We start from the raw sequence: 72,089 nt of genomic DNA on the forward strand, positions 1-72,089 counted from the left end.
GCTCGGATCATGCGAAGCTGCCTTCTACATGAGGCAACGAGAGATGCAAGACCTTTTGTACGGGAAGTTGCGTCTTCAATAGCAAGCTAATTGGATCTAGCCCATAACAACATCCCCATCAGATTACATTCATTATCATCTTCTTTTATTTACCATCATCTTCTATCTTTTATACTTGTATTTATTTGTTTGCGCTTAAAATTAGACATTATTCATATTATCACAATTAAAACTTGAACTCTTTACCAAGTTTTAAATTTTGATTGAACTCAATATATTATTGGTTTAGATATTTTTAATTATGTTATATCATTATACAAATTTGGTTCGAATATCGGATATTGAAATTTTACAAATATTATACTTCAAAGTAAATATATACATTCCATTCAAATGAATAATATATCCAAAAATATTTTAAAGGGAAAATGACATTTTTTCCCCCTATGTTATATGCTTATAGCACTTTTCCCCCCTTTGTTATTAAAGTGGCAGTTTTCCCCCCTGTGTTATTAAAGTGGCAGTTTTCCCCCCTCAGTTATTTTAAAAGTGGTAGTTTTTTCCCTTGTAATGTTAAATTGACATTTTTGTCCTTAAAATAACTATTTCATTTATTTTTATTCTCCAATCAATTGTTACTAATATGTATGGAAGATCACGGTTCGATATGAACCTAATCGAACACTGTAGCAATTGAACTTAAATAGTATAGACAGTTACGGTTACGATTCAGAACCGAAAAAATAAAATAAAATAATTGTTAAATTTAGACTATTTTTAAATAAGAAATAAAATTATAAAAATAAATACGTAGTAAATAAATACATAAGTTTTGATTGGCGGTTTAAAATCGAAATTGGAACCGAACTGTACCGATTTATCAAAATAAGTGTTTGATTGTTTTCACTATATATGACTGTGGTTAAGTTCCGGTTCACGGTTCAACAATTATTTAATTTAAAATTTTTCGGTTCTGAATCGTAACCATAACCGTCCATACTATTTCGATATGATTGCAACAGTGTTTGGTTAGATTCGAACCGAATCGTGATCATCCATACATATAAATAATAATTTGTTGGAAAAGAAAAATAAATGAAATAATTATTTTTAAGGGTAACAATGACAATTTAACATTTCAGGGGGAAAACTGTCACTTTAATAACACAGGGGGGAAAAGTGTTATATGCACATAACATAGGGGGAAAAAGTAAATATATACATTCCATTAAAATTATACTTGTATTTATTTGTTTGCACTTAAAATTAGACATTATTCATATTATCACAGTTAAAACTTAAACTCTTTACCAAGTTTTAAATTTTGATTGAACTCAATATATTATTGGTTTAGATATTTTTAATTATGTTATATCATTATACAAATTTGGTTCGAATATCGAATATTGAAATTTTACAAATATTATACTTCAAAGTAAATATATAAATTCCATTAAAATGAATAATATATCCAAAAATATTTTAAATATTAATTCAAAAAAATATTAATATTATCTAAACTAAATTTTAGGTGAACTTAATAGGTTAATGGTTCAGATATATTTTTAGTTTTGTTATATGCAGATATAAATTTACTTCGGATATCAAATACAAAAATCTTACATATATTAGGCTTAAAAGTAAAAATTATATTTATTCCATTTAAATCAAATATATCCAAAAATATTTTAAATATAAGGTGTAAAAATCACTCAAAATTAAACTTTTGTTAATTTTATAACGTTAGTCTAAAAATAAATAAATTTGAAAAAAATAAGTGTTAGTAAATAAATTTTCTAAATAGAAATTAGAGAATAGAAAATAGAAAAGTTAGATAACAAAAAAAACAAAAAGAGTTTCCTAAACTAAACATGCCCACATATTCTATTATTGTACACAATTTTTTGTAAATGCACACCACTATCAGTACTCCGTGGGTTTTTCCTTTCAATTTGCAACATTAAAAATTTCGTCACCTGAGAGATTCGAACTCTCGCGGGGAAACCCCATGTACTTAGCAGGCACACGCCTTAACCACTCGGCCAAAGCGACTGTTTGTTTTCTTTAGTTTACTTAGATGTCACCACCGGTCTGCGAACCAAAGTTCGCCTAAGTCTTGAAACATGCACCATTATTGTCATTCCCACCATTCGGTCCAATATTAACATTATTATTTCCGTCCCATTATTATTAATCGACAATGCGGAGGAAGACATTTCATTAAGCAAATAAGGGTCCTAACTTGTTGGATATAATTATGAAATTCAAGCGCAAATGAAACGTTCGAGTTACAAATTCGAGTCGTGTGTCACACATCACATACTTTCCTTAAAATCTTATTTAATTTGATAACTACCAAAGGTGTTAGGAACGTTGTGGCATAGGTTTCTCAAGATAAAACAAATTTTGATTAAATAGTTGAACACTCAAACTATGAAGTCATGGCAAACAAGAACAGAGAATAACAGAGGAAAAATTTTGAGATCATGAGGGTATAGATTTGCACGCCTCTTACATGAAAGAGAAAGTCTAGGTGCTATACAATTCAAACTTATTTTAAAAGGGAGCTATATTTATACTAGTGCAAACTCACTTTCATGTTCCAATGTGGGGAAAGTACTTCTTCCAATTGAAATGGGTATATTTTAAGAATCAATTTCTTATTCATTCATTATCCATTTTGAACGTACAATATATCAATTTGTTCGTCTCACTTAGAAGAATGTGAATCCACTTTGACCCAATCCAAATGGAAAGTAGACTCCACTGATATTTGTATCACAAAATAATCCCTTACAATGTCATTTTTGCTAAAAAAAAATTTCAACCACTTGAAACTCTTTCTATTTTTTTAAAGGTATATATAACTAAAACTCTCCTTTATATAGATTTGCTTAGGTATATATAACTAAAACTCTCCTTTATATAGATTTGCTTCAAAATATCGCCAGTTTCTTTGAAATAATTTTACTTGCTAATTCTTTTAAAATTTATGTTCACGATAAATCAGAACCATTATGGAATGAAAGGAGTATAAAATTGTGAAGGTCTCAGACCACAGGTCTGCCTCACCTTGGATTTAAAAATTAACCGTCGCCTGAGAGATTCGAACTCTCGCGGGGAAACCCCATGTACTTAGCAGGCACACGCCTTAACCACTCGGCCAAAGCGACTTTTCGTTTACATTCGTGTACTTATTATTATTGATCTATGCAGAAGAGTTGCAGTTGTAAGCCTATAGTTACTCCATTTATTTATTTATTTATTATTATTATTATTATATGGAGTTTAATATTCCGACTTAAAGTGAAACAAGAGAAATTCACAGACTTGCCTCTTCCAATTTTTAAGTCTACTACATTCCGTCAACCTATTTAAAATGTCTAGGTACTCTTATTTCGGTAGCTTCATCAATTTCTTGTGTTTTTGTCTTATTTCCATTAATTTGTTTCCTTTTAAGTATTTATTTGTTTAATTGTAGTTTGATGAATACATGTTTTATATATGTATTTTTTGGGATTTAATTAATTTTTTGGTGTTAAATTTTTTTTATAAAGGATTTCAAGTAGGTAATTTTGTGAAATATAATAGACTCCATTTTTCAGGTTTTTAATGGAATGTATTTAATAATACTTAATTATTTGATTGATACATAATAGGATTTTATTTTAATTATGTCTAAATTTGTTAGTCATCAATGATTATTTTGTTATACTCATTTAATTTTAATTTAAAATATTGAACTGCATTTTTAACTTGCTAGAGACTAGCAAACCTTAAGTGCGGGACCAATCCTATCATTTTATAGGTCCGGGGCATAACAACAAAAATGAGCCCGCTATATGAAATTAATATTATTTTCATAACTAAAATTTAAATTAAATAAAAAAAATACTAATATCAAATAACTTGAAATAAGATTTACAAGTTTTTAACATTTTTGCGTACACAATAATTATAATAAAAACAACTCTAGATTCTTTACTAAATGCAAAATAATTAATAACTGCATCAATGCCTTCATAAATAAATAATTATACTTTATAAAAACGGATAAACAATTTAAAATAGAAAAAGCTTATAGAAAATCACATTGTAATTATAGTAAATAATAAAGTAATTATTAATAAAAATATACAAAATAAAACTTACAAATAAGAACAGAACATAACATCTTAATTATTGGGGGAAATAAATAAAACACATTAAAATGTGATTATATTCATAACTAAATATGTAATATAATTAATTGGATAAAATAGTTTAAATAGAAAACACATTATAAATCACATTTCTCTATTGATATCATATTTTTAAATACTTTTTTTTTAGTTAGATCAATTTCAGATTTTTTTAAAGATTAATTTGAATACGATTACGCACAAAATATATTATATATACATAACACATTATTATAAAATTCACAAAATAACATGTTCTAAATCTAAATAGTAAATTACTTTAATTGAAATATATTCAAAATTTGATATGAATCACAAATCAATTTATATTATAAATATTACTATAATTATAAGAAGGTAAAAAAAATCACAAAATTACAACTCAAAAAATACAATTAGATATAGAAATTAATTTCATAACTTAACAATTTTAATACTATATAGTATCCTAAATTCATCTTCAAAAGATAGGGAGGAAAAATACAATTAGAAATAGAATTCATAACTTACAATTCTAATACTATATAACATCAATAAATCCCTCAATTCATATTTTAAAGGTAAGGAGAAAAATTTTAATGGAGAACTACATTTGGCAATTCATCTTCTAAAGATAGGGAGGAAGAAAAAAGTTGATGGAGAAGTACATGTGGGGTTTCGACACAGTGACTTCAATTATATTAACCACTAGTCCCACCAAATACACTAAGCCAGACTTTATTAACTTTAACTTATTTTCAAAAAAAAAAAAAAACTTCAACTTATATTAAATAATTATACTTAAATATATATAATATATATATAAAATTATGGCAGGGGTGGTGGGCCCCTTTGAAGCATGGGCCCTGGGCAAGGGCCCAACCCGCCCTTGCCCAGGGCCGGGCCTGCTTAAGTGTCAAACATTGCAAGAAAAGTCTAAATTACATACGAAATTTTTGATTAAAATTAATATTTGAAATAATGAAAAATTTGTGATAGAATAATTAGGTTGTCATTGTGTTCGTCACAAAATATTTTTTATTGACAACTTTAATGATATATACGTCCATTGCTAAACAAGAAAGATCAGCCACTAATTGTGTAAAAAAAAAAAATGATCCAAACACACCAACAAAATAATGACGAAAATTTATTGTTGTTAAATTTAGCATAATGGCATCAAACACTTCCCTTTATACGGGAGGTGGTGGGTTCGAGCCTCAGTGGAGGCAATACTTACTCTTGTGCTTCAATAGTTTGAGAAACTAGTTATGAACAGATATGCATTGTAATAGAGTTAGTAGTATTCAAAAAAATAAGTATACCTATACTACAACTAAGAAACCTACCATCTATCCTTGCTTTGCACTTTCTTCATTTATACAATAAATTTATTCTCTTGAACTTGTAACTCTTGTCTCCCATTGCACTTTCTTCATTTATACAATAAATTTATTCTCTTGAACTTGTAACTCTTGTCTCCCATATAATTAATTTGATGACTAATTGATCATAATCAATAAATACAAAATAAAGTCAAACTTAATATGAGTTATAATTCATTTGGTGTAGCATTTTAAATATGAACACTTTTACATAACCAATTTAACCTTTTTCAGCTAAAGCTATAAGATAAGTAGGGTGATCTGAAAATTAAGAACCAAGGGCCTATTAGCTCAGTTGGTTAGAGCGTCGTGCTAATAACGCGAAGGTCACAGGTTCGAGACCTGTATGGGCCAAATTTTTCCTCCCCGGTGTGCATGCAATATTCATGACAAAACGCACTGCAAGTCTGAACTAACCATTTATGGTTTGGTCCACTGGGCCAAACTCTGCATGCGAAAGCCATTCCGAAATGGTGTTCACAAAATGCACTTCAGGTGTGGATTTGCCATACATGGTTTGGGTTTACTGCCCACTATGGTATGGAAGACCGTGGCAAAATCATTATTTGTCAATTTATATCATGGACCAAGCTTGGTCCATATAGCATTATAGACACAAGACATGTACACAATAAGACATATACATATGTTATATATTTATTTATTTTTCAAATATGATTTAGGTATAGAATTTCATAACACAAGATACAACAACTCATAATATATAACACATAGTGTGAATTTGCCATACATGGTTTGGGTAATCTCAGGCAACGCCCATGTTCAATATTTTTGTCTGCTATCCAATATGAAACGACATAAATTCCTTTGTCTGAGAAAGTAGCATTTTCCCGCCTAAAATCACCTCCCAAAATTGAAAATTATATATGCTTTTTGTGATTTGTGATTTGTGATTTCTTGTATTTATTTATGGCATTTATAGAACACATGTATAAAATCTAAAGCCTACAATGAACGCAAAGAGAAGCGAAAGTATGTTGGGTATAGACACAAAAAATTTGAAACCGACAAATAGACCGATTAAATCATTATTTGGCTTAGTTTGAGATGAAGTATTAGACTAATTGAGTTATTGGGCCAGGTTGATTAAATTAATTTAATTAGTCCAATTAATTTAATTGGTTATTGGGTTGTTGAATTAATTAATTAAATGGCCCAAGCTCAATTCATATTGAATTTAATTATAATTATAATTATAATTTAAATATAATTTTATTATTTTGAATTTAATAATTATAATTTAATTTGAATTTGAATTAGATGATAGGATCTTGAACTTAGACTTAATGTTGGCAAGGTTCATTTCCTTAGATAATTAATTAATTTAATTTAATAAATAAATTAGGGAGTTTGTTGAGGGATGATGGTTACATACTCCACTATAAATAGAGTCACTCATTTCACATTTGAAACACACATTGAAAATTGAAAACAACTTGAAGATTTGAGAGCATTGAAGGCATTTTTGAAGTCGTTAGAAACTTGAAGCATATGAAGATTTTGAAGCTCGTGATTATCTTGAAGCTTGACGGTTCCTGTTTAAGATGACGCTAGTTGAATCCCGCAAGGCCACACCGCTTGAATCCCGGAAGCTACGCCACTTAAATCCCGAAAGTCATGTCATTGAATCCTGGAGGCTACGCCACTTGAAATTCGGAGGCCCTTCAATGGAGCGTTCAAGACATCAATTGAAGAATCATGAGACTACACAGAGATTTTCTACCAACACCTTATTGATATCCTTGTAAACTAGAATTTTGAATTCAATATATAATTCAATTTTCTTTGTTCACAAATTGGCACGCCCAGTGGAACAACTCCGTCTCTCATCTCTTCATAGGCGCATATCCTTCAACCGATATGGGGGCAAACCCCATATGAAATTTAAAATGGAGGAAGCTAAATGATACTTCTTGGCACGAGTTAAAACAAACCCATATCTCCTTGGAACGAGTTAAAACGACCTCATATCTCCTTGGCACGAGTTAAAAAAGGCATCATATCTTTCAAGATACTCCTTGGCACGAGTTTAAAATGACTTCATATCTTTAATTATCGTCATATGAGTTGTAGTGTCGAGACTTCCTTGCACTACATACTCTGAGTAGTATATGCTAGCAAGTCTCGAGGGGGCATTTGTTGACATAGAAAATTTGACAAATATGATTATTTATCAATATTAGTATATTTAAATATATTTTGGATAATATTGATATTATCTAATTTGTTAATTAGATAATATCAAAAGAGTTTGAACTTATCAAAACTCTTCTATCCTACAGCTATAATAGGAGCTTTTATTTCTATGTAATTATCCTGGGAAAATCATAATAAAAGCCTCGTGATCTTGAAAGTAAAAGCCTCAAGCTCCTCCATGCCAACCATATTGCTCTAAACCCCATTGAAAATCAAGCCATTTGAATCTCGGAAGGCCACGCCGCTTGAATCCCGGAAGCTATGCCACTTAAATCTCGGAAGTCACGTCAATTGAAACCTGGAGGCTAGTTGAAGCCTGGAGGCACTTCAGTAGAACACTTGAGTGAAGAAACCTGGAAGCTAGTTGAAGCCTGGAGGCACTTCAGTAGAACACTTGAGTGAAGAATCAGAGGACTATACAGAGATTTTGTAACTGCACCTTCAATTATATAGACACTGTAACAGGTTTTTGTGAATATATACAATTTCGCTTTTTTGTGTTTACAGATTTTGGCACGCACAGTGGGACAATTCTGCCTCTCATCTCTTCATAGGCACATATCCTTCAACCGATATGGGGGCAAATCCCATATGAAATTTGAAATGTAGGAAGCTAAATGATACTCCTTGGCATGAGTTAAAACGACCTCATATCACCTTGGCACGAGTTAAAACGGCCTCATATCTTCTTGGCACGAGTTAAAAAGGCCTCATATCTTTCAAGATACTCCTTAGCACGAGTTTAAAATGACCTCATATCTTTAATTATCGTCATATGAGTTGCAGTGTCAAGACTTCCTTGCACTACATACTCTTGAGTGGTATATGCTCTCAAGTGGTGTACAAGCAAGTCTCGAAGAGGCATTTGTTGACATAGAAAATTTGACAAATATGATTATTTATCAATATTAGTATATTTAAATATACTTTGAATAATATTGATATTATCTAATTAACAAATTAGATAATATCAAAAGAGTTTGAACTTATAAAAACTCTTATATCCTACACCTATAAATAGGAGTTTTATTTCTATGTAATCATCCTGAGAAAATCATAATAAAATCCCCGTGATTTTGAAAGTAAAAGCCCCAAGCTCCTCCATGCCAACCATATTGCTCTAAAGCCCATTGAAGATCAAGTCATTTGAATCCCGGAAGGCCACTCCGCTTGAATCCCGGAAGCTACGCTACTTAAATCCCGCCACTCCGCTTGAATCCCGGAAGCTACGCTACTTAAATCCCGAAAGTCACGTTAATTGAATCCCAGAGGTTACGCTATTTGAATCTCGGAGGCTACGCCACTTGAAACTCGGAGGCACTTCAGTAGAGCACGTTAGAGAAGAATTAGATGACTATACAGAGGTTTTGTACCTTCACCTTCAATTATACACACACTGTAACCCGATTTTGTAAAATATATACAGTTTCACTTTTTTGTGTTTACAGATTTTGGCACGCCTAGTGAGGCAACTCCGCCTCTCATCTCTTTATAGATACATATCCTTCAACCGATATGGGGGCAAACCCCATATGAAATTTGAAATGGAGGAAGCTAAATGATACTTCTTGGCACGAGTTAAAACAAACCCATATATCCTTGGAACGAGTTAAAACGACCTCATATCTCCTTGGCACGAGTTAAAAAGGCATCATATCTTTCAAGATACTCCTTGGCACGAGTTTAAAATGACTTCATATCTTTAATTATCGTCATATGAGTTGTAGTGTCGAGACTTCCTTGCACTACATACTCTGAGTAGTATATGCTAGCAAGTCTCGAGGGGGCATTTGTTGACATAGAAAATTTGACAAATATGATTATTTATCAATATTAGTATATTTAAATATATTTTGGATAATATTGATATTATCTAATTTGTTAATTAGATAATATCAAAAGAGTTTGAACTTATCAAAACTCTTCTATCCTACAGCTATAATAGGAGCTTTTATTTCTATGTAATTATCCTGGGAAAATCATAATAAAAGCTTCGTGATCTTGAAAGTAAAAGCCTCAAGCTCCTCCATGCCAACCATATTGCTCTAAACCCCATTGAAAATCAAGCCATTTGAATCTCGGAAGGCCACGCCGCTTGAATCCCGGAAGCTATGCCACTTAAATCTCGGAAGTCACGTCAATTGAAACCTGGAGGCTACGCCAATTGAAGCCTGGAGGCACTCCAGTAGAACACTTGAGTGAAGAATCAGAGGACTATACAGAGATTTTGTAACTGCACCTGCAATTATACAAACATTGTAACTGGTTTTTGTGAATATATACAATTTCGCTTTTTTTGTGTTTACAGATTTTGGCACGCCCAGTGGGACAATTCTGCCTCTCATCTCTTCATAAGCACATATCCTTCAACCGATATGGGGGCAAATCCCATGTGAAATTTGAAATGTAGGAAGCTAAATGATACTCCTTGACACGAGTTAAAACGACCTCATATCACCTTGGCACGAGTTAAAACGACCTCATATCTTCTTGGCACGAGTTAAAAAGGCCTCATATCTTTCAAGATACTCCTTAGCACGAGTTTAAAATGACCTCATATCTTTAATTATCGTCATATGAGTTGCAGTTTCAAGACTTCCTTGCACTACATACTCTTGAGTGGTATATGCTCTCAAGTGGTGTACAAGCAAGTCTCGAAGAGGCATTTGTTGACCTAGAAAATTTGACAAATATGATTATTTATCAATATTAGTATATTTAAATATAATTTGAATAATATTGATATTATCTAATTTGTTAATTAGATAATATCAAAAGAGTTTGAACTTATAAAAACTCTTATATCCTACACCTATAAATAGGAGTTTTATTTCTATGTAATCATCCTGAGAAAATCATAATAAAATCCCCGTGATTTTGAAAGTAAAAGCCCCAAGCTCCTCCATGCCAACCATATTGCTCTAAAGCCCATTGAAGATCAAGCCATTTGAATCCTGGAAGGCCACTCCGCTTGAATCCCGGAAGCTACGCCCCTTAAATCCCGGAAGTCACGTTAATTGAATCCCGGAGGTTACGCTATTTGAATCCCGGAGGCTACGCCACTTGAAACTCGGAGGCACTTCAGTAGAACACGTTAGAGAAGAATTAGATGACTATACAAAGGTTTTGTACATTCACCTTCAATTATACACACACTGTAACCCGATTTTGTAAAATATATACAGTTTCACTTTTTTGTGTTTACAGATTTTGGCACGCCTAGTGGGGCAACTCCGCCTCTCATCTCTTTATAGACACATATCCTTCAACCGATATGGGGGCAAACCCCATATCAAATTTGAAATGGAGGAAGCTAAATGATACTCCTTGGCACGAGTTTAAACGACCTCATATCTCTAGGGGTGGGCATTCGGTTAACCGTTCGGTTAACCGAACCGAACTACCAAAACCGAATTAACCGAACTTGCCAAACCCTTTAACCGTTAATCGAACCGAAGTTTCTATTTCCGAATTAACTGAACCGAATTCTTTTTCGGTTAACCGATTAATCGAAGTTTTAAATCAAAATTTGGAATTCTTTAAATTATATACAGACAATTACTGCTTGAAAAAAATTACATGGACAATTTCAGATTTGGCTCTTTGTTTAACATGTTAATATATATATATATATATATATATATATATATATATATATATATATATATATATATATATATATATATATATATATATATATATATATTTTCGGTTAACCGCATGTTTCGAACCGAATTAACCGTTAACCGAAAATATAGAAATCCTTTAACCGTTCACCGAACCGAAAAAGTTCGGTTCGGTTACGGTTAACCGAAAAGCTCGGTTCGGTCGGTTAATTACGGTTAACCGAAATTTTGCCCACCCCTACATATCTCCTTGGCACGAGTTAAAACGACATCATATCTCCTTGGCACGAGTTAAAAGGCATCATATCTTTCAAGATACTCCTCCACACAAGTTTAAAATGACCTCATATCTTTAATTATCGTCATATGAGTTGTAGTGTCAAGACTTCCTTGCAGTAAATACTCTTGAGTTATGCTCTCAAGTGGTGTACAAGCAAGTCTCGAGAGGGCGTTCGTTGACATAGAAAATTTGATAAATATGATTATTTATCAATATTAGTATATTTAAATATATTTTGGATAATATTGATGTTATCTAATTTGTTAATTAGATAATATCAAAAGAGTTTGAACTTATCAAAACTCTTCTACGCTACAACTATAAATATGAGCTTTTATTTCTATGTAATCGTCTTGGAAAGTTCATAATAAAAGCCCCATGATCTTGAAAGTAAAATCCCCAAGCTCCTCCATGCCAACCATATTGCTCTAAACCCCATTGAAAGATTAAGCCATTTGAATCCAGAGACCTTTCAGAAGAACAAACATATAAGTTCTTCTTTGAATATCAAGCTACTTGAAATCCCGAGGCCCTTCAATAGAATGTTCAAGACATCAATTGAAGAATCAGGGGACTACAAAGATATTTTGTACCCACACCTTATTGATATCCTTGTAAACTAGAGTTTTCAATTCAATATATAATTCAGTTTTCTTTGTTCACACTGTGAAGAAGTATTGGGATTCAACTTTTTTGGAGCAAAGAAGTATCGGGATTCAGGACAAATTCTCTACTCCTATAACTCCACAACAAAAGGGAGTAGTATAAAGGAAAAACTGAACCATCCAAGAAATGGCAAGAGTAGTACTGAATCACAAACAAATTCATCAAAAACTTTCAACAAAAGTAGTAAACACATGCTAATGCTATCTAATCGATGGCGTATATGTAGGGGCTAAAACCAACAACACACAATGCCAACTATGGTAAGGAAAGAAACCAACCCTCATTTTGGCTTGATGATGCCACTGCATTTTGGCGTGATGTCAACGTTGTAGTATTGGAGCTTTAGGTCTTTGGTTTTGCATTAATTAATGCAGTGGTGCGTGTGTAATATAATGATGGGAGGTTTGATGTGGATAATATCTATATAGGGGGTCTAGCTTTTTTGCATGCATGGAGGGCGAGGTTAACGGTGCCAATAGCAGGATTGGGAAGAATGCATTGGATGGGTTGGGGAGAGTGCTAGACAAAACCAATGGCAGGGGCTTTGAAACTTATTGTTGATGCTAATTCTGTTGCGCACACAACCATAATTGCATGGGGTGCGTTAGTTTATGCCGCTAAGGGGAGCTCTTGGAAGGGTGTTTTCACTGCCCGTGAGGTGTATTAAACATTAGTATTTATTCCTTTATTTAGTCTGTTGAATAAGTCCGGGTTGTTATATTAATTCTCATCTAGATTTGGTTGTTACTAGCTTCTACCCTATTTAATACCTTGTGCTGTACTGTGAATTATCATTGCAATACATATTCTCTTCATTTCTACATGGTATCCAGAGCCATACTCTGACGAGATTTCTAATTTTTTTTCCATCCTCTCCATTCATTCATATGGCAATGACATCTTCCACTCTTATTATTCAACTATCCGCCCCGACCAACTTCCCAATTCGCCTTACTGATGCGAATTTCCAAGTATGGCGTCACCAGGTTCATTCCACAATCATTGGTCTTGGCCTATTAGGATATATTGATGGCATTGTAAAAGAACCCACTAAAGTCTTGGATATTGCGTTAACAACTGCGAACCCAGCTCACACGGATTGGTTACGACAAGATCAGATTATTCTTGCTGCACTTCTTGGTAGTTGCGCAGAAACAATCCAGCTGACTATATCCTCTGCCACCACAGCGGCGGATGCGTGGTCACGCCTTACGGCTAGCTATGCTAGCTCATCCAAAGGCCGAATAATTTCTCTTAAAGCTAAACTCATCTGAAATTCGAGAGGATCCCGGTCAATTTCGGAGTTTCTACTAGACATGTAATCAATTGCTGATGATCTTGCTTTAGCACAACATCCTATCTCGGATGAGGATCTAGTTGTTCATGCTCTCACTCAATTAGGTGACGAGTATCATCCTATCATGGCAGCAATCAGCGTACTTGACACTGCAGTTACCTATGCTCAACTAGGTACCATTCTAACAGAATACGAACACACGATGAAGCAGACCGCCGAACAACCTGCATACCTACCCACGACGAATGTTACCCAACGCCAGTCTACCTCGTCCTCAGCTTCAACTAAAACTAGGTCAATGTCCTTTCGTGATCAGCCTAACCACTCAATCTCCCGGCGAGACCGTGGTGGTTCATTCCGCCAAGGTGGCAACAACTCTGGAAATCGCCAAGGACGATTTTGTAATTTCTGTGAGTTCACGAGCCATGATAAAAAGTTTTTTAGGAAACTTGCTCAGTTTCTACGAGACAACCACTATTAATTTAGTGACACTCAAAATTCCCGGAGTAACCAACCAGTCGTCAACTTAGCCAGCACCACCCCTACAACTTCACCTCAATGGATGTTCGATAGCGGGGCTTCACATCACGCGACCTCTAGTCCATCTAATTTGCATGGTTTTTCCGACTATGGGGGGCCTGATGAAATCAGTTTAGGTCTTTATGTCTAAATGGTGTTTTGTACGTGATACCTCTGATTTTATACTATTATTTGCCCATCAATTTAGTTAGTTTTCTTGCTTATTTTCTTTACCTTGGTGAATTTGAGACTCGTTTGTGTGTTACATTTGCTTAAGCTTAGTTTATTCACAAACGGGAAGCAAATGAAGGATTTTTGGATATCTTGGACAAGTTTCGGAAGCATAGGAATCTACCCAAGGACGGAAAGGAGTTGCGGAGTACAAAATGAGTCAATATGCAAAAGGAGAGGGCACCACACAGTCGTGTGGGTGCCCGTGAGCTTCTACGCGGACAGCAGCAAAATCGCTACGCCGCACGGCCATGCATTTAATGACGCAATTTTCTGGTTTTTGGGGTATTCCGAGCCCTAGTTTAATTTAGCTTATTTTTCCTTCTCTTGAGAGTTTTCCCTAGCATAGATTAGCTCAGATTTACACACTTTAACTCGTTTACAAGCTTGGAATCGTGGATTGGATTGGAATTACTCTTCAAGTTGTTTGTAAAGTGCTTCTCTTTATTCTTTTTAATTCTCATATTCGTTTATATGATTTCAATGTTTCATTCTTGCTTTGCTTTAGTTACTTCAATAATGAGTGAGTAGTTCGTTATGGGTTTAGATTAGGGATCTATTGCTACTCTTGATGCTTGATTTGTGATTATTGCATAAAGGGATTGAATTGTTCACCTAGGGTTTATGTTGAATTGGGGATTGAATTCTACTTGTTATTAATTGATTGCTAGTTTAGGAGAGGACTTCATTACAACGAAAGTTGGGTGAAGAACTCGAGCCTTACCAATTTCAATCTAATTTTTCATACTATGAGAATATGGGTAATTTGGGGGCTTACAATGCTTTAGTGTTTAAGGTTATGATTGATGCATCACGAAAGTGGGGCAATCTTAGCCTAATTCTGTTTATTGATTATGAAAGTAGCTGAACTGAATTCTTGTGTGCATTGCCCATAAATCCCTGGGTTAATTGTTCCTCCCCTAATTCTAAGGTTGTTAGAGCATCAAGATTGCAATACTCCTAATCTGACTCATTCCCTTATCATACATTTTATTTGCTAGTTAATCTGCTTTTCTTTAATTTTCCCTCTAAATCATTATTTACTTGAATTCTAGTAAATTCCATCGCTTTAGTGCCTAGAATTTCTTAATTCACACAAATGCGTGCCATAGCCCAAATTCTCAACGGAACGACATTTTCACCCTCAAATTTACTATCACCATTTTACTCATTAGTGCGTCCTTAAGTTACATAACAATCTTGTTTTTGTGTCGAAGCTATGCAAAACTAATCAAGTTTCTATCGAATTTTTTCCAAATTATTTTTTGGTGAAGGATCTAGTCACGAGGGCACAACTTCTGCAAGCGGAGAACGTTCGTGATGTCTACTACACCTCTATGGGTCAGTGTCAACAAATAAATGTTACGATCGAGTCCTCCATCACGGCGTGGCACCACCAGTTTGGTCACCCGTCAAACAACACTCTTAGGAAGCTAATCAACTGTTACAAGATAGGTATTAAATCGGCAGATGTTACACATTTTAATTGTCCCTCTTGTAACATCAATAAAAGCCCTAAGTTGCCTTTTTCTAAGAATTCTTTGCCTAGTTCCAGATCTCTGCAATTGTTATACACGGATGTATGGAGTACCTCCGGGAAGTCTGTTGATGGTTACTCCTATTATGTAATCTTCGTGGAATTCTTTACAAAATACATTTGGTTGTACCCTTTGAAAAAGAAGTCTGATGTGTTTTTCATATTCCCACAATTCAAGCGTCTAGTAGAAAACTTCTTTGATCACACCATTGTGTATGTGTTTTCTGATAATGGTGGTGAATTTGTCAAGCTGATACCGTTGTTTAACTCTTGCGGGATATGACACTTTACATCTCCACCACATACTCCCGAACACAACGGTACGATAGAGTGTCGACATCGGCATATCGTTGAAACCGCTCTAGCCCTATTACACAGTGTGCCTCTACCAGTTCCGTTTTAGTCCCATGCTGTTCAAACGGCAGTATATCTCATAAACCGGCTTCCTACGCCAATTCTTAAAAATAAGTCACCATATGAATGCCTCTTTGGAAAATTGCCGAACTTTAAAAGGCTAAAAAGCTTTGGGTGTCTTTGTTTCCCGTGCTACGTCCCTATACTCGTACAAAATTACAACCCAAATCCATCTCATGTGTCTTTTTAGGGTACTGTACTTCTCAATCCGCGTAAAAATGTTAAGACTACGTTTCTAAACGTTTGTACGTCTCTAGGCATGTCAAGTGTGTGGAAACTAGTTTCCCAGTGTGTCACTTGTTCTAGAATGATTCTACTGCTCAACCTGCAGGTGTATCTCATACTGTGCATCAAATACCATCTCAGCACCGCATGCAGCCTGTTCCTATTTCCCAGCCCATGCACACATTTCCAGCTCCCTCTCCATCCCAAACAGTCCCCGCTCCGGTAAAACACGACTCACCTTCCTCTCCAACGCGTAATGAGTCGGTTCAACACAATCCACCTTCCTCTCCGGCGCGGCAGTCACCTGGGTTGTTGTCGACTGGTAGCAGCTCGTCGAAGACGCCCGCGTCACAACCTCCTATGTCGCTGGCGATGTCGAGGCCCGCTGCGTCGCCCTTTTCAGCCTCAGCAATGCCGGCTTGCATCGGCTTCAGAGTCTACTGTGCCGCAACCTCCACTGTCTCCCGGAGTCACCGTGTTGCCGCCCACTTCCAACACATACCAAGCTTCAAAACCTATCGTTCTCCCTAGGCGTTCTACCCAGCTTCGTGTACCAAATCCCAAGTATTATGGGGATAAATTTGTCAACTCTGCTACTGTCCACCCGCTGTCTCTATCACTTGAACCAGCCACTGTTGCGCAAGCTTTAAAAGTCCCTCTATGGCGCGCTGCAATGGATGATGAGTTCGACGCATTGTGCCGCAATCAGACGTGGGAGCTTGTTCCGAGAAATAATCACAAGCCTATAGGTTGCAGGTGGGTATACCATATCAAACGGAAACCGGATGGTTCAGTGGATCGCTATAAGGCACGCTTGGTCGCGAAGGGTTTCTTAGAAGACTCAGGCAGAGATTACTTCAAAACTTTCAGGCCTGTCATGAAGCCCGTTACCATTCGGATCATTCTCACGATTGCCTTGAGTAACAGATGGTCGATCCGGCAGTTGGATGTCAACAACGCTTTTCTGCACGGTACTTTGTATAAAGATGTCTACATGGACCAGCCCCCCAGGTATCTCGACATTCAGAATCCATCCTACGTTTGTAAGATGCGTAAAGCCTTATACGGTCTCAAGCAGGCGCCACGGGCCTAGTATTTGGAGTTGTCGCATTTTTTGGTTTCCACATGCTTTATTCGGTCGAAGGCAGATATGTCCTTGTTTGTCTATAAATCTGATGAGATCGTTGTACTTCTTGGTATACGTTGACGACATTATCCTCACTGGCAATAGTGCTATGTTTCTGAATGCTTATGTCTCTAAATTGGCAAATCGGTTTTCGATTAAGGATCTTGGTCGTCTTCATAATTTTTTAGGAGTTGAAGTCATAACTACTGCGTTTGGTATGTTTCTATCTCAAGGGCATTATCTAGAAGGCATACTCGGATAGTTCAAGATGGAGGGTGCCAAACTTGTGTCCACACCTATGGTTTCAGACTCGGCGGCCCCGGGCGATAACTCTAGTACGATCGTTGATGCTACGGGTTATCGTCGGCTTATTGGCCTATTGTAGTACCTTCTCATCACACGACCAGATGTGGCGTATGCTGTCAACAAGTTGGCGTAGTACATGCATGCGCCGAACGCAGATCATTGGCAGGCAGCAAAACGTGTCCTCTGGTACTTAAAAGGGGCGATTCACCTTGTCTTATTGTTGAAGTTCGATGCTTCTCTATGGTTGACGGCCTTCTTTGACTCGGATTGGGGAAGCTTATGGGATAATGGCCGGTCAACTACAACTTACGTGGTTTATCTTGGGTATAATATTATTTCATGGAAGTCAGCGCGTCAAAAGACAGTCTCTCGGTCTTCTATAGAGGCGGAGTACCAGGCGTTGGCACATGCGACAGCTGAGCTCATTTGGATTCAGAACTTGCTACGCGAGGTCGATCTTTGTTTGCGTCCACCTTCCCTATTCTGTGATAACTTGGGGGTTACTTATGTCTGTAAAAATCTGGTCTTTCACTCCAGAATGAAGCATTTGGCCTTAGATTACTATTTTGTTCGTGACATGGTGGCTGAGGGGTCTTTATCTGTTGGCCATGTCTCTGTCTGTGACCAAGTCGACGATGTCTTAACTAAACCGTTAGGTCGCTGTCTGTTTCAAAAGTTCATATCCAAGATTGGCGCCACCGATGGTTCGTCCATCTTGCGGGGGCGTATTAAGCATTAGTATTTATTCCTTTATTTAGTCTGTTGAATAAGTCCGGGTTGTTATATTAATTCTCCTGTAGATTGGTTGTTACTATCTTCTACCTAATTTAAAACCTTGTTATGTACTGTGAATTATCATTGCAATACACATTCTCTTCATTTCTACAAGGTGGAGGTAGTAGGGCTAGGGAGGCCCGTAGTAGGCTTAAGGAGCTGCGGGTGAATAGAATTGAGGTAGAATATTGCTGGAAACCATCAATTTTTTACCACCAAAAAGTGGTCGGATATTGCCAAAATCCCGTCAGAAATATTTGTTCCGATCACTTTGGGAATTTGAAAAACCTTGATTGGTATTTCTGACCACCACATGAAGTGGCAGGAAATAGCGTCCACAATTGTAAAGTGGTCCGAAAATTTGGTCGGAACGAGAAACTTTGCATTTGCATATTTTTCGATCACTGGTGCACTTTCCGACCACCTTTGGTGGTCAAAAAAAGACTAATTTAAAAATTTAAACATGCTGAAAATATATCCGACCACTTTTCAAGCAATGCAACCCTTCGAAGAAAAAATGATTTAAAAAAAATCACTTTTTTCGACCAATTTTTAGGTAGCTGGAAAATCGATGATTTCCAACTGTATAAATAGACACACAACAAGTAGTTTATGCCTTATGGGGTGATTCTTGAGACGATGCGTTTGGGCTAATTGTGGATGATGTGAAAGAAATTGTTCCTAACTTTATTTGTTTGAATTTTTTGTTTGTTAAGTGGTAGGGAGGCACGTTCTATGCCAAACTGTATAGATCAAGTGGCATAAAACTGTATAGAGTGGCATGCCACTCTGTCTTTTATTTATGAAAAATATATGTTTTGAATCAGAATTCATATTAATGAAGTTGGTTTGTTTGATTTAAAATTTAAAAAAAAATTAGGGACATTTTTTTGCAATAAAAATAGAAAGCATGTCTTTTGTAGCATATACAGTAGTTTTGGATGAAAAATTGACAAAGTATGGGTCTTTTATTAACTCTTTATATAGTTCAAAGTAAAATTTAAAGATCAAACTCATAGATAATGGAAATCATATATATTATGTTCGATGCAATTATTGTGACAAGAAAATTAACTCTAAAAATGTGTTGGATTTCGTTGCATGCATTGTGGTCATGCGAATGCAATTTTCAATCAAAAAGGTAAAATACACTCTTACTCAAATATAATACATGTATATTCACATTAAGGTATTATTTGATAATAATCTAACAATTATTTACAAATATATAGGTTAATTGTTGAAGTTGCATGCTATGTTCAATCATTATGTTGACAAGTTGCTATAATTCACAAATAAAGAAATTGCAAATGATGTTTTTGATTCCAAGAAAATTCAACAGAAACTTTATGAAGCTATATTTGCAATTGAATTAACAATCGTTATACCCTGCACCACGGTGCACATAGCAATGTGCACCACGTACGTAAAACGACGTCGTTTTGGTGTTAGTAGACGCGGACTCAAATGACTCAGGGAATTCATTATCTATAATACACATAATCATTATCTATAATACACAGAACGTTTGCCTAGAATACACATAATGTTTGCCCAGAATACACAGAATATTGACACAAAATACAAAGATGTTAGTGGACGCGAATGACTCCAGGGAATTCATTATCTATAATACACATAATCATTATATAGAATACACAGAATGTTTGCCTAGAATATACAGAATGTTTGCCCATAATACACAAAATATTGACCCAAAATACACAGAACTCATCCTCCTAACATTCGAATGCACAAACACATCATAACTTGTGTTAATAACATGAATACACATAATATTTACACAAAATACACAGAACTCATCCTCCTAAACATTCGAATGCACAAACACATCACAACATGTGTTACTAACATGAATACACATAACGGTTGCCTATAATATACAGAACGGTTGCCTAGAATACACAGAATGATTGCCTGGAATACACAGAATATTAACATAAATACAGAGACCGGCCGAAACGGGAAACGTGATTTCCAAAAAAAACGGACGATTAATTTACAATGCTCAAAACGACGTCGTTTAGGTACGTGGTGCACATTGCTATGTGCACCGTGGTGCACAATATAATTTGACTTGAATTAATGTGCCAATCATAAAACTACAAACTTACACAATTGTATCCATTTGTAAAGATTTGTTATTAATCTTTTAAAAAAAAATGATTTTGGATAATTTGATATCAATTATCATATTTATTTGCCTAATTGCCTAGTTTGCAACCCACTACCAGATTCAAATATTTTAATAATCATAAAACTCATTCCAATACAAATTTTTGAGGTAATCCTATTAGTTGAACCAAACGTAACATTGATATTATATCTGGGCATTTTTTACACAGCCGCAAAAAACCTACTCCCTCTGTCCCATTTTACCTGTCCTATTTACTATTCATTAGTCAAACCAATTCTTTCTTCTTTGTTTATTTTCTTTAGTAATTTTTTAATATTTTTAAATTTAGTTTTTTGTGTTTAATAGTACTTTTAATGTAGTTTCTAAATATATAAATTTTATATATTAATGTTAAACTTAATATTATGAAAAATTGAATTAAAAATTACTTCAGTCAAGCCTCGTTAAACGAACCAGACATCCATTTTGGGACGGAGGTAGTATGTAAATAAATACATAAACCGCCACCACGGGCTTAACTCACTGATTCAGTATGCAGTATTTGGGAGAAGTATATATAGGGCTGTTAGCGAACAGAGCTTTCGACAAACTACTCGTATTCGAGCTCGGTAAGCGTTCGTTTATGTTCGTTTATTAAGGTAAACAGACATTAACAAACAAAATTTAGAGCTCGGTTAGTAAACGAACAGAGTCTGAACAGTGGTAAGCTCGTTTGCTAAGTGTTCGCGAACAAGCTCGTTTGTGTTCGTTTAGTAGTGTTCGTGAACAAGCTCATTTGTGTTCGTTTAGTAGTGTTCGCGAACAAGCTCGTTTAGTGTTCGTTTAATAATGTTCGCGAACATGTTTATATATATATATATATATATATATATNAGTGTTCGTGAACAAGCTCGTTTGTGTTCGTTTAGTAGTGTTGGCGAACAAGCTCGTTTAGTATTCGTTAATTAATGTTCGCGAACATGTTTATATATATATATAAAATTGTTCGTGAAGATGTGAATGCAGATTATTTATTGTTCGCGAACAAATTGTGTTCATGAACATGTGCAGGTGTTTGGTTATTAAGTGTTCACGAACGTGTCCATGAACGTAAACGAACATGTTTGTGAACGTGTTTGTTAACGTTTGCGAACACATTCGTGAACGTGTTCGTTAACGTTAACGAACACGTTCGTGAACATGTTCGCGAACGTTAACGAACACTAACGAACGCTTAACAAACGAACATGAACAGGATTTTCAAAAACCTTAACAAACGAACACGAACACGAACACCCCAAAATCCTTAATAAACGAACACGAACAGCCTCCGTTCGTTTATGTTCGGTTCGTTAACAGCCCTAAGTACATACCCTATACCCTAAACTTGGAAAGGTCAAAAGTGCATGACCTTGAATTTCCACTCCCCTTTCACCGGATCATAAGACACAAATTCTGCACCTTGCTCTGCTGACTTTCTGATGAGCAGATTCTTGTACTTGTCAACCAAATGCCCATCTTTATACTCCTCACCTGTCTTCTTGTTGATGCACTTAACATTAAGAAGTGTCACCTCAGCAGGCTTGTTCAGGCCTTCTCTCACTTCAGGTTTCTTGCTATCATCCATGTACACAACCACCTCATGATAGTTGAATTGGACTAGAGAATCAAGTTCAAGCCCTTCAACATCTGTCTCTCCTGTAAACTTGATGGAACCAAAGCCTCGCCTTCCGACCACAAAATCTTTAACGCGGTGGCAGAACCCCGGCTCTTCCTTTTCCCTTGCTGCCAATTCTTGTATTGACGGTTCTGTGTAGTAGTCGTCGTTCTTTAACTTTGGCATTATGCCATCAACATCAATAGTGTCATGTTTATAGTTGATCACACCCTCACTAGTATCGGTTTGCTTCTCTTTGGCCCGATGCACTTGTAGTGTGACATTACCTGCATTTTTATAAATATGAGCTAAAGAGCATTGCAAAATTTGATTGATTATTGTTAGAAAAACTTACCATTCCCATACACATTGATAGATGTATGTTCCATCTCAGGCAATGTGTTTGGATTATGACTTTGGGGAGACTCTTTAGTTGGAGGATGAATCCAAGACCTGGGATTTTCTCTTGGAAATATAGCAGAATTTGTCTTTGCAACTCCTTCTGTTGCCTTTTCCTCACCAGCCATGAAAAAAGGAACCTACAAAACAAAATAACATGTATATAAGTTAAAATATTGTTAGGATCAAGTGTTTACCGCTACGTCACCAAATGCTATAGCCAGTAGCGCTAAAAAATTCTCCCTCCCAACACCTGCCAGCCTGAGAGTTCGAACCCGGGCTCTATACCACTTGTTAGTTATAATAGCGAAAACACAACTTGATTTCCTTATAGAACGCCACATATTCTAGAGGCAGGGTGCAGGACTTGGCCATTCATCAACCTCCGCCCAATAATCCCCCTAGCCACAGATTGATAGACTCAGCCCTTTACCAGCCCCGCCCAACAGATATACTATCTATATATTTAACTATAGGCTAGAAAAGTAGTTCTCACCCTTGAAGCATTGCTATCAAGACTGTATCTTGGACATAACATCTTAGTTCGATTCAAAGAAGGATGTCGAACTATGAGCAAGGATCTTCTTCGTGTGGGAGCTGCCTTGTCAGAAACCTGCAACAAGGAACATAATTGAAAAAGAGCTTGATTTTCCTCCTACATTATTTGCAGCAATACACAATATCTAGTGATTATTATAGCAGAGCATTCAAATGTGAAACTTACAGATAAAGAAGAAATTCCATATTGAACCGAAATCACTGATCCCGGATGGCTAGAAGACACCGGTACTGCATCATCCTTCCCAAGTTCCTGCACAGTCTGTTGAATGCTTGATGGCTTCAGTTGATTGGGAGAAAGGTTAGTACTTGGTCCAACTAAACCTGGCTGGAGTGACTGAGTTTTGGCGTGATTGCAATTTGAGCACAAGGTCGATTCAGTAGTTGAAACTTGAGATACACTTGAGTTGGAAACAAAGGATGGTAATGGTGGAGCAATATTTGGTGATTTGGGAAAATCAAAAGCAGATGAAGATGCAAAAGTATTCTCCTGTGTTGTTGCTGAAGTAGAAGGTGTGAACAATCCAGGTGAATTTGAGGGAATTGATTGAGTATTTTCTGGTGAAATAAAACCCGTTTGTGTTGGCTTCACAGAGGGGAATAGAGAAGGATAAAAGGAATTATTTAACTGGAATCCATTTCCAGTTTGTGTTGTGGCACACTGTCCATCTGCATTAACCAGTGAAAAATAATCAGCTTATTGAACGGCATATGTTTTGAAACGTTCGTATAAAATGAACAGAAAACAAGAAATACAATTAAGTGGATGGATTACCTTTTATGGAAAGAGAATAGTCCTCAAACCTCAGTTCTTCATGGCTTTTACTTGTGTAAACCGGCATGCTAGAAATGGAATGAAAATTCCCTTCTGGTTCTTTAGTAGAAGCATAAGGTGTTTGAGCAGAAAAAGGAGAATTGACAGATGGCATTGAAGTGAATGGGGTTGCCTGTGCACCTGCATAAATTAAAAATGAAAGTTAAGTTGTAAATGAGTACCATATGCTCCATTTCGACTAAAAATCTAAGCTATCGTTGGATTGCACATTTACGTTTATATAGTATATATATATATGCTCAACAATAGACTTTACCACTACCAAAACGAAAACATTTAACAGATCGAATTCTTGGAATGTCCTTACCACCCAAAGGAGACCATGCTGACACAGGTAATGGAGCTGATGAAGTTGTTCCAAAGGCATTAACCGGTGAAAAATAATCAGCATATTGTACGCCATGTGTTTTGAAACGTTCGTATAAAATGAACAGAAAACAAGAAACACAATTAAGTGGATTACCTTTATTGCAAAGAGAATAGTCCTCAAACCTCAGTTCTTCATGGCTTTTACTCGTGTAAACCGGCATGCTAGAAATGGAATGAAAATTCCCTTCTGGTTCTTTAGCAGAAGCATAAGGTGCTACTCTACTTCCAGATATGGGGATTGTTGTTGACAGAGTTGAGTTAAAGCTCCGAGATTGAGAGGTGAATGGATTTGAATAATTTGAGAGATAAGAATTGGCATTTGATTGGCTACAAAATGGTGCAAATCCAGTTAGTCCACTGCTATTAGTCTGACCAGAAAACGCATTTGAAGAAACTGATGGGAAAGGAGAATTTGTGTTTGATTGGCTGGAAAATGGTGCAAATCCGGTTACTCCACTGCTTTGAGTCTGACCAGAAAACGCATTTGATGAGAAAACATATTGGAAAGGAGAATTTGTGTTTGAATGGCCGGAAAATGGTGCAAATGGTGAAAGTTTAGTTGCTGCAGTGCTTTGAGTTTGAGGTGAAATAAAGGGATTTGAATGAACAGAAGGGAAAGGAGAATTGGCATTTTTTTGTTTTTTGAAAGCAGGAGAATTGGCATTTGATCGGCTAGAAAACGGAGAAAATGGTGTTACTCCACTGTGTTGAGTTTGAGCAGAGAACATATTGGAATGAACCAAAGGGAAATGAGAAGTGGCATTTGATTGGGTAGAAGCAAATCCAGTTACTTGATTGGTTTGTGTTTGAGCAGAAAAAGGAGAATTGACAGATGGCATTGAAGTGAATGGGGTTGCCTGTGCACCTGCATAAATTAAAAATGAAAGTTAAGTTGTAAATGAGTACCATATGCTCCATTTCGACTAAAAATCTAAGCTATCGTTGGATTGCACATTTACGTTTATATAGTATATATATATATGCTCAACAATAGACTTTACCACTACCAAAACGAAAACATTTAACAGATCGAATTCTTGGAATGTCCTTACCACCCAAAGGAGACCATGCTGACACAGGTAATGGAGCTGATGAAGTTGTTCCAAAGGCATTAACCGGTGAAAAATAATCAGCATATTGTACGCCATGTGTTTTGAAACGTTCGTATAAAATGAACAGAAAACAAGAAACACAATTAAGTGGATTACCTTTATTGCAAAGAGAATAGTCCTCAAACCTCAGTTCTTCATGGCTTTTACTCGTGTAAACCGGCATGCTAGAAATGGAATGAAAATTCCCTTCTGGTTCTTTAGCAGAAGCATAAGGTGCTACTCTACTTCCAGATATGGGGATTGTTGTTGACAGAGTTGAGTTAAAGCTCCGAGATTGAGAGGTGAATGGATTTGAATAATTTGAGAGATAAGAATTGGCATTTGATTGGCTACAAAATGGTGCAAATCCAGTTAGTCCACTGCTATTAGTCTGACCAGAAAACGCATTTGAAGAAACTGATGGGAAAGGAGAATTTGTGTTTGATTGGCTGGAAAATGGTGCAAATCCGGTTACTCCACTGCTTTGAGTCTGACCAGAAAACGCATTTGATGAGAAAACATATTGGAAAGGAGAATTTGTGTTTGAATGGCCGGAAAATGGTGCAAATGGTGAAAGTTTAGTTGCTGCAGTGCTTTGAGTTTGAGGTGAAATAAAGGGATTTGAATGAACAGAAGGGAAAGGAGAATTGGCATTTTTTTGTTTTTTGAAAGCAGGAGAATTGGCATTTGATCGGCTAGAAAACGGAGAAAATGGTGTTACTCCACTGTGTTGAGTTTGAGCAGAGAACATATTGGAATGAACCAAAGGGAAATGAGAAGTGGCATTTGATTGGGTAGAAGCAAATCCAGTTACTTGATTGGTTTGTGTTTGAGCAGAAAAAGGAGAATTGACAGATAGCATTGAAGTGCATGGCGTTTCCTGTGAACAAAAACTGAAACTACACTGACTTGCAGAATTATGCACAGCACCTGCATAAATTAACAATGAAAGTTAAGCTGTAAATGAGTACCATATGCTCCATTTATCTCGACTAAAAGCCTAAGCTGATAGTTGGATTGCACACATTTACATTTATACAATATATATGCTTAGCAATAGCCTTTACCGCTACCAAAACGAAAACATTTAACATAATTTATGGAATGTTCTTATTACCATCCAAAAGAGACCAATTTGCATTCATGGTACTGCTGCTGCTGGATGTCTGGCTAACTGCTGCAAAAAACCCAAAAAAAGAACACTAATTAATCATTGTCTGAAGACTGAAGCAAACAAGCTAGTTAACTAGTTTTACAACTAGAATGTCCATGTTATTCATATATAGTTTCTATCATATTAACTTCCATAACCACCAAGTGAAACTACCATAGCTTTCCCATCTCCATCCATATAAAGTGTTGGGCGGAGGCCCAAATCCAACACCCTACCTCTCGAAAATGGAGCGGTTCTATGCAATTAATTAGCCAGTGTTGAAGGGGGAATTGTTCAGCAAAGGCATGAAGGGTCAAATTTAGCCTAAAAAATGTGGCGGTATAAAAAAATAAAGTTGCATCTGGAAGGCCAAATCTAGCATCCTACCTCTAAAACAACATGTGGCGGTATAAGAAAATGAAATTAATCTACGCTACCAGTTATGCTTTTGGCGTGGTGATAACCGTTTGATCCTAATTTGAAACAACAGCTAAGGAAACAGACCAGACAATTCAACTACAATTCATTATGTGTTATAATCATCTTCCTAATTAAAGAAAACTAAGCACAATAACTCATTCATAATATCAAAGATTATGGGTAAATGAATATATATATACACGTGAAAAGCAAGACAGCAAGAGAAGAGAAATAACGTACTTACAGGTAAAAGGATATATAGCCCAGAGAGAATTCTTGGAAGAATAGTTTGGGATACTTGAAATACTGGAGGTATATACTATCTATCTGGAATTAGAAGCAAGAGGGGTCCATCTTAGATATATATATATCATATATATATGCATTATGCAAGAGGATCAAGCGAGTAGCTTCAAGTTCAAGCAGACTTTCAGGTTGTACGCAGACCACATCATAGCTTACGGTTAAAGCTAAGCTTCACACGGTTACGCAAATTAGCGGTGTTAATATTATGAATGTTAAATATTTAAGAAAGGGTACACCTATTTTGGTCTAATTACATAAAACACCCACCGTAATTTGTTTTTTTTTTACTAGTATTTCCGCCCGTGCGTTGCACGAAATGGATTTGTTATAATAATTTAAAAATATTTGGATCGATATACAATTATACAAATTATAACATCGAATATTATATAACGCAATTGATGAAATTGGTTGGATCAATTATGTTTTCTGATGTTTTCCTTTCTTGAATTAGAGCAAATAATAATTGTCCATGTGCGATGCACGGATAATTTTTTTATTATATATTTAGATAATAAAAATAAAGATGAAATTATAAAAAATTCTAATATTGAATGTGTACATTTATTTTATTATAAGATTAGTGCAAAAGTATTACTCAATTAATTGAATAATATATTACTTGTTTGTCTATAATAATCTTTAAAAATCGATGTGTAATATGACTTATGTAATTATATTATATTATTTCTAAAATAAATATGGGAAAATGAGAAATAATTTAATTATAATTATTATAAAAATAAATTAAACGACCAATGTTTAGCTTAATTACCATTATAATTATTAGGCAATTATTATTTACTCAATTACACTAATATATGTATGTGCAATTATACTTTTATACTTTAACTATATTCATTTTCACCATATCACATTTAATTTTTTCTTCCTCCTCCATATTTGAATGAATTAATTGTAATTATTATAAAAAAAAAATTAACAACCCATGTTTAATTAATCTTTTTAAAGTTTAAATAATTTAAAGTTTTCAAAAGGAAAGTCTAATTAATTTTTTAAAAAGTTTTTAAATAATTTTCAGTCAACTAGTAATATCATTTTCCTTTTCAAATTTGTCTGATTTCTGTTTCCATTTTCATTATGATTTTTTTTATATTTTCAATCAATATATAAAAATTTTTGATATTATGATTTAAATTTAAAGAAAAGAAAAAAAATAAAAAGATGTTAAATATACAATATCTACTATACTAATAAGAGCAAAAGAGAGTTAGACCTAAAATGGGTAGAAAAAATGGCGGTCAAATTATTTAATCAAATGGATGGTTCAGATGAATTATTTAATCAAATAGATGGTTAAGATAATTCAGATTAATATTATTAATAGAGATTACCTAATTTAACCTTACTTTTATGATTATCCGTTAAGTTTTCCGTTAAATATTCTCTTCTCCGTTAATATTCCGTTAACTTTTAACTTACCCATTAATTTCTATAAGAAAGGTCTTAAGTTCGAACCTCATCTCAATCAAATTTGACATAATTAAGTTTCTCACTCTATTTTACTCTTATTAAATTAAATAAATTAGTAACTACAACAAAAAATTATACATATGTATTTCTTTACTTTAGAATTATGTGTCTACAATACCTTTATTTGAAAAAATTATTCATTATCAAAAAATTAAATTAAATAAGAGAAATAATTTCATTAGTTACATTGTCTTTAGTTTCTCTCATGCAAAGATTCTTTACATTCAAATTTATCAATTGATATTCATTACATTGTCCATTATCTTATTTTTACAATATCTTGTAATTAAATATCAAAGTTATAGTACAAAATAATGTTATATATTTATTTACCAAGTATTTTATTAATACTATGAAAAAAAAAATTTTAAAATAATTTGAAGCTAATTATATTAACTACTTGGGGATTGGTTGACAAAGAGAGTACTCAAATAATAACCCAACAAATTGAAGCGGAATCACTCTATTTTACTCTTATTGAATTAAATAAATTAGTAGTTACACCAAAAAATGATGCATATGTATTTCTTTAATAGCATAAAAAATAAAAAAGAATAGTTTAAAACCAATTATATTAACTACTTGGGCGATTTGTTGACAATGAAAGTACTCAAATAATCCCTTACCCAGCAAATTGAAGCGAGAAACTACCATTTAATATCTTTGGAATACATAATATTTTAAATTTTTAAATTTTTATTAATTAATTTAATTTTTTTTTCTTAAACTAGGGATTTCTTTATCCACAATAACTCATTCAACAATAATGGTTGAACCAAATGAACCCCAAGCAGAACACCTAAAGGAAAGTCTATAACTCCTATATCATAATGTCATTGCAGGACGTTGTCATCTATGCTACCAACAATAACCGAATTGCAAATAACACACTACCAACAAAAAGGAAGAGAACAAATAGTAAAGATGAAGACAATGACAATGTTACTCAAAAGAGAATTAAGAACACTTAGAAAAATTCAAATTAAAAGTAGTATTTATTTAGACTATCATTTTTAGACCAAATATTTAGACTATCGATTTTACAAGGTTGCAAACATTTATTTTAGTAAAAATTATAATGAATTTTCTATACTATCTTGGATTCATATACTTTGAGTTAGATATTTAAATAAAAAAATTCGACATTCAATTACCCATGTATAAACTTCTCCTATATAATCTTGCATTGATATACTTTCAAATATTTATTTAAATATAAACATTGGGCATTAACCCATTCGCGCAATGCGCGTATAAAACTAGTAATAATATAGTTTGGGATTCCAGCACGGCGGCTCTGGTTCGTCAATCTACCTATGCAAAAAAAAAAAAAATGATGGGGAAGATATAGGGTGGAGAAGCCCTACTGATGTGGAGAAAGAAATGATTGGGGAAGCTAGGGATAAATTGGTTGAGGTGTGTCTAGGGGTGGGTGTTTCAGGCTTCGGTTTGATTTTTTTCGATTTCGGTTTCGGTTTTGGTTTTTCAGTTTTTAAATTTTAAACCATTCGGTTTAACGTTAGAATTCGGTTCGGTTTCGATTCGGTTTGAAATGGTTCAGTTTCGGTTCGAATTTAATTCGTTTCGGTTTAAGTCCCCAAATTTTAGCGTTTCCTAACTTTCCGAACATACTGTCACATTATCTGTATCCAAAACCTAAACATTATATAACAAAATAGCAATTCAAAGTTCAAACATACTACTAAGTACTAATTGTGAGGTAAAAAAACAATTGCAGCAAACAACAAAAGCGCAAAGTAGAGAACAAGCTATAAAGAAATCTAAAAAATTTGAGACATATATCAGAGAGAATAGGCATTAAACGAGGTAGAGAACAAGCTATCGGTTCGGTTTTACTAAATCATTCGGTTCGGTTCGGTTTACAAGAATCTTGAACCGTTCGGTTTTGTATTACTAGTTTGGATCGGATCGGTTCAGATCAGATCGTTTCGGTTCGGATCAGATAAACCAAACCGAATTGCCCACCCCTAGGTGTATCAAATGCTTTTTATTTTATATGTGGAAGAGACTAATTCAAAAGGAATGTATAATAATTTCCTTATAGATATTTAAATATTAACTATATACATAAATATATACATAAATAAAGTTTTCCTAATTATATAATTATAATAATTCCTAATTGCCTAACGTACATATCTACTATACTAATAAGAGCCAAAGAGAGTTAGGTCTAAAATTGGTAGAAAAAATGGCGGTCAAATTATTTAATCAAATGAATGGTTCAGATGAATTATTTAATGTAATAGATGGTTAAGATAATTTAGCTTAATATTATTAATAGATATTACCTAATTTAACATTACTTTTATGATTATCCGTTAAGTTTTCCGTTAAATATTTTCTTCTCCGTTAATATTCCGTTAACTTTTAACTTACCCATTAATTTCTATAAGAAAGGTCTTAGGTTCGAACCTCATCTCAATCAAATTTGACATAATTAAGTTTCTCACTCTATTTTACTCTTATTAAATTAAATTAATTAATAGCTACAACAAAAAATGATACATATGTATTTCTTTAATTTAGAATATGTGTCTACAATACCTTTATTTGAAAAAATTATTCATTATCAAAAAATTAAATTAAATAAGAGAAATAATTTCATTAGTTATATTGTCTTTATTTTCTCTCATGCAAAGATTCTTTACATTTAAATTTATCAATTGATATTCATTGCATTGTCCATTATCTTATTTTTACAATATCTTGTAATTAAATATCAAAGTTATAGTACAAAATAATGCTATATATTTTTTTACCAAGTATTTTATTAATACTATGAAAAAAATTTTAAAATAATTTGAAGCTAATTATACTAACTACTTGGGGATTGGTTAACAAAGAGAGTACTCAAATAATAAACCAACAAATTGAAGCGGAATCACCCTATTTTACTCTTATTGAATTAAATAAAGAGTCATTTTCATTTTTGGTCCTACTGTTATTGGGGCATTGCCAATTTTAGTCCACTTCATTAATTTTTGCCACATTGTGGCCAGTCTTATTTTTTCTTACCACTTTTAGTCCACCGTTAAAATTTTTGTCAAATAACCGTCCAAAATAGGGGTATTTTGGTCTTTTCATACTTTGGTCATCTCCTTACCCTTTGCAGTAACTTTCCTTATACATTTTCATCCAATGAAGAGGTCCGGCGAAAGACATGGGTTTGTAATGTGGCTCACATGGCTTTCGTTGGACCTCTTCATTGGATGAAAATGTGTAAGGAAAACCACTGCAAAGGGTCAAGGAGATGACCAAAGCATGAAAAGACCAAAAATACCCCTGTTTTGGATGACCATTTCACGAAAATTTTAACGGTGGACTAAAAGTGGCAAGGATTAAATAAGACTGGCCGCATTGTGGCAAAAATTAATGAAGTGGACTAAAATTGGCAATGCCCCAATAACAGTAGGACCAAAAATGAAAATGACTCTTAAATAAATTAGTAGTTACACCAAAAAGATACATATGTATTTCTTTAATACCATGAAAAAAAATAAAAAAAAATAGTTTGAAACCAATCATATTAACTACTTGGGCGATTTGTTGACAATGAAAGTACTCAAATAACCCATTACCCAGCAAATTGAAGCGAGAAACTACCTTTTAATATCTTTGGAATACATAATATTTTAAATTTTCAAATTTTTATTAATTAATTTAATCTTTTTTCTTAAACTAGGGATTTCTTTATCCACAATAACTCATTCAACAATAATGGTTTAACCAAATTAACCCCAAGCTGAACACCTAAAGGAAAGTTCATAGCTCCTATATCATAATCTCATTGCAGGACGTTGTCATCTATGCTACCAACAATATCCGAATTGCAAATAACACACTACCAACAAAAAGGAAGAGAACAAATAGTAAAGATGAAGACAATGACAATGTTACTCAAAAGAGAATTAAGAACACTTAGAAAAATTCAAATTAAAAGTAGTATTTATTTAGACTATCATTTTTAAACCAAATATTTAGACTATCGATTTTACTAGGTTGCAAACATTTATTTTAGTAATAATTATAATGAATTTTCTATATTATCTTGGATTCATATACTTTGAGTTGGATATTTAAATAAAAAAATTCAACATTCAATTACTCATGTATAAACTTCTCCTATATAATCTTGCATTGATATACTTTCAAATATTTATTTAAATATAAACATTGGGCATTAACCCATTCGCGCAATGCGCGTATAAAACTAGTATAATTATATATTCACTGATTTGCAGTTATATGGATATATAGCGTATGATTTCTTCTTCTTATTATATACACATATTTAATTGACTTAATTTTTTTATTTATATTATTACTAAAAACCAAATAATATGTAATAAGTTCAGTCGTTAAGTACTTTGTAATCAAATAAAATGATGCATGAGTGTAGAATCAATATATAATCAGATAAATAAAACTAATGTAACACTATAGTTGCTAGACTGCTATCACAACAGTTTGTAATAATCAAATAATATAGACAACTAAAAATAATGCTTGACTGCCACTGCTAAGAAATGAGATTAATGGAGTTACAATTGAAAGAAAACTGCTTCTCTATACAAAGCTAATTACTAAATATGAAGTATTTTTGTTCTCATCACTACAATATAAATTACACGTAAAATTCCCTCCAATGAACTCACCCATATGCATCAACAATTTCTTGGAAAACAGAAGTAAATTTATTTGTCATAAAATATGTAGGCGGTGACTTTCGAGTACCCAATACCTGAAATATTGCACCTATTTCTGAATTGGAAAATGTTATGCTATTACATTACTATATATATGGTAGATAATGTAATATTACCAAATATAATTATTATAATTATAATTATAATTATAATTATAATATTACCATAATAGCCAATAATAATTAATATTATTCTATCATAATAAATTCTATCTTAATAATTACCATATTACGAATAACGAATTATAACCAATTATAATTAATATTATTTTATCATAATAATGACCATATTACTAAAATGCCCCTACGTTTGGGCGGGAAAATTTTGGAGGAGGATATTGTTTTTATATATAGTATAGATATAGATTAATAATATCTAGAAGGTCGACGAATCGAGCTACACATGCTTTTACTAGGAAGGTCGTTTCTTTGTCTATCCCAAATGAGTGGTATGCCACCCTCAGCTCCTTTCGTTCTTGATGTTTGATAGACATATTTTATACTTTTATTTTATGTACATCTTTATAATATTTTTGCATTAATTATTTTTTATTATATAATAATTATTTATTTTTAGAGTTTAGTAATCAATAAGTTAAATAAATATTTTATGTAGTTAATAATTTAAAAAGTTTTGAGCCCAATTCTTTGTTATGATTTAAGCATTATTATAAGCTCATAACATCAAAGCCCAATTCCTTATTTGTTTAATTAATTAAGCCCAAAGTATATAACCTAATGACTTTACTAAATAAACAAAATAGATTATTTTGTATTTTTTCTTCCCTGCGCAGCTCACGACGTACGAAAACATGCGAAGACTCTATCGCTTCATCAACGGAACCCGCGACTCATCGGAATTCTGGAGAAGATATCGTCGGTCAACGGGGGAAACGGATGGCAAAGATAATTTCCATCATTTGGGTATATTTTTGAGAGGTTCATATTAATTTTCAGATTAATTATTTTCCCCAATTTAAGAATTTATGTTGGGATTAGGGGTGTATAAATAGTAGTGAGTTCTTATTGTTGAGGAATCAGACTAGCGGTGCATAATTTGATAGTTTCTCTAGTTTACAAATTTTTATTTTTCTATTATTATTTTCTGGTTCATGGCCCTGCGAGGCTAATTCTCTAAACTTGGTCAAGATTACATGAACCCTGGATCAATTTGTACTGTGATATTTCCTGTGTTTTATTTTATATGACTGTTCCGGTTAATTGCTAGGAGGCCTACTAGTTTAATTTCTTGAACAGTTTATTGCTAAATTAGTTAACGGTTCGTTCAATTGGTTTTCTAATCTGTGTAGCAACTGGGATTTATTAATATGGCGTTAGTATTAATTTAGTCCTAGCATGAATATTAATATGAATTAAACATAACCGCATGTGTTTATGTTATTTGGTTTCGTTGATTTTCTCATTTTAATACTGCTATCAAATTAAATATAAGTGCTTGTCTTGTGTTATTTGGTAGTTAGGGGTAGTTGATACCGCTTGTGTTTGATTACCTATGACTAAGGAAAATCGGAAATTAATTCCACAACGAATGCTCAATTGTTATGAACTAACCTTGAATCTATGATCAGTTACTAAAATCCGGTGGTGAATTTTTTCTTAGACCAAGTATTGAAGGTTCAATTGATTTCATTAGTAAACTTTGGCTTGATTATCATCTTTTCTATTCTTATTTATTTATTTATTTATTTATTTACTTATTTTGAATGTTAATTTCATACCAAACGGCCCCCCTCTTTAATTTGAACTCATAAATCAAACTAGTTACTCCTCGTGGGATCGATCCTTACTCTCACTACTACGTGTTTAAAGTTATAATTTGGGAGCCTACGACAGCTCTCCAATGTTCTTGGCTTTGGATTATATATATGTAATCCTAATCATATGAGAACCACTCCCCATGTGAGAACTTGTGAACAAATCTAAATCATTGATTTGCAAAATCTGATGGATGAAAAATTAAGTATATAAAATGAGCGTGGTCATTTTCATAAATATTACAAAATTTTAAAATGAGCGGGTTATATTTATGATGAATGGTTTGAATTTGTCAACAGGTTCTTACTTGCGCATGATTTTCACATGATTATGTGTGTGTGTGTATATATATATAGGGAATGGTTCAGGTGCAGGTATATCTTTCCGTGTAGTTGTGTTGTATTCACTTCACCTTAACAATTAAAATGGCGCACCTCAAGTACACAAACCACGCACCTTAAGCTAAGAACACAAACCACGCACCTAAAGTTTTTAAATGGTACACCTTCAGTTGAGAATGCACTACGCACCTTAAGTACACAAACCACGCACCTTAAGTTTTAGGTTCACTCACCTTAAGCTTCAACACTCACGCACCTTAAGCATACAAAATTACAAATTACACATCTTAAGAAAAAAATTACGCACCTAAAACCACCGCACAACTGCACGGGAAACACCCCACCGCACGGAAACTAAATTATATATATATATATATATATATAGGATCGCGTTCAGGTGCGTACTGGCCGCCCAGGAGAGAACTGCGGACGAATCACAGCGCGCCACGTGTCCGGAATGTAGTTGCACATAACGTTATAACTAGGTGCACGTAATGTTATAACTAGGTGAACATAGGTGCACCCAGGTGCATAAATGTTAACAACGTAAATTACTTGCACCTGTAAGTGAAAATAGGTGCACACGTGCAAGTAAAATGTATTACAAGTGCAAGTAAATTGTACAATGAGCATCAATACTAAGTGCACCTAATGTTATAACTAGGTGCACCTATTGCTACAACTAGGTGCACATAGGTTGCAACCAAGTGCATGAATGTTAACACAGTAAATTACTTGCACAAGTGCAAGTAAAATGTATTACAGGTGCAAGTGAATTGTACAGTGAGCATCAATACTAAGTGCACTTAATGTTGTAACTAGGTGCAACCTATGTTATAACTAAGTGCAACCTATGTTATAACTAGGTGCACCTAGTTTGCACCCAGGTGCATGAATATTAACAAGGTAAATTACTTACATTTGTAAGTCGAAAATAGGTGCATGAATATTAATAAGGTAAATTACTTGCACTTGTAAGTAAAAATAGGTGCGAAAATAGGTGCACTTGTAAGTGAAACTAGGTGCACTTTTAAGTGAAACTAGGTGCACTTGCAAGTGAAACTAGGTGCACCAAAGTTCCAGTTATTTACGAAAATGCCACCGCGTCATTTTTTTTAAAATTGCATCTGATTCGTTGATCTGGACACGTGGACGGCTGTGGAACGTTCTCATTTCCTACCTGGGCGAGAGTTCGCACGAGAGTGCAACCCTATATATATATATATATATATATATATATATATATGTATAAGCATCTCCAAAAGTTAATGTTTATGGATGGTTTTTAGAGTGGCAAATAGGGAAGCTGAAGAGGAAAAATGAGGAGAAAAAATAAAGTTGTTTTGCTGTAATTTTACACGCCACTGCAGGTAGGGGTGGGAATAGGCCAAACCCCTTGTAGGGGCCTATGTTCGGGCCTAATTAAAACCTAGTTAGGCCTAGCTCGTTTAGTAAAAAGACCAGACTCGAACCAATTTTAAAAGCCTATTAAGCTAAACAAGTCAGGCTTATATATGCCAAGCTCGGCCTACTACTACTACTACTACTATTATTATTATTATTATTATTATTATTATTATTATTATTATTGTAAATTGTCCGGAGTGCTCAACTTGGTGTTCCCGTTCGTCAGACCTTATGTTTGAGTGCTCCATTTTATCTTGGGAGACTGATAGTACAACCCTTCTAGTATCCCCTGGAGGTAGCAAATCAATTTTAAATGTTTGAGTGCTCCATTTTATCTTGGGAGACTGATAATACAACCCTTCTAGCATCCCCTGGAGGTAGCGAATCAATTTTAAGAAAAGTGTGTTACACACGACTTGAGTCTTTCCTTCTCTTTCTCCTCTGTTGGGTTTAAGCCTCAGGCTTCTGAAACCCTTTATCGTTCTTATATATTTAATTTATATATTGTTCTTGGTTTCGTATCAAGTGTGGTGGGATTATTTTTTGTAAATATATCCCTTTCTAATTGTGGTGGGATTACTTTTTATAAAATAAATTCCTATTCTGCTTATATTTATTTCGTGTGTATATATATATTATGTATCGATTTATTCACCAAATATTCAACAATTAATGATGAAAATATTATAGTTGTCGACAACACAATTGTCTTTACAAATTGCTCTCGTTATATGATAATCTGGATCCAAAGTTAGACACCAATAGTGCTATGACTGCTTAATGTATAAGGGAGTAATTAAGGTATATATAGCTTAGCTCACTGTTGAATGTAGCTCAACCCGTACACCATTGAGTGTTAACCCTGTATGTTACAAATGGGTGTTTGTACGAAAGAGAAATGGGAATAAGAAGGTGGTGTGATAAATGAGAATAACATGTAGTGACCCAAAATTGACTATAACGAAATACACTCTCTCACGATAGATGGCATTAAGTTTCGCTACATAATATCATTGGCAGAATAATAAATTTAGATATGCAGCTGACGAACGTCATGACCGCATAATTATGGGTCATTAGAGGCTAATGTTTATTTGGAAAAATTCCTAATGAATTTGTAATTTTCGAAATGTGAAAAGAAATGAAAATTGTAATATATTTATTGTTGAATTGCAAAGGCTATACTTGACTTGAGGTAGTAAGCAATTGGCTGTAATTCCTCATGAAGAAGGAACATGAAATAATATGTGTCATGTGCTCATTATAGATCAGAGTTGTTGATGGAGTTATCTTTTTATTATCTAAATATGTGTTGATGGTATGAACATCGTTGAAATACATAAACAATTTGATGATATTAGCTCATGACTAGGACAGAGTTTGAAATGAAAGACTTGGAAAACCCAAGTATTGTCTCGACCTGAATATCGAACTTCTCCTCGATGGAGTTTTACACACCAGTTAGCCACATTGAGAAACATCTTGAAGATGTTTTAGATGGATAAGTATCATTTACTTATCACATTATTGGTTTCAATCTCTAGAAGCAGATAATGAACAGACTCGAAAAGTATAATAAGGATATTTTGGGACCAAAATTCTATTACTTCATTGCTGTTGTAGCACCAATTTAGGACCAAAAGTTCCATAATCGCATTAGGCTTGATATTGTATCCACGATAAAATTGCTAGCAACATTTAGTGCTCATCCAACAATGAAATATTGAAATAGTGTTTAACGCGTCATCGGGTATCTTCGAGTTAGGTTACAGAAGATTTTGGATTTTATGCGAGAAACCAATTAGAAAATAAATTTAAACAATACCCTAAAAGATAAATAATAATAATAATAATAATAATAATAATAATAAACAAAAAATCCTTAAATAGTAATGGTGTTGACAAAACTAAGAAGAAAATTGTAAAATTAAAAGGTATTTGTAAATGTACAAAAAAAAAAAAAGTTTAATGTATAAGTTATTAATTTAACCAATTACATTAACATAGTTTTAATTACAATTAATTATAACTTAGCCATTAGATACTTAGATTTAATGGTGTTAAGGAAAAACTTAAAAGTAGACCTGGCAATTATTGACTCGATCTGTTAACACGACACGAAAATAACGGGTTAGTGTTTAGCTTTAATGTGTCCCGGGTCGTTAATGGGTTGACCCATTAAGAACCCGTTATGTTTCGTGTCTTAACAGGTCAACCCGTAAACCTATTAAGAACCCGTTTAACCTGTTAACATTATCGTGTTAACCCGTTTACACGAACCCGTTTAAACAAACCCGTTTAGAACACGCTAAGAACTAAGGATGAATATTTATTAAATTAGGCCAAGATCCTACACCAATTATTGATGTTCAACAATATGAAATTTGAATTTTTATTATTTTCAATTTTATTCTAAAAACTAGTATGAACTTCTTTAATTATGAGTTTTGGATGTTATTTTATCATTGTATGAATGTTATAAATTGAATATTTTTTTAGTTTGTTTGATGGATTGAATTGTAGATTTTATTTCTTTTTTATATAACTTAACTTTAAATTTTAGTTTTTTTAAATATATTAATAGGTTTAGCGGGTTTAAACCAGTTTCGTGTCATATCGTGTCAAAACGAACCGAATTGAAACATGTTAACAAAACGTGTCTATCGTGTCAACCCGCTTAACCCGTTAACAATTCGTGTTCATGTTCGTGTTAAAAATTTGAACCCGTTAACCTTAACGTGTCGTGTCCGTGTTTAGCCTTATTGTGTTGACCCGTTAACGAACCCGTATACACGAATTGTCAGGCCTACTTAAATGATAAGGGATAATATTGAAATATTTTTTTGTATTAGTATAAGAAAGAGAGTCTAAAGTACAAGTTATTAATGCAATCTATTACACTAACACAATTTGTATTTCCATTATATCTAATATTATTGTCTTTTATTATATTTATTATTACTAGTATGCACGATGCGCAAAAAATATGTGCCCAATATTAGTACTTTATATTAAAATATTTGATTTATTTAGATTTTAGATGTTTAAATTATTGTAAATAATAATAATAATGTAAAACATTTTTATAAATTTGATATTTATATTTTAGGAAATAACTAACATATATATAACTTCAATATATATATATATATATATATATATATATATATATATATATATATATATATTATTGAAGAAGATAAGAAAATATATAGTAGATGCATGTGTATGGTAACAATAATGAAAAGATAACGGAAGTTATGATGGTAGGGGTATGTTTGTCCAAAATATTGTATAGTACAACTTTTATAGCATAATGTATTAAAAACGTAATGGAAAATGGATCGAACATAATAAAAGGTATAATCTTCATTCACATTTATTACGGAGTATGTTTTTAGGTATTAGATTAGATTTATTAGTAGATATTGACCCTATTGATAAAATAACATTTACAGTGACGTTTTCCGGTACAAGATAATCTATATATGTTGTATAGTTTTATTAATCTAAAGGCTGATCAATCAAATGTTAATGTAATGAACCCATACATCAAGCATATGATGTCTGATTTCATTATATCGCGACAACATTCGGGTTGAGTAACGTACATTATTAATCTACCTGACATGCATATATATACTTAATCTAACCTGCATGCCAGATTTCTGTCATCTGATCATCTCCATCTAACCCATTACTAACTTGCTACTGAATCAACGTTGCTTGGGGATCGGACGGCTCTCCATGCATGCACCAACTCTTCTACTGTATTCCACCCAACAATATATATATAATGCTTTGATCGATTAGTAGATACATACCAACTTTAATTTGGGTGAGCTAAGGTTTCTGTCCATTTTCTTGATGCTACAACTAAAGCATGTGCTACATCTCAACTAAAAGTCTAAGCTGATAGTTGGACTGCACATATTATATTTATGGTCACATTTACCCACTTTTCTTTTCTTTTGGTTTAGTGAGTTGATAATGAAGGGTGTTTAGGTGGAACTAGGAAGGGTGATCTTTTGGCCAGTGATTTTCTCCAAGTAGGAAAGAATGGCAGCTTCTCTAGATGAAGCCAAGGCTTTCTGGTTGGCTCTATCGTTAGCTTCGCGTTCCAGATTCATCACTTCTTGCTTCCTCCAAGCTTCTTCCCTCCCCACCCTTTCGCGTTCCAGCCTCTCCATTGTCTCCAGAAACCTGCTGTGAAGCTCTTCTTGGTGATCCATCACTCTCTTCACCAAACTCTCAAACAATTCTCCCATTGACCTATACTCATCATTCACATTCTTCTTCTTCAACTTTCTCTTCTTCCTTTCCTTTCTTCCCTTCGCTGCGTTGTTATCTGGGATTTGGGAATGGAGACTAGCACTAGCGGGGAAGTTCTCGGCGGTGAGGGCTGAGCCAGACGCCGTTTGAGCAGTCTCTGCAATGTCTGCCTGTCGATATATGGCTTCTAGCTCCCCATCAAAGAAGCTAAATTTGTTCTTCTCTTCAGTTTCATGGCGACTCATCTCTTCTTCTTTCCTATTTTCCTCATCATCATTCTCTTTGGGGCATTCCTTCTCATTCCCATTTGGAAATTCTGTACTCAGGGGCTTCCTGCAAGTTCAATTCCATACAAAAACTGAACCATTATATACACTATATATCAACTCAATCTATTCAAAAGTTGTCTTATATAGTTATATGTATATCTATTTTTAATAGTTAAATTTCACTCTGTAATCAGCTTGATTGACATGAATGGTCGTGCACTCTCATCTCTTAAAAATGATCCAGAGTTCAAAACACCGCTAGTATGAAAAAACCAAAACAAACAAAAAAAAATTAAAAACAAAAACTAATTCCATAGTTTTTTTTAAAAGAAAAACTAACTCCATAGTTAAATCCCACTTTTGAATGTTAGAATGAAAAAAAAAAAAAAGTTTAAGTTTAATACAATTTCTAGGGAAAATTTTCGTACCAAGTTATCATTGGCGTTACACTTTTCGTCCTTTCGTGCTCACTTTTCATTCCTGAGTTATATTAAAATTGGAAATTTCATCCCTAATATTTTTTAGTAAAGAGACGAAAGATACAACGTCAATAATAATTTAGGAACAAAATATGAGTATGACCAACACTTGGGCGAATTCTACAATTTGCGACGAAAAGTACAATTTTCCCTAAATCTATCACCATTATATTCTTGTCCTTCCGAATTTCATTATTCAATATTTGATTTTTTTAATAACATTATTTTTGTACTACTCTCCCTTTTATTTAAATCATTTGTCATGTTTACTATTCATTTTTCAAAATATAATAATTCTTCCTATTTTGCTTATTTTCTTATAACTTTTAAATTTAATTTTGTATAATTAACAGAATTTTTCATATGCATGCTTTTTAAATATATAAATGATATCTACCCATACTTAACTAAGCATGCATTGCAAAAAATAAAATTATAAATAACTTAAATCAATTTTAGCAACTTGAACGAGAGATATAAGAATATAATAAGATAAGACAGAATAAACAATACTTTTTTACATTATTTTTTTATTTTGATTTTGATTCAATGTTTTATACTAAATGACAATTTCAATTCTCATCCCCGTATTTGAACCAAACATGTCAAGAGTAACTTAGGGTATGTTTGGAAACAAGGACAATAATTTTTAAAAAATAAGTTATTTTTTAAAAAATATTTTCATTTGTGTGTTTGGGTGCGGCATTCCAAAAGACTGTATTTGTGTTTTTAGTTATTTTTACTGGAAAATAAGAAGAATTGTACATTTAAATTTTGTTGAAAACAAAATAAAGTGTTGTTGCCCATATTTGAACCCACGAATATTCACAAGAAAGTTAAGGTTTGGTCCATCAAGTCAAGTCAATTTTTTGTACATTTCAATTTTTTTTATAAATTGTACATTTAAAATTTAATTGTTGTTAACTAAAAAAAATTGACAACAAGTCAACAATTATGTTTTGTCCAACTTTTTTATTTTCCAAATAACAAACAAAATGTTATTTAAAAATAAAAAAAAATAAAAAGCAGTATTAATTTTTGTTGTCGGAAACCTTTCCGCCCATACTAATTTCCGCCAGAATCCAGCGAAAACTAATATGATTTCGTCAAAAATCAGTCAAGGTAGAAATCCAAAAAATAATTTCCGGACACACCCTTATTATTAGGAATTTTGAATCACATCCAGTCTTTTTTGTTGGATGTATTTTTTTTTTTAAATGTTAAACATGATAACGGTACATTTCTTAATTTACTTTCTACTTTTAATATTGTGACACAATTATATTCAAAAAGACTGTCCTTTCATCTGACAAATGACATTTTGTCACGTCACAATGTAAAGATTAGATTAAATAGATTATATATATATATTTTTTACTAAAAACTCATTATTAATAAAAAAAATTAAGAATTGTTAACATACCATAAAATATTATTATTATTATTATTATTATTATTAAAATGTATTATTAAGTACACATGTGCGAGGGTGGGGATAAACGAGACAACAATAACATGAGAGTTAGTGCACATAAGCTTACCAGAAACGTTGCTTAAGCGCGGAATCTTCTTGGTTTTCCCAACACTGAATCATCGCATCATCCGGCGAACCACCGCCGCCGCCGCCGCCGTGGCAATTGCGATGTAACGGAGTATCGTCGTCTCCGGCGCGGGCGCAGCCCAGCGCCTTGTTTCTCTGGCCGATCTCGTCACCGGACGACCCAAGCTTGAAGCTCAAAGGAAGCAGCAGATTACTACTGTTGCTGTGCTCGCGAACCGGGTCGAAGAAGGGCGGTACGAAATGGTGTTCCTGGAAGAACGGTTGGGTGAAAGGGAAGGGATTCGCTTGCTGGAGAAGAGTATGGCTTGAGTTTACCGGGAAGTAAGAAGATAACGACGGAGACGAAGCGTTTTCCGCCATGAATTTCTTCTTCGCCGGCTTCTGACGATGCATCAATTCCGCCATTTCAAAATCCGAGTTCATGTCGTCGATCTCTGGTAGATCGTTTTGGGAAGTGAAGATCAAATTCAAAGAATCAATCGTTTCTGCAATGTGTATATAAATTGGATGAAGCTAAGCAAAAATGATAAACAAAAACCCTAAAATCAGAAGGGGGAGGTTTTAGTCGGTTTGGGAGAAGTTACAAGTCTGAGAAGAAGAGAGGGAGTAGGAGAAGTGCAGGTCTGCTTCTGCCTCCTTGGAGATAGGTCTATACTGTCTAGCGGCAAAGATTGATAAATTTATGGGCCGGGTTAATGGTTTTTTTTTCTTTTAATTTTTTTTATTTTTATTTCACTCGAACAAATTAAAACAATTTTATTTTTATATTATAAATAAATTATAAAGAGAATTCTAGACAATGTACTACATATGATTCCATAAAATTGTATTTATGTATTATGTAATTGGTGAATTGAGTACTACTGACGCACAAAGAGCCTCCACTGAGGCTCGAACCCACGTGGATGTTAACCGGGATATCGGGTGCTACTAGACCACAAGGTTATTAGCATCTCCATAATGGTTTTAAGAGCTTGTCTTGTCGGGGTTAGGATTAATTTGACGAGATTAGAATCACTTAAGTTTTTTTTTTTTAAAGAAGAAAAATATGATTTTAGTCCCTTGATTGTACCTTACTAGTGATTTTAGTCCCTAACTTTTTACTAGTGTAATGTATACCCCTAACTATTCATAAACATTGTAATTTTAACATCTGGAGCAATAAAACTATTAAACTCTATTAACATTTTACTTAGTACATACGTATTTTAATATTTTTTAATGTTTCTTTTTAATTATAATCTTCTTTACTCTCGATATTTCATTTGTCGTGTAGAAAAAATAAGGACGATGTGTCACAATTGAAAAGGAAAAATTTAGCAAAGGATGTTGTCAAAACTCTATTTTGCATATGAAATACCAAATCTGACAATGTTATAAAAAAACAAAGATAATAAATTTAAAATATTCATGTACTAAGTAAAATTTTAATAGAGTTTAATGGTTTTGTTGCTCTAGATGTTAAAAATGTAACTTTTTTGAAGAGTTAAGGGTATGGGTATATATTATTATGGTAAAAAGTTTGGGACTGAAATTGCTAGCAATGAACAATTGAGAGACTAAAATTGCATTTTTTCAAAAAAAAAATCTTAATATATTTAACTGTCCATAGCGCAATGATGTCATATATTTGAGTACTACTGACTCTGTTGCAATGTAGTATCTGTTCATAGCTATTTTCTCAACCTACTGAAGCACAACGAGTCAACAGTTGCCTCCACTGATGTCATATATTTGTTAGAATAGTAATGTTAGAGCATCCTTATCAATGGGTTATTTCAAGGTTATTGAGGAGTTTTTGTAAGTGTGATTAGGAAAGAGAAAGTGGGGAGAGAGGGAAAAAAATCATAAATAAATTTTTAAAAATAAAAAATAAAAAGAAAACCAGAAAGTCAGGCGCGCCTGACATGCACGCGTCCGCAGTATGTGCCATTCACGCGGTATGATGCAGTTGTTCATTGTTTCAGTGGGTCCCATTTAACTGCAAAAAAATTCCATTTTTGCAGATGCTCCTCACTCTTCTCTCTCTCCCTCTATCTCTTCTCCAAATCATCATTATCTTTGACACTAACCATGTATAAACCATTGATAGGAATGTCCTCGTATACTCTATTAAGAAAAGTGTGATTTTACTAAATATAAAGTACATCTATATAATGTAGTGCACACCGCAAAATTAGCTCCCACTGAATTATATAAATGTTCTCTGAAACTCATTTTACAAGTTTTACTAAACATAGAAAAAAGTTAAATTTAAACATATTAAGAAAATGTTAAATGAAACTAACAAATAATTATTTTTTTAAAGAAGGTTAGATTAATCAATAAATAATAATGATGATGATAGGTACACAAGCTATATAGAGAGTACTACACGAGAATATCGTAATTGAGGATTAATGTAGTACTCGTTATTTACTTCCTACAACATCTTTGAATAAAAATTTTGAAACTTTATGATTAGTTAAGTTTTGAAAAAGTTAAATTTGTATTCAGTTAATACTTCTGTGACTTTCTTTGAAAGGAGATGATTGAATTGAATTGAGTATTGACTCTTTAAATTATAATAGATAGATAAAATATATTAAACAAATATTGTTTTGTAATAGAGGATTTTTTTTTAGTTTTTCCAAAAGTATCCCTCCTGTCGACAGACAAAAGACTAATCTTCTGTCCCAACTGTATGTTGATATACTAAAAAAAATTATAAGTCAAAAATTTTATAGTCTAGTGACACCCGGTTGCACCCCACATGAAAATGGTGAATTCAAGCTTCAGTGAGGTGAAATTGACTCTTTGTATTTTATTTGTACGTGACTTGCTAAGTTATTTTTAATTCAAGAGTATAAAATAAAGAAAATCTAGAGCGGGGGACAAAGAGGCGCAGAAGAGTACAAGGGACACGTGTGGAGAAGGCTGGCGGTTGCAGAGAAAAAGCATGAAAAGGCAAAACAGCGCAGAGAGGTATCCTACGCTGTACAAGTACAACCCCAATGCAATCTTCTGCTCCATATCATTTTTTTTTTTTTTTTGCCTCTGTAATATATATTATAACTTTATTAAAATATTATTTAAATGGATGATTATACATTTTGAAATAGAAGAAGGCCATGTTTGATTAGTTGATTGGTTAATAAGTTTTTTGTAACTCAAAAATACTAAAATTCAAAAGACTACTCAAAGTAGCATTTTCAATTAGCTTTTTAAGAAAAGAAATTATACCAAACAGCTATCATCCAACAGCTAATTTTACTAAACAATTTCCTACAATCAGCCAATGTTATCAACTAATCATATCTTCTAACTCAATCAACTAATTCAATCAGCTAACAACCATTTACCAAACAGGGCCTAAGTATTATGAAGAAGAAATTAAGGAAATTTTTAAAAGAAATGTATGGAGACGTTATGATTTATTATTACTTAAAAAGAAATAAAAAAAATTGAAGGAATTTGGAGTTAAGGAAAAAGATAGAATGGAAGAAGGGCGCACGTGAACGTGTGCTGCTCTCTGTAGTCTGTCCTCCGCTTGTCAGCTCTGTCTCCTCTCTCCATCCCCACTCTCCTTTCCCACCCCGCGCCTTAATTTCGAATTACATTTAATTCCACTTTTAATTTTTTATTAATCTAAAATTATCAAATTATATTCTTTATTTTTATTTGCTAAATAGTTTGTATTTCAATGATATTTCCGTGACTCTCTCAAATAAGAGGTCACATGTTCTCTTTGTATTTTAATAAATTAAGAAAGTATGTATAGATAGATACTATATTGTACTAGAGATAGTAGTACTAAAAAATTCTTTATTTGTATTTGTTTTTCCTAATAAGTCTCCTTTTAAATTTTTATCATTTCAGCATTTAATAAATATAGCTAACATATAATTTTATGAGTCAATTAAAAAAAATTTACAAGAAGGAAATTTACATGTTGGGCAAAAAGTTTGGATTAAAATATTACATGTCATACATTTTTATTAAACAGTGAGATAATAAAAACTTAAATGGATAATTAATTGTGACAAATAAATAAAAATTAAAAATGCTATAGAAACAAAATTAAAAAAAAAAAACTAAATATGACAATGCTACAATAGTGCAGTGAGTATTAAAAGTAACAATTTGCACTGTCCAATTAAATTTGAGAAAAAATAATTTTTTTTCTTTCATCATATCTCATTAAGTTGAGAAGTTTTTACTTTTTAGAAAGAGCAAATTGCCATTTTGGTCCACTGACTATAGGGGTCCTGTTAATTGCAGTCCACTACTACTACTACTACTACTGCTGCTAGTAGTCCGGTGAGCCGGTGAGCCGGTGAGCCAGAGCATCGACGGTCGTTTCCCGGCTGCGCCGCCCAGGAGGTGCAGCAGAGGTGCGACGGCGAACTTCAACCTTCATGAAGATGCTCTGGAGATGGCAACAACCAACTGCCATGACGACCGTCGATGCTCTGGAGATGGCAACAACCAACTGCGATGACTTCTCCGGCAACTTTCTAGTTGCCCATCGCTGGTTTTCACTTGAAAGTAACTAGAATATTGCAGAAGCCTAATGACTTGTTATTATAGGTCACTAATCAGTTTTGGGTCTTAATGCACTACATTGACATGCTTATGTGTTTAATTGTAACTTTCAAAGTTCGAGGGCATAATTGACTTCTCGTATAAAGTTTAGGGGTATATTTGACCATTTTGCCTTATTATTATTATGAAATTTATTTTAGTACTATTATCTTTGATTTACAGAAATGCTCACATCAACTACCCAAAGGTATGCTTTAAGTGAAATCCGACTTGTGACACTAGCTTGTAAAGGAGCACAAGGGGGTAAACTAGCCTAGGTTACTTGGCTAGAATTTTTCCAAGAAAGTCAATAGATAACTCTCGTTGGATGTCAAACTTAAAACTTTGTACTTAGCAAATTAACTTGGCTAGAATTTTTCCAAAATAAAATATTGAGTAACAATTTTTTAAGAAAAAAAAATTATTACTGCAACTACTGATCTGATCTTTTTATGAACCAGTGAAACAAATTACTACCTACTGGGCATTGCCTGCCAAGGAGTGCTACCTTGATTCAACCTTATATAAAAGGGGAAAAAATAAAGAACAACTAAACCATCTTTGTTATTTAACTTTAAAATATCAAATACTATAATTGTATTATTTAATTTGGTCTCACATGTTATAAAATAAACACTCTCGAGGATATTATAAATGTATTATTTAATTTGGGCGCACATGTTATAAAATAAACACTCTCGAGGATAATTAAAAAAAAATGTATTACTATTGTATTTAAAATTTAAATAAAAAAAATTTATTATATCAACCGCTAGTTATTTTTTTAGTACTATTGACTCTATTGCAAGATAGTATATGTTTTGTACTTTCTCTATCTGTTGCAACCTAAAGAGTCAAAATACCCTACCACCGATTTTCGGTCCTGTGACTTTCCCTCAATAGAGCCACAAAGGTGTCATCTTTTAACCGTCAGTTATTTGATTTTTGTTTACTCAACTTTCATTCTTTATTCTCTATTTTTAAAATGGACAAAATGTACATATAATAATTAATATAAACGTATTCATTTATTTAATTTTCTAACTTTCTTTAATTAGTAAACATAACCAAAATTTTCCTTCGCAACATCTAATACCAAAGACAAAATTATTCAAATAATAAAAAATTTGTGTCAATATATGAACATTTAAATCCAGATTGATGAAGATAAAACCTACGAAGAATTTCGTATGCCTCCAATTTAAATTTATTTAAGGGTGTGTTTGAAAATTAAGAAAATATTTTTTGAAAAATGAGTCATTTTTCAAAAAATAATTTTCTTTCTAGTGTTTGGTTGCATTCTAGAAAACTGTCTTGATGTGTTTGATTCATTTTCTGAAAAATCACAACAAAATAAAAAAAATCACAACAAAATAAAAAAAAATTACGGCAAAATCTCACTGCAAAATCACGACTGGTTTTTCCTTCAAAAATCAGTCAGCTAGACTGGGCTTCAGACCAATCTGACTGGTTTCCGAGTCGGCCAAACTAGTTTCGCTTTGGAAACCAGTCGGCCGACTAGTTTCTCGAAGAAGGTGAGAAGAAGTCAGGCGTGAGAGAGTGCAGAGAACTTGTTAGAAACACTTGGAAAATAACTTTTCAAAAAAAAGGGAAGTCATTTTCCTGAAAATTTAATGTATTTTTCATTGACCAAGACATAATTTTCCATTGACTTTAAGTTTTCCACCTTGCCGACACTGGAAATCTGAAAAATAATTTTCAGAGATCATTCTTCAAGTTCCCAAAAACACCGTACCCTAAGTTATATATTTAGTTTAAATTTTAAATAACCGATTTAAAAAAAAAAAAAACGATATCTTGAATAATTCCAAACCAAACTTGTTATGACTCAGTAGTCAGTACTCACCTTTACCAAATACTACTGTCATTTAATGGTTTCACTATTAATTTTTATATATGGAAAGTTATCAGATCTCAAAACAACTATATATTTCAACATGATTTATAGTATTTGCATTTCAATAAAATTAAGTTAAAATAAAATTTAAGAAAATATTTAAAAACAAAAAAATGGACAATGAATATCCACTTTTGTGTGCCGTGTGCATGTGTGGCTTTCCTGTGGGCAGTCGGGGCAGATACATTACATATCTAATGCCAATAAGCCATATGTTTTGGGCCTTTCTGTTCTAATGGTATACTACATTTGGACTGGATTTGAACACCTTCAATAGAATTTAGAATTCCATCACATTTGGGAGAAGAATTCCATTACGTTTCTTTTAACTCAAATATGCCAACTTAAAGTAATTTCATTTGTATGAATAGGCAAAATCTCCTATAGGACGGTCTCATTAGTCGTTATCCATGAAACTAGCCGAATCTTTCATAAGCATTACACTTTACCTCGTAAATTTTATAGTTTCTCTTAGTAATTTTTTAATTTCTAAATATTACATTTTGATTTTAAAATATTATATTTTTGGAATAAGGTTCAAATTGGTCACTGAACGTAACCTGAAAGTGCAATTAGACCACTGAACCAAAAAAAAAAAATGTAATTAGGCCACTGAACACTCTAAACTTATGCAATTTCACCTGATAGCAGACTATCACCCATTTCATCAGGTTACTTGCTTACGTCGACAGTGAATTGACATTTTAAAATAAATTTTAAAAATAAAAAATTAAAATAATTTAAAAATTAAAAAAAAAAACACGCAAACCATAATAAAGCAAAAATTGTTTTGTGAAAAAGTTGACTTTTCGTAAATAATAATAATAATAATAATAATAATAATAATAATAATAATAATAATAATAATAATTATTAATTGATTAATTAAATTTGATTCATCCACATGTTTCCTATCAAGGTGACAAGTGTATTATTAAAGGGGAACAGGGTGGCGGCAGCCGCTGATAGGTATGCGTGTGTGTGTGTGTGTTTTTTTTTTTTTAATTATTTTAATTTTTTATTTTAATAGTTTATTATTAAGCAAGTAACCTGATGAAATGCATGGTAACCTGCTATCAGGTGAAATTGCATACATTTGGATTGTTCAGTGGCCTAATTGCACTTTTTTTTTGGTTCAGTGGTCTAATTGCACTTTCAGATTACGTTCAATGACCAATTTGAACCTTATTCCTATATTTTTTTCTCAAAAGTATCACCTTTTTCTACTAAGTAATAATCAACTCATCCCACTTTTCCTCATAAGTATTACATTTTCACTTAAAAGTAATAATTAATTAATTTATTCCTTATTAGTATTACACCATTTCTCATAAGTAACTATTCAACCCTTAAATATTACATTTTGATTTTACGTGGCATTTAGTTGGAGGGAATTACAATTCCATTCCAACTTAATTCCCATCTAATTGCGAAGGCACCTAAATTCCTTCATTTGGTTGGAGAGAATTGCAATTCCACGGAATTGCAATTTCTTCATTTTCATAGAATTAGAATCCCAAGCCGCCCTTCCCCCCAAGGATTTTAAGTCCATTGATTTTAGGAAGAAAAAAAAAAGATAATCTTGAGACAAATTACCACTTCATTTTTTTAATATACAATTGATGTTTGTCGTTCCCTTCTAGATTATAACATGTATTATTCTTCGACTACTATCAACAGAGAACGTTGTTCTTGAGCAATAATCACCTTAATCAAGTATGTTTTCTCAAAACGCCCAAGTAATAGCAAATGAAATCTTTATTTCTATGCAATATTGATAGAAAATATGCATTATATTCTTTATAATAATGGACATTTTGGACTTTATACTACTTATTTCCTTTCAATTCCATGTATACCAAACATTGGAATTGAAATTCTCAAATAATTTTATTCCTCCAACTAAACACTGGAATTTAAACTCTTACTTTATTTCATATTATTCTTTTCCCATGGAATTGCAATTCATTTCCCACAGAATTCTTCCCTCCGACCAAACGCCCCATAAAAATATTAGGAGAACCAAATTTCACTTTGACTCAATCTAAATTAGTAGTGAACCCCCGCTCAAAATGACCACACACATGCCGATTTTTAAACAATCTCCCACATGACTATAAAAATCATATTTGAAAAAAATGACACAATAGTGTTCACTGAATATGTATGTATCAACCTTTTAATCTTCCATTGTAAAGACATATTTACTTATCAGTTGCCGAATAGACTTAATGTGTATGAACCGTTATGGTGTTGCTATAAATTATGTATATCTTTCATAGGTTTTCAAAAAAAAAACAAAAAACAAAAAATGTATATCTTTCATAGGAACCTCAAATATTTATTCAATTCTCATGGTGAATAGAATGCATTGAACACATTGTCAAATTCTGTAAAAGTTTCGAAAGAATTGAATCCAAAATAATTATTTTTTGAGTGAATGCCTTTTTTGGTCCTACTTTTATTGGCCAGTTTCCAATTTTAGTCCGCTTTTGTTATTTTTGCCACATTGAGTCCACATTTATTAGATGTGTTCCACTTTTGGTCCAGCGTTAGTATTTCAGTTAGTTGGCTGTGTAATTTAGGGGCATTTTCGTCTTTTTATGTTTTTGGCTGCTGGAAGGATGCGATTGCGATTGCGATTGGATTAGGAATTTGCATCATCCTCACTGCGACCTCCGGCTGAGGTTGAGGTGTGGAGGCTTCGGAGGAAACGACCGGCGGTTGAGTTTCGCCGCGACCGATTTCTTCGTTGTCATCCTCACCGCAAAAATCAGAGACAACAAAGCTTCAATCGGCGCCCGTTTGGCGACAGAGCACAACTAACGCAACAACCATGTCCCTAAAGGAGGAGATCTGAGAGAGAATTTTGAATGATGTGAGAGATCCGGCGACCTCCCCTGCTCTTAGCGAGCGGTATTGCAGCAGTAGCTAGTGGCTGAGATCATATTTCCGTGGAAGCCGCCCGCAAGTGTTCTCTATCCGGTGAGCAGCTATGGCGTCGACGAGGCTTGGTGTTCGGCGGCGGCATCTCTCCCTCTTGCTCCTTGTTTTCTCGACGGGCAAAGTAGACTAGCGGCAAGGTCGTGACCGCGGCACGGTGGTCCATCTTCGACCATCTCTCTTCTCAGGCGTAAGTAGCGGCAGTGGTGTCTTCTCCCCCTGTCTCCGGTGGAGCTTGGCGGCGGCGGCAGCTCAAGGACGTTCTTCCTTCTCCTTCTCCAACAGTGAGCTGCTCTGGTGATGGCATTGAGTGTTTCGGCACGTTGGAGAAGGAGACCTGAAGAACTCTTCATTCAAAGCCAAATCACAGTGCAAAGAGTAAAGGAGATCAGACCACCAAAGCATGAAAAGACCAAAATATCCCTATTTTGGACGGTACCAAAGCATGAAAAGACCAAAATATCCCTATTTTGGACGGTCATTTGACGGAATACTTAACGCTGGACTAAAAATGGAACACATATAATAAATATGGACTCAATGTGGCAAAAATAACAAAAGCGGACTAAAATTGGAAACTGGCCAATAAAAGTAGGACCAAAAAAGACTAAAATTGGAAACTGGCCAATAAAAGTAGGACCAAAAAAGGCATTCACTCATTATTTTTTGAAGCGATCTCACTTCTCTCCCATATAAGTGATTATTTTCTAGGGCATCCTACATATTATTCTCATGTCAATTCATACATAAGAAACATTAAATACACTTGTTACTTTCAATTTATATATATATATATATATATATATATATATATATATATATATATATATATATATATATATATATATATATATAAGCGCACACTCTCGTGCGAACGACNATATATATATATATATATAAGGGCACACTCTCGTGCGAACGACCGCCCAAGAAAGAAATGAGAACGCATCACAGCCGTCCACGTGTCCAGATCAATGAATCAGATACAATTTTAAAAAAACGACGCGGTGGCATTTTGGTAAATAACTGGAACTTTGGTGCAAGTAATTGTGTTATAAGTGCACCAAGTTTCACTTACAAGTGCACATATTTCTGCACCTATTTTTCACTTACAAGTGCAAGTAATTTACCTTGTTAATATTCATGCACCTATTTTCGCAAATACTTTCACTTACAAATGCAAATAATTTACCTCGTTAATATTCATGCACCTCGGTGGAACCTAGGTGCACCTAATTATAGCATTAGGTGCACCTAGTTATAACATTAGGTGCACTTAGTATTGATGCTCAATGTACAATTCACTTGCACATGTAATACATTTTACTTGCATCTACAATACATTTTACTTGCACTTGTGCAAGTAATTTACTTTGTTAACATATATGCACATATGTGCAACCTAAGTACACATAGTTATAACATTAGGTGCACTTAGTATTGATGTTCAGCGTACAATTTACTTGTACTTGTAATACATTTTACTTGCACGTGTGCACCTATTTTTTCTTGCAAGTGCAAGTAATTTACCTTGTTAACATTTATGCACCTTGGTGCATCTAGTTATAACATTACGTGCACCTAGTTATAACGTTAGGTGTAACGTTAGGTGCAATTACATTCTGGACACATGGTGCGCTGCGATTCGTCCGCATTTCTCTCCTGGGCGACCCGTACGCATGCATCTGAACGCCTATATATATATATATATATATATATATGTATATATGTATGTATGTGTAAAAGGAATGGAGCTGTTGTTAGTAAGAAAACTACATTATCCTCATCTTCAGCCCAAAAAACATAGTTACGTGGTCATGTTCTAACATTGGTATCTGTCATCAATATAAAAGGGAATCAACTTATTACAGAGAGGGGGGAAACAAACAGGTAGCCATAAACAAATTTTAGAAGCTTTTACCAGTAGCCGTTTGCTCTAGGCTAGGGTGCCACTGCACTTAACCACGTACTAATATCAACATTAAAGCCTCAAGTGAGTATAAGGATTTAATTTTTTATTTTTTTTTTGCAAATAGCCACAACCAATAACATATTTGAAAGGCTTTTACCAATAATCGTTTGTTCCAAGTTAGGGTACCACTTAATCATTGGTATCAACGTGAAGAAACAAGCACAAACACACACAACACCCCGCCTCCCCCAAAGGATCGGACCAAAAGTCCAAAACCAAGATCACAACACATCAGTCGGAAAACACAAAAGAAAAGTTGAGAAAGTATACATGCACAGATATTACAATGTAATAGAGTCAGTAAGACTCAAAAAAAAAAAAAATCTTCCACACATAGATCATATCAGAAGAACCCAAACCCACGGGAGAGCTGAGCTCAAACACAAGCTAAGCTAAGAAAAAACCGAGTGCTATCTCTTTCCTTTGGGTCCAGTTGGTAAGGGCCAACAATGGACTATTAGTTCGATCTGCAATTGCAAGAAAAGATAAACACGTACAGAAGCACAAGAGCACTACGTATAAATAAAAACATAATCCTAGACAATTAAAAGGCGGCATCAGATCAGACAACTGAAAGGAGCCATCAATTCAAGAAGAAACGAACTTGGTCCAAAAATGACATTCAACTTATATATTTGCAATTAATATATTATGTACATGTTAATAAACTGAATATACATAATATATTAATTGTAATATTAGACATATGATTTATTAACTAAAGATACACAATATCTTAACTACAAGTACATTATAATGCCGCTAACCCTAATTCTCTCTCAACCTCTCTATTTGCCTCACGAAACCTTGGTTCTTCTTTGTACGATTCTTCATCTGGTGGCCGCCGGCCTCTGGCCGAAGCTTTGAGCCTTTGACGGAGCTTCATTTCTTGGCCGGCGGTCTCCTATTTTCTTTTGTTTCTTGTTTTTTAGTTTCATAATAAATTCCATTGCCGAATTAGCCACCAACCATTCAAGGATGTTGCGGTAGTTCCAAAGATCTAAAGTTTAAGGATTCCGCTAGATCTGGAAAAAGAGGTGGTTTGATTCTAGTAGATCCATAAAATAAAGTTCAAGAGGTGGTGTACTGATGTTTCTATTTTCTTTTGTATTCTATTTTTTTTCTGTGTCTTTCTCTCGTTTGTGTGACGAGTTTGTTTTCCTCTAATTTCTTTTGGCGAGTTCTTTTTTTCATTAGTGTGAAACATATAAGTTGGTTATGGCGAATGTGAACTTTATCTTAGGTGACAAAGATGACAATGAAAAAGAGCATCTGCAGCTTAGCTCGATATAATGGATATATTGTCAATGAATGATAGATGGAAAACATATACTCAGGTGGTGTGACGAATTTTCAACCAAAGTCAGTCTTGACTACATTTGATTGATTCTTTAATGATATTAAAGAAGCATTAAGTTCATCCAACGAATTCAGCTTCAAATTTGTGAAACAGTCTGCGAATCAAGTCCTTTGTAGCATTGCTAGGGAAGTTGTTTCTATGTTTGAATGGTATACCGTTCCATCTATCCTATTTGTAATCACTTCAACTTATGATTAAATGAATGGACTTCTTTCTTTTTATCAAAAAAAAAATGTTAATTATAATAGGTAAATAATTTATAACTGTATATACATAATATGTTAACTCAGGTACATGATATGTTAATTGTGATAGGTAAATAATTCATTAATTAAAAATATATAATACGCTAATACAAATACATAATCTAAGTGTATTTTGGATTAGGGTCCATAATCCAAGTTGGATGTGATACATGGTATAACAATTGTATTAGGACTCTATGTATTTGAGTTAGTTTATGACTCCCTTTCCTAGTCTCCTTACGATTCTCTCACTATATATATTCTTGTATCTTGTATATTTGTAATCAAGTTCATTCAATACAGTTCATACAGTTCTCATCTAGTATCAGTTAGCTAGGATTTTCTTGTCCCCATGGCTGGTCAAGACATATCTGCTAATTCCTTTAAACAAACCGTCTCTAATGTTGCTATTTCATTGGTTTCTACTGCTTTGAATTCTTTGTCCACCGCACACCACTTTATCAACATTAAATTAACCTACAAGAATTTTTTATTTTGAAAGACTCAAGTTGGTGTTGGTGTTGCACTTGCGGTGCACTTGGACGGTATAATGTGTCCCGTCGAAGAGTTCCGCAAGTGTCTGGTGGAAGGAAGTGGCGGAAGGGCTTGTTCCGCCGGTGTGATCCGCCTCTTTCGTGCGGAAGACTGTGGTGGTCCACTGGGCTCCGCCGGAGTGTTCCTTGAGGGGAAACGGTCTGGTGTGGCAGTGTGGAGTGTTTCGTTCACCTGTTCCGTCAGTTCAACTCCTGGTTCTGTTCCAGTGAGCGTTGTGTAGTCTATTGACTCTGTTGTTTCACCTTTGATTCTGAAAAGTGTTCAGAGTATATTATTGAGTATTTCATATTGATTCTTGAGTATCTATTCATGATCATTGGTCGTTTATCTTTGATTATTGAGCTAGTATTATGGTTGATTCCTTGTGTATTGTTCTGAGCATGTGCTGTGTCCATGTTCTGAATCTGGGTATGATGAGTATGAATTATTCCTTTGGGTTTGATTATGAGCTTGATATGCATTGAGACCTTGAATCCTTATGAGTATTACGTGGCTTATTGAATCTTTAGTACTCTTGGGGGAATGGTTGGTGGAGTTATGGCTTTACTTGTGGTTACTATTATAAGAGGAATTGTTGGGCTATGTTGCATCTGTGTTGGGTGGGCTAGGTTTGCCTCTGTGTTGGTTGGGCTATGTTACCTCTGTGATAATAGGCTCGTGTTGCCTCTATGATGATGGGTTTGTGCCTCTGTAAGAATGGGCTTGTGCATCTGTGATAATGGGCTCATATGCCTTTGTGATAATGGGCTCATATGCCTCTGTGTGATTAAGCTCATATGCCTCTGTGTTGTAATATTGGTATGATGGTTGGTATTATGGTTTGGTGGTTGTGGTTTGGATCTTATCCTTTGTATTGTAGTTTAGGGTCACTCCAAGAGAGTGTTGTGAGATTGTGTTTGGTTGGTTCCACTTGTGAGTATTCTATTGAATTTATGACTCAGTTGGTATCTTGTTATAGAATTGCTATCGTATGCATTCGTTACTTGTTATTGGATTCATTTGGAAATGTCCTTGGTTTGTGATTCATTAAGCTTGTTGTTGTTGAGTCATCTGGTTTTAAATAAAGAACAGTTTCGTTGGCGTGTATATTCTATACGCGTGTGTAAACCTATTTACAACCTACGATATACTATGTATTTCTTACGAGTGTGAGTGGTTGATTACTTAACATTTCTTTGCTAATGTTTTCCTAACTGTTTTTCAGGTATGGAGTAGATTGAGCCGAGAGCGCGCTAGAGATAGATCTACTTTGTCGGTTCGTCGATCCTATGCTTAGTCTAGTGATATGTTTAAATGTTTTTCAGGACTGTGTGTCTCAGCCTTTGAGTACAAGTATGCTTCAGCTTTATTCTGTTGTTAGTTCTGAGATTTGCTAGGTTTTATATTAAGTTTATGCATATCTCAGCGTGAAAAAAAAAATCTAGGGGTGTCACAATGAGCACATCAATTATTTACAAAACACTAAATTAAGCAAAATTCCAATCACTAAAGACTGGCAAATTCTTTGAAAATTAGAAAATCTATTATTTATCAAATACTCCAAAATTAGACTCTGTACCCTATTTGAAAATTTAATTTCTTTCTTCATGCCACCTTTGAGTTTTTATTTTTGTGGAATTAGTGGTAGAAATTAGTTCAGCTCAAGTAATTAATACCTAACTTTTATTTTAAACATCTAAAATTTTTAAGTGATATTTTTGAAACCCCATATTTGAATCAAATAAAATTCAAATATGTTCAATTTGGGTTTAGTTCATATTATATTGGGTTATACCCAAAAAAAAATTAACTAATTTTAAAAGCTTTTTTTAGTTCTATTATTTACATATCAATTTTTTATACTATCAACTAAAAATTACACACAACACTAACAAAATAATTTGGAAATAAATATAAATTATTATTATTATTATTAAACATATTTATAGTAAATATATAATTTAATTATTATTACATTTATTTATAATAAAATTTCAAGTAAATTTGGATTTGGGGTGAGATATGAATACAACTTTAGCACTCTATATCCTAAACAAATGTATATTCAAATATGTCACAATTTAAAATATCTAAACTTGGTAACTATTTGAATTCACCTAAAATTTAAAATTCAATTTAGAGGGTTTGACCCAAGACCTCGAACACAACAACATACACCTCAAACCACCAAGTCACCCTGTCTCTTATCTAAAAACATAATAAATGTGAATGAAAGTTATACCTCTTATCTATGTCCGTTTTTTTCGTTAAATTTGTTTGTACATTATGCTATAAAAGTTGTACTACATAATATTTTGGATAAATATACCCCTACTGTTATAACTTCCGTTATCTTTTCCACGATTATTACTATGCACATGCATCCACCATATATTTTCTTATCTTCTTCAATAATAATAATAAGGCAAAAACTTGTGTGAGACCGTCTCACCATGAGACGGGTCGGGTCGGGTCGGATCAAGATGCAAATGTAACACTTATATGTACAAATGTCATACTTATATGCTCAAATGTAATACTAATCAGGAATAAAATTTTTGTTACTTATAAGGGTAAATGTAATACTTTTAAGGGAAAATACAATACTTTTACATTTGGATTTAAAAGTATTACATATGTCCTCAAAAGTATTATATTTGCCCTTATAAGTAAGGGGCACTTGTCAACATTACTTATTATGAAAAATGTATTACTTTTTCTCTTATAAGTAACAAAAATTGTATTATTGATTAGTGTTATATTTGAGAATATAAGTATGACATTTGCACATATTAGTATGACATTTGCATGGTGCTTTGACCCGGCCCGATCCGTCTCACGAACAAGGATCCGTGAGACGGTCTCACCCAAGTGTGACCCTAATAATAATAATAATAATAATAATAATAATAATATACACATTAAATATTATAGTTATATGTTAGTTATTTTTTAAAATAAAAATAGTTTACATTATTATTATTATTATTATTATTATTACTAGTATTTTAGCCCGTGCGTTGCACGGAATTAATTTGTTATAATATTTTAAGAATATTTGGATCGATATACAGTTATATAAATTACAACATCGAATATTATATAGCGCAATTGATGAAATTAGTTAGATTGATTATGTTTTCTGATGTTTTCTTTGCTTGAATTAGAGCAAATAATTGTTCAATTACCCTTGCGATTCACGGATAAATTTTTGTATTATTTATTTAGATAATAAAATTAAAGATAAAATTATTTTTAAAAAATATAATATTGAACATGTACATTTATTTGATTATACGATTAGTGCAAAAGTATCACTCAATTAATTAATAATATATGACTTGTTTGTTTACCATTATCTTAAAAAGAACTATAGTTAATATAACTTAAGTAATTATATTATTACAAAAATAAATATGGAAAAATGAGAAATAATTTAACTTTAATTATTACGGAGTATAAAAATAAATTCAATGACCAATATTTAGCTTAATTACGATAATAATTAGTAAGCAATTATTATTAGTCAATTACACTAAATTAATTATTTTTCGTTAATAGAAATATCAATCCGTATATACAAAAATTATTATTATTATATATTAAATATGTTCGACCTTCTGCAATGTTTATGTCACCCGTAGAATTAATTTGATCAACCACATCTAAAGTTGGTGAGGGGATTGCTCAACCTTCTAGTTAATAAATATTAATTATTATGGAGTACTATTTATTAATATAATTAATAATTAATATAATTAATTAATTAATATTTAATTTATATAATTATAATAATATAATTGCCGATTATATTTCCAATGAAATATTAATATATTCATTTTATTTTTTCTAATATTTTAATTTCCTTTTGAATATATTTATTTCTTTTTTTCCTTTATAATTAGAATTATTTATTATCATTCATTTTTCCTTCATAATTTTTTCCTAATATTTCATTTGTTGGTTACTAATTCTTTTGTAGAGAAAGTTATGGTATATTTCCAGTGAAATATTAATATATTCATTTCGTTTTTCCTAATATTTCATTTCCTTTTTCCTTCATAAAAAGAATTAATATTATTTTACATTCCTTTTCCCTTTATAATTTTTTCCTAGTCATTCATTTGGTGGTTACTATTTTTTTCGTAGTGAAAAGTTGTGTTATATTTCAAATGTTAATATATTCATTTAAGTTTTCATAATATTCCATTTTCTTTTTAGTATATTCATTTCTTATTATTGCTTTCCATCCATTCCTTTTTCCTGATAATAATTGCCAATTAATTGGCCTGATTCCATGCCAATTAGTAAGAAAATATTAATAACAGATTCCCGTGTAATATTTATTTTCTTTTCATTCATAAAATTTTATTATTAATTTCCATATGATTAAAAAGTAATATAATTATAAAAATATAATTTTTGAATATATTTTCAGTGAAATATTAATAAATTCATTTTGTTTTCATTCTAAATAATTAATATAATTATAATTATAATATAATTTTCGATTATATTTCCAGTGAAATATGAATATATTCATTTCATTTTCCTTCATATATTCATTTCCATTTCGTTTTCCTTCATAATTTTTTGCTAATATTTCATTTGGTGGTTACTAATTTTTGCATAGAGAAAGCTATGTTATATTTATAGTGAATTTTTATTATTAATCTCATTTTTCATTTGGCCTGATTCCTGTGCCAATTAGTAACATTAGTAACATAATATTAATAACAGATTTTTGTGTTTAATATTTATTTCCTCTTTCATTCATAAAAAGATTTTAATATTCATTTCCATATAATTAATAAGTAATATAATTATAAAAATATAATTTCCAATTATATTTCTAATGAAATATTAATATATTCATTTTCTTTTTCCTTCATAAATATTAATATAATTAATATAATTATAATAATTTAATTGTCAAAATAAATTTAATTCTTTTTTTATTCAATTTTCAATCAAATATTAATATTAATTTACTTTTTCAAATGGCCTAAATTTTGTGCATTTTAATTTCCAATTAATTATTTTTTTAATATTCTTTTTTTTTGAACTATAATTTCACCTCTCTGAACATGGTATGAATAAACGAATAAAACAACTACATATTCAAAGTAATGTAAAACCATGAAATGTTAAGATTTAAAAAAATTACACAAATTTAAAATTTGAAATCTTTAATGCCCAAAAACATAAAATGTCTATGATTTGAACATACAGGAAAATATTTTATTAATTGCTTCTCAACTTTCACATTCATCTCTTAACAGATCCATTATCCTTTGCATCACATTGCTTATTAGGCTCCAAGTATTTGCATTTATAATTAAAGAATCAAGAGAGATGGAAATATAAGATTTCAAATATAAAAGAATAGTTAAAAAAAATCAATTAAAAATTAAAAAATAGTTAATACTTAGAATAAAAGTTGTAGTTATTTGACAAATTAGCTTACATTTCGACAATTGAAGCTACCAACAATTAACCACAGCGCTTGTGATTGCAAAATATAAGAACCTGCAATGAATGTAACAAAAAAAAAATCAAAAAAAAAAAAAAAAGATAAAGATAAGAACAGTGTAAAAAAAAAAACAGTAAATATATCACACTTTTATGGAGAAGGGTGGTTCTTCCAATGTACATTGATGTTTTCACAAACGAAAAACAACAGAACTAAGAGAGATTAAAATTGGTGGTGGTGGTGGTGGTGGACTGAGTTTCTTCTTGTATTTATAGGCATAAAGATAGAGATGTAGAGCTATTATTGTTAATTGGTAATAATTGGTAATTCATTTGATTACCATTCATATGTTTTCACCATTAACATAATAATAACAACATATCTTTTGGTAATAATTGCTAATTTGGTAATAAATAAATAAAATTGTAAACAAATAGGTATTGGAATATAATATATATGGAATTCAATTATAATTAATAGAATTCCATACAATTATAACTAATATATTTTTATATATTATTATATAGATATAGATATAGATATAGATTCTTATTCCACCATAATAAATAAATAAATAAATCTATACCATAAACATTTGTCAGTGGTATTACATTAATGGATGTATATGTATTAATCTATATGATATGAAATACAAATATATTATCATAATAATTAATTACCATAAACAATTTTAAGTGGTATTACATTAATGCACGTGTATGTATTAATCTATAAAATATAAATATACTATCATAATAATTAATTACCATAAACATTTTTCAGTGGTATTACATTAATGCACGTATATGAATTAATATATCAATATGATATAATTTAATAGGCTACTGTTAAATTTTATTGATTATAAATTTATGTATAAAAATCTTCAAGGATTTGCCGTGGACTTTCATAACTATATATATCTTTAAAAAAAGGAATTTATTTCAATCTTAAATCACATATATAATTATGTTATGTTATTAAAAAATTATTAATGTACTGGATGAAGAATACATCTTGAAATTATGTATTAAATTTTATTTGATTGAAATAACTTAATCGAAATTACAAATATATCACCAAATATATCACATATTCATTCTATTTATATTATTACATATATTAAAAATATATCACCAAATATATCACACCAATTATAGCATACCAATTATATCATCAATTATTCAATCACCAATTAATATTACCATATTATATTACCTTTTTAACATTTTAATTAATTAATAAATCGAATTATTCAATCACCAACAGTTAACCATAATAAATTAATAATTAATAGATTAAGAAATAAATTAATAAATAAATAAAATAATAGATTTTACCAAAATGCCACTAACTTTGGGCGGGAAACTTTAGAATGAGGATAATGTTATTATATATAGATAGATTATTATTATTATTATTACTAGTTTTATACGCGCATTGCGCGAATGATTTAATGCCCAATGTTTATATTTAAATAAATATTTGAAAGTATATCAATGCAATATTATATAGGAGAAGTTTATACATGGGTAATTGAATATCGAATTTTTTTTATATAAATATCTAACTCATAAAAAATGTTTAATATGATAGTCTAAATATTTGGTCTAAAAATGATAGTCTAAATAAATACTACTTTTAATTTGAATTTTTTGAAGTGTTCTTAATTATCTTTTGAGTAATATTGTCATTGTCTTCATATTTACTATTTGTTCTATTTCTTTTTGTTGGTAGTGTGTTATTTGCAATTCGGTTATTGTTGGTAGCATAGATGACAACGTCATGCAATGAGATTATGATATATGAGCTATGGACTTTCCTTTAGGTGTTCTGCTTGGGGTTCATTTGGTTCAACAATTATTGTTTAATGAGTTATTGTGGATAAAGAAATCCTTAGTTTAAAATAGGAAAAATTGTAATTTATGCCCCTCCATAATATGTCAATTATCAATGTCACCCCTGAATTATTAGTGGTGTAAATATTGCCCCTTAATTTTTAAAACCGGTACATATATTGCCCCTCCCATGGTGTAAATATTGCCCCCTTGTCGGTACGGGAGGGGCAATATATATACCATTTTTGAAAATTAAGGGCAACATTTACACCACTAATAATTCAGGGGTGACATTGATAATTGGCATATTATGGAGGGGCAAAAATTACAATTTTACCCTTTAAATATTATGTATTCCAAAGATATTAAAATGTAGTTTCTCACTTCAATTTGCTGGGATAATGGGTTATTTCAGTACTTTCATTGTCAACAAATCCTCAAGTAGTTAATATGATTGGTTTCAAACTATTCTTTTTTTATTTTTTTTCATGGTATTAAAGAAATAGATATGCATCATCTTTTGGTGTAACTACTAATTTATTTAATTCAATAAGAGTAAAATAGAGTGATTCCGCTTCAATTTGTTAGGTTATTTGAGTACTCTCTTTGTCAACCAATCCCCAAGTAGTTAATATAATTAGTTTCAAATTATTTTAAAATTTTTTTTCATAGTATTAATAAAATACTTGGTAAATAAATATATAACATTATTTTGTACTATAACTTTGATATTTAATTACAAGATATTGTAAAATTAAGATAATGGACAATGTAATGAATATCAATTGATAAATTTAAATATAAAGAATCTTTGAATGAGAGAAAATAAAGACAATATAACTAATGAAATTATTTTTCTTATTTAATTTAATGTTTTGATAATGAATAATTTTTTCAAATAAAGGTATTGTAGACACATAATTCTAAATTAAAGAAATACATATGTATCATTTTTTGTTGTAGCTACTAATTTATTTAATTTAATAAGAGTAAAATAGAGTGAGAAACTTAATTATGTCAAATTTGATTGAAATGAGGTTCGAACCTAAGACCTTTCTTATAAAAATTAAAGGGTAAGTTAAAAGTTAACGGAATATTAACGGAGAAGATAATATTTAACGGAAAACTTAACGGATAATCATAAAAGTAAGGTTAAATTAGATAATCTCTATTAATAATATTAATCTGAATTATCTTAACCATCTATTTGATTAAATAATTCATCTGAACCATCCATTTGATTAAATAATTTGACCATCATTTTTTTTACCCATTTTAGGCCTAATTCTCTTTATTCTTATTAGTATAATTTACTATATTAAAATTTAAATAAATTTAAAATTTTAATATAAAATACTAATATTAGGCACCTATTTTTTGCGCATCACGCATAAGAAAAACTAGTATATTAAATAAAAAACATGATGCTCTACTTAGCCATGTGAGGATTAATAGCATCCAAGTTGTTGGGGGACACGTACATGACCAATATTGAAGGCAACCCGATGCCATATATTTGTCAACCATTCGCGGCATCTTCAACAATATAAATAGCCGACATTCCCTACCTTTAAAGACATCCATTGGCTCACCAAACTCTTTCTTGTTCATTGGTCTAAGTCTTCTCTATCATGCCGGTATGTCAAAGTTTGATTCTTGGTGGTAACATTATTATTTTTATATCATTATTAGGGTTATAGCGTGTATTATTTATTATTATTAGCACATTATTTGGATTATAGCTTGTATTATTTATTTATTATTTGGGCCAATATTTTTTGCCAGTATCTCGAGCTTTGTATATATTTTTTTGAGCATAGAGCCCCCAGCTAATAATATTACTATTTTCCTACCTCCCGTTTTGTATTTCTATACCCAATTTATGGTGAATCTGGTTCCAACAAAACCATCAAATTATATATATAGTTTATTACCGAAATGGTCCATCAACTATTGCGAAATTACCAATTTGGTTCTCGACAATTTTTTGTGCCCAATTAAGTCCCTCGACTTTGAAATTTTTAACCAATTTGGTCCTCCGTTTATTTTGTCAAACATCTGTTAAATCAGGACCAAATTGGTAATTTTGCTATACTCGAGGGATCAAATTGGTAATTTTTTTTATAGTCAAGGGACCAAATTGGTAATTAATTTTTCACTGAAATGGTCCATTAACTAAGTAAAATTACCAATTTGGTCCCTTGACTATAGCAAAATTACCAAATTGGTCCCGATTTTAATGGATGTTTAACGGCAAAATAAACGGAAGACCAAATTGGTTAAAATTTCTAAAGTCGATGGACTTAATTGAGTACAAAAAATTGTCAAGGACCACATTGGTAATTTCACAATAGTCGAGGGACTATTTCGGTAATAAACTCTTATATATATATGTGTGTGTGTGTACACACACACACACACATGTTTGGTAGTTAAGAAAGTTTGAACTTTAATTTCTTTAAGAATTTAAGAAAGAAAAATTACAATTTTCAAGACAATTGTGAAAGTGTAAAATTTATTTAATTACATAATTACACTTTCTTAATGCCAAATTATATATATATATATATATATATATATATATATATATATATATATATTAAAAATAAACTCTTTTTCAAATATTTTGTATTTATTTTTATGCTAATTTAATTATTATATATGATTTCAACTAACACTCAACACATCAATTACGGAGTAATTTTCTCAATAAAATTATTTCTAATAGATATATTTTTATACAATTATTTTTTTAAAAAAAATTAATCTAAAAAAAATCAACAAATAGCGCCTGGAGGTAGAGTTAGCGTAGGTTTATTAACGCCTAAAACATTGATTTTATAAAGGTTTTAATAATCCCCAGTGAGCAGTGGAGTAGTTCCTGTTGGCACAGCTGGGGACATGAAAAACTAGTCAAATTGTCGGCCACAACACCCTCACAATTGGCAGGTGGGCCCCCACCCTGTCCCATCCCAAGGAAGCCTAATCACCCTGTCTTTTCCCCTTAAATTTAATTATCCCAATCACTAATCACTAATCTGCCTTAGCCTCCAAGCTTGTTCATTCATTCACCAACACACACCTTCACATTAAAGTGGGATTTACTGCTTAACTACACTGATTAGTGCTACTAATTACCTTTTCTTACACAGTTGACCATCATTTTACAGCTAAGTGGCATCATTGCCTTGCCCTTCTCATGCATCCTCAGCCCACCTGTTGCCTCTCCACCTAATCACTTGTAATTGGAAATTATATGAGTGAAGATTTAATTGGGGTGTGGTTGAGTGGAAATATTAATCTATTCTTAACTAAATGTTAATGTTTAGATTATTGGCTTTGAGTATGGAGTAATCTTAAATCTCCAGACCAGCTGTCACATCCAATAGGGGTGCTTGCAATTCAGCGATAGAAACTCTAGGCTACACCCAAAAAATATGACTGAAGAATTATGGAGAATTGAAATAGGCGTGACGTGAAAAGAGAAAGAAAAATAAGAAAATGAACAAAACTCATAATTCTTTTTTATTTTGAATTAATCAAAACATGTCACATTAGCATGTATTATTTGTTGTAATTAGAGTCAATTTCACCTTTTATTTTTAAGGTATATTAAACTTCTTTAATATAGTTTGTAGCTTTCCATTTTAACAAATTAATCATATACTTTTATAAGTATTAAGTAGTGTATCACAAGTAAAAATACTATCTAATATGGCATATCATGATTGATTAAAAAATTACACACACACACATATATTATGTATAAAAATAATAATAACAACAATTGTAATAATAGTAATAGTAATATTATTATTATTATTATTATTATTATTATTATTATTATTATTATTATACATTTACAATACATAACAAAAATATGTAAAGATAAATTAGATATTAAAAAGATTTATTTATGAAAATTCTAGAATAATCTAATAGCATCCCCTCTCGTCTACTTGAAATCGATATCCCCAAGGGAATTGCTCATTCCTGATAGGATTAATATTTGATTCACCGCCGGTGTATAAATGCTATACAACGGCGGTGAAGGAGAGGATGCCACATCATTAAAAAAACAAAGTCAATTTTAATCGGATCTTTTTTTACAAAATATCTAAGATTTGTATTTTATTAGGAAACTCTTTTATTTCTAAGCATCAAAATATATCTACTTTCTAAACATATTTATTACTTAATTATAATATATTTAATTTCCTACCCATTTTAAATTATTAGATGCATTCTTAATTGTTACCAATTACGTACAGTATTATCCCCCCACCCCCTCACGCAGTCACACTCCAAATTTAAAAAAAAAAATGGCACTTTTTCCCCCTAAGTTATGTGCATATAGCACATTTCCCTCCTGAGTTATTAAAGTGACAGTTTTTCCCCCTCAATTATTTTAAAAGTGGTAGTTTTCCCTCCGGAAATGTTAAATTGACATTTTTGCCTTTAAAAATAACTATTTCATTTATTTTTATTCTCCAACCAATTATATTACTAATATGTATGGAAGATTACGGTTCGATACAAACCTAATCGAACACCGTAGCAATTGAACTTAAAAAGTATGGACGGTTACGGTTACTATTCAGAACCGAAAAAATAAAATAAAATAATTGTTAAATTTAGACTATTTTTGAATAAGAAATAAAATTATAAAAATAAATAAAAAAAATTTTGATTGGCGGTTCAAAATCGAAATTGGAACCGAACCGTACTGATTTATCAAATAAGTGTTTGATCATTTTCACTATATATGACTGTGGTTCAGTTCCGGTTCACGGTTCAACAATTATTTAATTTTATTTTTTCGGTTTTGAATCGTAACCAGAACCGTCCATACTATTTCAGTATGATTGCTACAGTGTTTGGTTAGGTTCGAACCGAATCGTGATCATCCATACATATAAGTAATAATTTGTTGGAGGAAAAAATAATGAAATAACTATTTTTAAGGGTAAAAATGTCAATTTAACATTTCAGGGGGAAAAACTATCACTTTAATAACACAGGGGAAAAAAGTGCTATATGCACATAACATAGGGGGGGAAAGTGTCATTTTTCAAAAAAAAAAAAATAGATACAGTATTATTATTTGTTTATTAATGTATAATTAAATATTTTACTAAATATAAATTGGATTATATATAATTATATTATAATTAAATATGTTTAATCTAATTTATATTTAGTAAAATATTTAAGTATACATAATAAACAAATAATAATATTGTATCTATTTTTTTTTTTAATTTGGAGTGTGACTGCGTGAGGGGGTGGGGGATAATACTGTATGTAATTGGTAACAATTAAGAATGCATCTAATAATTTAAAATGGGTAGGAAATTAAATATATTATAATTAAGTAATAAATATGTTTAGGAAAGTAGATATATTTTGATGCTTAGAAATAAAAGAGTTTCCTAATAACATACAAATCTTAGATATTTTGCAAAAAAAAACCGATTAATATTGACTTTGTTTTTTAATGATGTGGGATCCTCTCCTTCACCGCCGTTGTATAGCATTTATACACCGGCGGTGCATCAAATATTAATCCTTCCTGATAATGTAGTTAATTGGGACACCAGGTGCCACTAGACCACAAGGTCCTTGGCTAAAATGTGTTAATGTAGTTAAGTTAAATTTCACAATTATTCATGTTCCTTAATTATAATTAATTACAAATATATTAATGTGTGATAGAAAATGTTCAATAACATTTAAAAAATAATAAGTAAGGGTGTGTTTAAAAATCTGAAAAATGATTTCTGAAAATTATTTTGCAGGTTTTCAGTGGTTGGATGTCCCTGAAAAATCAAGTTAGCCGAAATCATTTTTCATTGACTGGGGAAAGTATGTCTGTTTTGGTGGAAAATGACTTCCGCCAAAATTTGACGAAGTCATTTTCCACAGCACCACGGACAACACCAAAGGGTTTTCGGCGCAAACCAAAGGTTTTTTTTTTAATAAATAATATTATGTTTAATATTATTATAAATATTTTTATATTTTGAATAAAATATTTAATTATACAATTCTACTCATTTTCTAGAAAATGAATCAAACACACAAAGATAGTTTTCCAAAATCCAACCAAACACTGAAAATGAAAATATATTCTTAAAAATGATTCATTTTCCAGAAGTCATTTTCCTAGTTTTCGAAAACATCCTTAATTTCTCGCTCCATTATAAACTCATAAAAAGTCACATTAAAAGGTGTAAAATTTGATATAAATAACATTGTTATTTTAATACCAAGACCCTGCTTGGTAAATGGTTGTTAGCTGATTGGGTTATAAAGTATAATTAGTTGATTATATTAGCTGATTGTAGAAAGATGTTTGGTAAATTAGTTGTTTGGAATAATTTATTTTCTCAAAAAGCTAATTGAAAAAGTTACTTTGAGTAGCTTTTTTAATTTTAACATTTTAGAGTTACAAAAAGTTGATTAACCAAACACTTATTTTGATTTTTCATGAACCAAGTCAAATAACAAATAGTAGTCAAATAAATCAAAATAGACTAATAGACTAAAAAGTATTACAAGAAAACAAAGAGATTTAAGAAAAGGATAAAAGTTAAGTTCTGAAACATTTTTAAAAAATATAATTAATCCTCAAACTGACAACAAAATTAGAGAAAATACCAATTTTAGTCCCACGACTATTAGCAAAATAATAATTTTGGTCCACATGTTTAATTTCTACCAATTTTAGTCACACAACTATTGTTTTAGTACCAATTTTCATCTACGACTATTGTTTTAGTGCCAAAATTCATCGCGCCGATCACCCATCCGTTTAACGTGCAAAATTATAAAATTGTTAAGGGTATTTTCATCCTTTTCAACTTAATATCCCAATTTGAGCATGAATAAATGTATTTAAGTCTTAAGATCGATCAAAATTCGCAAATTTTCTCCTCATTTTATCTTAATTTGAGGAGGAGAATTGTGAATTGGGATCGATCTTAGAGTTTAAATCTCTTTATTCATGCTCAAATTGGGATATTGAGTTGAAAAGGACGAAAATACCTTTAAAATGTTTAGATTTTGGCACATTTTAAACGGATTGGTGACCGGCACGATGAATTTTGACACTAAAACAGTAGTCGTGAGACCAAAATTGGTACTAAAATAATAATCGTGGGACCAAAATTGGTAGAAATTAAGCATATGGACCAAAATTGTCATTTTGCTAATAGTGGTGGGACC

General features: G+C 32.2%; 2 protein-coding genes and 3 non-coding genes across 11 annotated transcripts; 1 reads left to right on the top strand and 4 right to left on the bottom strand.

Moving 5' to 3' along the window:
- Positions 1 to 1,970: 1,970 nt before the first annotated feature.
- TRNAS-GCU lies at positions 1,971 to 2,052 on the bottom strand. Its single transcript has one exon. It is a non-coding gene; the product is annotated as a tRNA-Ser (tRNA).
- A 1,039-nt stretch (positions 2,053 to 3,091) lies between these two features.
- Positions 3,092 to 3,173, bottom strand: TRNAS-GCU. Its single transcript has one exon. It is a non-coding gene; the product is annotated as a tRNA-Ser (tRNA).
- Positions 3,174 to 5,825: 2,652 nt separating this feature from the next.
- Positions 5,826 to 5,899, top strand: TRNAI-AAU. The gene has a single exon. It is a non-coding gene; the product is annotated as a tRNA-Ile (tRNA).
- Positions 5,900 to 22,148: 16,249 nt separating this feature from the next.
- LOC116022879 (nuclear pore complex protein NUP98A-like) lies at positions 22,149 to 27,758 on the bottom strand. 6 transcript variants are annotated; one of them, XM_031263767.1, is made up of 11 exons: positions 27,627 to 27,757; positions 26,927 to 26,986; positions 25,927 to 26,739; positions 25,771 to 25,806; positions 24,813 to 25,583; positions 24,657 to 24,692; positions 24,290 to 24,469; positions 23,681 to 24,183; positions 23,453 to 23,569; positions 22,913 to 23,096; positions 22,149 to 22,844 (listed from the first exon to the last, which is right to left on the bottom strand). In XM_031263767.1, the coding sequence occupies exons 2-11, from the start codon at positions 26,952 to 26,954 to the stop codon at positions 22,297 to 22,299; spliced, it is 3,216 nt and encodes a 1,071-aa protein (XP_031119627.1). In that variant the 5' UTR covers positions 26,955 to 26,986; positions 27,627 to 27,757; the 3' UTR covers positions 22,149 to 22,296. The 6 variants fall into 6 exon arrangements, with proteins under 6 accessions (XP_031119627.1, XP_031119629.1, XP_031119630.1 ...); XM_031263769.1 differs by having other exon boundaries at positions 26,927 to 26,983; positions 27,627 to 27,745; XM_031263770.1 differs by having other exon boundaries at positions 26,927 to 26,983; positions 27,623 to 27,745.
- Positions 27,759 to 40,955: 13,197 nt separating this feature from the next.
- LOC116022991 lies at positions 40,956 to 44,666 on the bottom strand. 2 transcript variants are annotated; one of them, XM_031263920.1, is made up of 3 exons: positions 43,997 to 44,666; positions 42,160 to 42,234; positions 40,956 to 42,040 (listed from the first exon to the last, which is right to left on the bottom strand). In XM_031263920.1, the coding sequence occupies exons 1-3, from the start codon at positions 44,437 to 44,439 to the stop codon at positions 41,437 to 41,439; spliced, it is 1,122 nt and encodes a 373-aa protein (XP_031119780.1). In that variant the 5' UTR covers positions 44,440 to 44,666; the 3' UTR covers positions 40,956 to 41,436. The 2 variants fall into 2 exon arrangements, with proteins under 2 accessions (XP_031119780.1, XP_031119781.1); XM_031263921.1 differs by lacking the exon at positions 42,160 to 42,234 and having other exon boundaries at positions 43,997 to 44,665.
- Between the last annotated feature and the right edge of the window lie 27,423 nt (positions 44,667 to 72,089).

This window comes from Ipomoea triloba, chromosome 6, assembly GCF_003576645.1.
Source record: "Ipomoea triloba cultivar NCNSP0323 chromosome 6, ASM357664v1".
In the NCBI taxonomy this organism is placed as follows: domain Eukaryota; kingdom Viridiplantae; phylum Streptophyta; class Magnoliopsida; order Solanales; family Convolvulaceae; genus Ipomoea; species Ipomoea triloba.

Excerpts from the sequence above, each read along its gene's own strand:
- LOC116022879 (XM_031263767.1), bottom strand. The coding sequence starts at position 26,954 with ATGAATGCAAATTGGTCTCTTTTGGATG. Across the intron at positions 24,693-24,812 it reads CTATTCTCTTTGCAATAAAG|CTCCATTACCTGTGTCAGCA; the intron begins GTAATCCACTTA and ends CAACTTCATCAG. Across the intron at positions 24,470-24,656 it reads AGCATGGTCTCCTTTGGGTG|GTGCACAGGCAACCCCATTC; the intron begins GTAAGGACATTC and ends TAATTTATGCAG.
- LOC116022991 (XM_031263920.1), bottom strand. The coding sequence starts at position 44,439 with ATGAACTCGGATTTTGAAATGGCGGAATTGATGCATCGTCAGAAGCCG. Across the intron at positions 42,235-43,996 it reads GCGCTTAAGCAACGTTTCTG|CGGTGTTTTGAACTCTGGAT; the intron begins GTAAGCTTATGT and ends TTTTCATACTAG. Across the intron at positions 42,041-42,159 it reads TCAATCAAGCTGATTACAGA|GAAGCCCCTGAGTACAGAAT; the intron begins GTGAAATTTAAC and ends TTGAACTTGCAG.